This window comes from Hippocampus bargibanti, linkage group LG04 (assembly GCF_051943395.1).
Source record: "Hippocampus bargibanti isolate YZ-2025 linkage group LG04, ASM5194339v1, whole genome shotgun sequence".
In the NCBI taxonomy this organism is placed as follows: Eukaryota; Metazoa; Chordata; class Actinopteri; order Syngnathiformes; family Syngnathidae; genus Hippocampus; species Hippocampus bargibanti.
In genome coordinates, this window is record NC_142737.1 from 28,091,632 (window position 1) to 28,159,926 (window position 68,295).

Consider the following 68,295-nt stretch of genomic DNA (forward strand, 5'->3'; position numbering starts at 1 on the left):
TAAACGAACGGAGGACTGCAAGATCGTCAGCAACCATTACATTTTTTCCCACCTCACTATTTTGTTGAAACAGAACGAACAAAAGCGATGACCACATTGCGCCTGTAAGGGCCTTCGCAGGATTTTCAGGCAGGAATTACACAAATGCTTGTCCTCGAGGTTGTTGGCCAAAATTTTCTTTGGGAAGCCCGGTTTGTTTCCTTCCAGGGAAGATGGTGGAGACGGCTCCTGTGCAGCCATTATTCCCCTTGCACAATATCGAGAGACTCGCTCACTGGGGTGTGGTCAAGAAAGCAGAGTAGGAAACACAGTTAAAAGTGGATTCGTCGCTATGAACCAAAAACGACCCATTGTTGCTGGAGAACGGACTATAATTAAACAGCGGTCAAGCCAACCTCCACACGTAAAGTCAAGCTAGCCACCACAGCGAGTGTACACAACACAACAGTAATCTTCAAAATAAAAGCTTCGCAAATAATGAATGCTGGTTTCGATTGAAATTATGTCATAAATTAACTGCGTTAAAATCAGCCTGGTATAATGTAAACGCTCTAAAAATTGCAAAATAAAACAGTCTGAAGTTGAGATAGAAATACGTAGAAGTTAATCGTAAAATTGGAAAAATGACTACATTTACACCGGATGACAAAAAAATGTAAATTCAATTTTCAAAAAAACAATTGAAAAATATATATTTTTTTCATCCCGAGCCAACACCAGTTTTAGGTAATGATGTCATGAGTCCAACCGATGTACATTTTTCTATATATATATATATATATATATATATATATATATATATATATATATATATATATATATATGTGTGTGTGTGTGTGACGGGTGTCACAACAGTGACTGTCTTCATCTCCACGATGCTGCCGTATTAATGAAGACGAGACGCGTGGATGTGTCTTTTTATTTCTTTTATTTCTGCAACACAGTATGGCAGAAGGGATGGGTGAAGTCGCATGGGTTTCGTCTTGTGATTAACCTGAATCTCCTCGAGATTGTTCTCAAATGCAAAACATTGTAGATAACAAAACAGAATTAACAACGTGTGAACGTACAGTGGTTATTTACAGAAAATGAGAATACAACACAAGTTCAGTGTTATTTACAAGATGCCCCTGAACGCATCATGGGCGGAGACTCGGCAGAACACGCGGTGCGCTTGTAATGGCTGGCGCACAGTTCAACCCGCCATGGACACTCACGGGCAAATGAAACACGACACAAGAAACTAAATATTGTTCAATAAAAACGAAATGAAACAATTATTACCTGCAACGCAGTATGGCAGAAGGGATGGGTGAAGTCGCATGGGTTTCGTCTTGTGATTAACTGCGCAATAAAAAAAGCACATGTGCTCCAAAGTTCCACTCGACAAAACGTGAAGTAAATAATGACACAAAAAGTAATCTGGACTCGAAATGAATAAGGGAACTAATTAGATAACACTAGACAGTACAAAAGGGGAAACAAAATAAGATATTGTCATGAAAATGCGCGTTAATCAAGACCAACAGAAAATTGCGACTCACCCTGAATCTCCTCAAGATTGTTCTGGAAACTATGGGCGGGACATAGTGCCACACTGTGCGCCGTTGCGTCACTTCCTTCATAATTTAATAATCTAAGCGCACAACTCCGTTACATACACCCCCCTTAAATTATGCAGAAGTGAGGCAACATACACACGGAAGACAACAGAAAGACCAACAGGCAAAATAGACCAGGTTATCGGGCAAGGATGTACAAGAATGCTGTCTAATTATGTCAGTCATCTGACCAACTACGTCAGGTGACTGGAGTAAGGGATTTGTCGCCGGTGTGTCAGGGTCTGTGCGCTCGTCGGAGATGCACTGCACTGGGTCTGGGAAGGAACTCTGTCCCCACTAACATAAGTGGCCTCAGCTCGCACCTGCCCATTCCCCTCTGTACAAACTACATCACCCTGCATAGCACTACATAACAGTGACAGACTGGAGAAAGGGACTGTTGCTGGTGTATCAGTTGTCTGTGCACTTGTCGTAGATGCACTGCACTGGGTCTGGGAAGGAACTCTGTCCCCACTAACATAAGTGGCCTCAGCTTGAACCTGCCCATTCCCCTCTGTACAACATACACCACTCTCGATTACACTACACAACTGTTACACGGTTGGGAAGCCTCTACCTCTACCAACACACTCATTCAAAGGTGTGCTACTTGTTACTTGTAAGGAGCTCATTCTTAGACTTAACACACAAAACACGTACATGAAAAAAAAACACACTAATTGCAAAACAGCAGGTCAGACAATTAACACTCTACATGTATTTCCAAAACGAGGGTCGACACACCGTCCACCGAGTGATGGGACTGCACAGCGTCTTCATTGTGCAGCATCGCGGTCCCGGTCCGAAGTGGAGAGTCACTTGTGGTCCGGGTCACGGCACCAATGTGACGGGTGTCACAACAGTGACTGTCTTCATCTCCACGATGCTGCCGTATTAATGAAGACGAGACGCGTGGATGTGTCTTTTTATTTCTTTTATTTCTGCAACACAGTATGGCAGAAGGGATGGGTGAAGTCGCATGGGTTTCGTCTTGTGATTAACCTGAATCTCCTCGAGATTGTTGTCAAATGCAAAACATTGTAGATAACAAAACAGAATTAACAACGTGTGATCGTATAGTGGTTATTTACAGAAAAAGAGAATACAACACAAGTTCACTGTTATTTACAAGATGTCCCTGAACGCATCATGGGCGGAGACTCGGCAGAACACGCGGTGCGCTTATAATGGCTGGCACACAGTTCAACCCGCCACGGACACTCACGTCACTCACATGTGCTCCAAAGTTCCACTCGACAAAACGTGAAGTAAATAATGACACAAAAAGTAATCTGGACTCAAAATGAATAAGGGAACTAATTAGATAACACTATACAGTATAAAAGGGGAAACAAAATAAGATATTTTCATGAAAATGCACGTTAATCGAGACCAACAGAAAATTGCGACTCACCATTAATCTCCTCCAGATTGTTCTGGAACTATGGGCGGGACATGGTGCCACACTGTGCGCCGTTGCGTCACTTCCTTCATAATTTATACTTGTATATATATATATATATATATATATATATATATATATATATATATATATATATATATATATATATATATATATCGATAGTCCCGGTTATATCGATACTATTTCTATGCACGCACGGAGAAAATTACATGCAAACAGGGTCGGATATATCGATAGTCCCGATTATATCGATATTTTTTCGGACTCCCTTGAATATCGATATAACGAGACTTTACTGTATATATATATATGTAACGGAGTTGTGCACTTAGATTATTAAATTATGAAGGAAGTGACGCAACGGCGCACAGTGTGGCACCATGTCCCGCCCATAGTTCCAGAACAATCTGGAGGAGATTAATGGTGAGTCGCAATTTTCTGTTGGTCTCGATTAACGTGCATTTTCATGAAAATATCTTATTTTGTTTCCCCTTTTATACTGTATAGTGTTATCTAATTAGTTCCCTTATTCATTTCGAGTCCAGATTACTTTTTGTGTCATTATTTACTTCACGTTTTGTCGAGTGGAACTTTGAAGCACATGTGCTTCATAGTGTTTTTCTATTGCGCAGTTAATAACAAGACGAAACCCATGCAACTTCACCCATCCCTTCTGCCATACTGTGTTGCAGGTAATAATTGCTTCATTTCGTTTTTATTGTACAATATTTAGTTTCTTGTGTCGTGTTTCATTTGCCCGTGAGTGTTCGTGGCGGGTTGAACTGTGCGCCCTTGCAAGCGCACCGCGTGTTCTGCCGAGTCTCCGCGTATGATGCGTTCAGGGACATCATGTAAATAACATAGAACTTGTGTTGTATTCTCTTTTTCTATAAATAACCACTATACGATCACACGTTGTTCATTTTGTTTTGTTATCTACAATGTTTTGCATATTGAGAACAATCTGGAGGAGATTAATGTTAATCACAAGACGAAACCCATGCGACTTCACCCATCCCTTCTGCCATACTGTGTTGCAGAAATAAAAAGACACATCCATGCGTCTGGTCTCCTTAATACGGCAGCATCGTGGAGATGAAGACAGTCACTGTTGTGACACCCGTCACACATATATCCATCCACCCATCCATCCATCTTCTGCCGCTTATCCGGGGTCGGGTCGCGGGGGCAGCAGCTTCAGTAGGTAAGCCCAGACTTCCCTCTCCCCAGCCACTTCTTCTAGCTCGTCCTGGCGGATCCCGAGGCGTTCCCATGCCAGCTGGGAGACATATTCTCTCCAGTGTGTTCTGGGTCGTCCCCGGGGTCTCCTGCCAGTGGGGCATGCCCGGAACACCTCACGAGGGAGCCGTCCCGGGGGCATCCTAATCAGATGCCCGAGCCACCTCATCTGGCTCCTCTCAATGTGGAGGAGAAGCGGCTCGACTTTGAGCCCCTCCCGGATGACCGAGCTTCTCACCTTATCTCTAAGGGAGAGCCCGGACACCCAACGGAGAAAGCTCATTTCGGCCGCTTGCATCCGGGATCTCGTTCTTTCGGACACAACCCATAGCTCGTGACCATAGATGAGGGTTGGGACGTAGATCGACCGGTAGATTGAGAGCTTTGCTTTTTGGCTCAGCTCCTTCTTCACCACGACAGATCGGTACAAAGTCGCCGTTTAGGATGAACATGAAAGTGAATTGTTTCAGATGATATGACAACGAGCATTTCTAAAACTGTTTTGGTTTGTGTTTGAAAGGAATTGACGGTTTCACCATTTGTTTTAGATATGGGGAAAAAAATAATAATTCCAATTTTGTTTTAATTTGGGAAAGTAAATTAAGTCTGCACTATATGACAAAAGGTTGTATTCGATTACTTAACAATTGTGTCAAATTATACATTGTCGAGACAATGTTATGAGCGTTACTTGCATTGGAGCCCTTGTGCATTTTGAACAGTCTCCCATTGTACGGACTGTACAAATTGTCACTGTGGTCAATCCAAAGGCGTGTCCGACAATTTCTCTCAGCACTGAAGACTGATTTCAACATCCATCAATCGATCCATCCATCCATCCATCCAATGATCCAAATATCCACTCCTCCATCCACCCATCCATCCATGCATCCAATGATCCACCTACTCATCCATCCATCAATTTTCTGAGCCACTTAGCTCATAAGGGTTGCGCTTGAGCCAGCTGTCTTCGGTCAGTAGGAGAGGGATACCCTGAACAGGTTGCCAGCCAATTGCAAGGAACACATAGACAACCATCCATGCTCACACTAACACCGACAGAAAATTGAGAGTATTGCATAAACCTGCCATTCATGTTTTTGGAATGTGGGAAGAAACCGGAGTCAGCGCAGAAAATCAATGTAGGTATGGGAAGAGCTTGCCACCACACAGAAAGGCTGGAGCTGGAATGGAACCCAACACTTCTACACTGTGAGGTTGACATGCTAACCAATTGCTGCTGATTTTGACATAATGCATTCAATATAAAAAACTACTGTCATACATTTGACCCTTATACAGTAATTTATAGCCTGAATAAAGACAGTTATTTAATCCATCCTCTTGCTAAATTTGCATCTCTTGATCATCGAACCCCTCCCAAAATAACAAAAAACAAACAAAAAAAACCTCATACGTTGCTATAGTAATCAGGAAAATCTGAAATATTTCAGAACCAGAATACCTCTTGACGGCAAGCAGAATATTTCACTTCTTCAAATATTCAGCATGAAAATGAGGACACGCCAATTGTTACTTGCAAGCAAATATTTCTATTACTATAGAGTCCTTCGTGTCCTCAGTTTCCAAACACTTATTGAGCGTTGTTTAAGGGAGATGGGATGTAACACACTGCTAAACATCCTCCTGTCAAAGCTTTTAACAGGTCGCATTAATCAAGTTCAAATTGAGTGAGGAGGCTGCATTCCGCTTGGCTAGTCGATACGTGTCAGCTGTCTCAGGAGTCCCACAGGCTATATAAGCCTGGTAGGACTACTTCTTCAGCTTTACGGCATCCCTTACTACTGGTGTCCACCAGCGAGTACGGGGATTGCCGCCACGACAGGCACCAACCACCTTACGGCCGCAACTCTGATTTGCCGCCTCAGCAAGGGAGGTACGGAACATGGTCCATTCGTACTCAATGTCCCCCACCTCCCCCGGGACATGTGTATAGTTCTGCCGGAGGTGGGAGTTGAAACTCCTTCTGACAGGGAATTCTGCCAGACGTTCCCAACAAACCCTCACAACACGTTTGGGTATATATACAGTAAAGTCTTGTTATATCGATATCGGATATATCGATAGTCCCGGTTATATCGATACTATGTCTATGCACGCACGGAGAAAATTACATGCAAACAGGGTCGGATATATCGATAGTCCCGGTTATATCGATATTTTTTCGGACTCCCTTGAATATCGATATAACGAGACTTTACTGTATATATATCCACACACACACGCTCATCCTTTCGCAGGAGGAAAACTGCAAACCAAAAGGACCGTACAGTTGTTTCTTCATAAAACTTTGTTTGAGCTGCAGTTCTATTGAAAGCACATTAGAAATCAGGATGTATTGTATTGTAAAACTATATCATTTTCAACAAGATCAGTTGGACGATACAAGTTTGAAAGACCAATCATAAGGTAAATGTTCCCAGTTGTCGGCTCGATGTGATACATATTTCCCCTTAATTTTATGGGACAACGAATGTCTTCTCCCCAGGTGGCAATGAATGAATTCCATTCTACAAAATCTAGTATGGCTCTTGTAAAACCATGTCTTGTGATCCAGATAGATTTAATTGCATAATGTGGTTTCTTAATGGCCGCATCCCATTAAATTATCTACCAAAAGATCCGTATCGGACTTTGCACCTCTACACCAAGGAGAAGACATTTGTGTCACTTTGAAAGGACATTTTCTTGGGAGGTAAATATGAGCTTTTGGTGAGAGTATTTTTTCATTCCTGTCACCAATCATATTTGCACTGTAATTATTATGTAAGATTTATTGATGGAAATGACAAACATTCTCTGTTGGCTACTGAATTAATCTAAAATGGCAATGGATGATTGGAGATTTTTTAACCTAGAAATGGAGGTTGCATGTACTATGCAACCTACATTTCTGCAGAGAGCATTCTCGTGTAAAAGAAGACAACGTAATTGTCACTCCTCAATTTGGTCAGCAGGGGGTGTCTTGTCTTAAAAATTGGCTGGGTTACAATGAAATTAAACAAATTTATCCTCATTCACAATTTCTTAAGATACATGCATTTACCTGACAGAAAGGCAAGTCAAGATTTTACCATGCTAAAAAAAGCCTGTGAATAGGAATAACATGGAAACTCCACTCCCCCCCCCCCACATTCCAAAAACATTCATTGTAGTATGATTGAACACTCAAAATTGTCACTAGGGGTGAGTGTGAGCGCGGATGGTTGTTCGATTGTTTCGTTTGTGTCATTCGTGTGTGTGTGTGCGCCTGCGATTGTCTGGCGACCTGTTTAAGGTGTCCTCCATCTGCTGGGCGAAAACGGCAACTCCTAGCAACACTTCAAGAACCCTTATCTTTGTGATGCACAGGAAGCAATATTCTGGAGAAACAATCAAGAATAATATTTGGCTGTATTAGAACAGCTTTTGTTTCAAATGCAAGCTGTTTGGCAGAAAGAAGTGGGAATCCTTTTTGGTAAATAGGTCAAACGAGTCTTTTCCATCACGGTACTCCATTGTGTCCCAAAGGCCCCTCTCAAAAGCTTATCTCTCAGTGGCGGTAAAATAGTTAAGTCATGAAGATATCAGGCTGCAAAATCAACTGAGTCAATGCTGTGGATAGAGGCTTGCATGTAAGCCTTTCATTGCCTCGCTGGCAACAAAACAAGGTCTTATAATCCTTTCACCCAGATGCGCCAATCTTTTCACCCAGGTGTTCCAGGCTGCTTGACATTCAGCCTCTCTGTTTACCCTTCACACGGTTAAAAAAAAAGGTTCCCTGAATGCAGTGTGTGTGTGTGTGTGTGTGTGTGTGTGTGTGTGTGTGTGTGTGTGTGTGTGTGTGTGTGTGTGTGCGTGTGTGTGTGTGTGTGTGTGTGTGTGTGTGTGTGTGTGTGTGTGTGTGTGTGTGTGTGTGTGTGTGTGTGTGTGTGTGTGCGTCTCACTGAAAAGCATTTGAAAAATATTTTGCTATTATGGCTCTCTCAAAAAGGTTCCTGACCCATGCTCTGTGCCATATGATGCCAATGGTGCCTGACCTCAACTCCCAAAACCATGAAACTAATAAGTTGAGGCAAAACTGCCGTTTAGGATGAACATGAAAGTGAATTGTTTCAGATGATATGACAACGAGCATTTCTAAAACTGTTTTGGTTTGTGTTTGAAAGGAATTGACGGTTTCACCATTTGTTTTAGATATGGGGAAAAAAATAATAATTCCAATTTTGTTTTAATTTGGGAAAGTAAATTAAGTCTGCACTATATGACAAAAGGTTGTATTCGATTACTTAACAATTGTGTCAAATTATACATTGTCGAGACAATGTTATGAGCGTTACTTGCATTGGAGCCCTTGTGCATTTTGAACAGTCTCCCATTGTACGGACTGTACAAATTGTCACTGTGGTCAATCCAAAGGCGTGTCCGACAATTTCTCTCAGCACTGAAGACTGATTTCAACATCCATCAATCGATCCATCCATCCATCCAATGATCCAAATATCCACTCCTCCATCCACCCATCCATCCATGCATCCAATGATCCACCTACTCATCCATCCATCAATTTTCTGAGCCACTTACCTCATAAGGGTTGCGCTTGAGCCAGCTGTCTTCGGTCAGTAGGAGAGGGATACCCTGAACAGGTTGCCAGCCAATTGCAAGGAACACATAGACAACCATCCATGCTCACACTCACACCGACAGAAAATTGAGAGTATTGCATAAACCTGCCATTCATGTTTTTGGAATGTGGGAAGAAACCGGAGTCAGCGCAGAAAATCAATGTAGGTATGGGAAGAGCTTGCCACCACACAGAAAGGCTAGAGCTGGAATGGAACCCAACACTTCTACACTGTGAGGTTGACATGCTAACCAATTGCTGCTGATTTTGACATAATGCATTCAATATAAAAAACTACTGTCATACATTTGACCCTTATACAGTAATTTATAGCCTGAATAAAGACAGTTATTTAATCCATCCTCTTGCTAAATTTGCATCTCTTGATCATCGAACCCCTCCCAAAATAACAAAAAACAAACAAAAAAAACCTCATACGTTGCTATAGTAATCAGGAAAATCTGAAATATTTCAGAACCAGAATACCTCTTGACGGCAAGCAGAATATTTCACTTCTTCAAATATTCAGCATGAAAATGAGGACACGCCAATTGTTACTTGCAAGCAAATATTTCTATTACTATAGAGTCCTTCGTGTCCTCAGTTTCCAAACACTTATTGAGCGTTGTTTAAGGGAGATGGGATGTAACACACTGCTAAACATCCTCCTGTCAAAGCTTTTAACAGGTCGCATTAATCAAGTTCAAATTGAGTGAGGAGGTTTATCAGCTTGAAGATCAAATATCTTGTCTTTGTGGTGTAGGCAATAACATTTGAGATGAGAATGATTTGCAAATCATTGCACTGCATTGCATTTATTTACACATGACACAACGTCTCACCAGAATCGGAATTGTAGTGTATACAAATGTCGTGGACGCATAGGAAAATTTTAAACAAATTCAGTTTCGAGTTCATGTGTTCATTTATCTTTTGTGCCAGTGTGGGTTTCCTCCGAGTACTCATATTGAATGACAGGTTTTTGGAAAACTCTTAATTGTCCCTAGGTGTGAGTGGGAGCATGTATGGATGTATGTTTCTGTGTGCCTTCCGATTGGTTGGCAACCAGCTCAGGGTGCACCTCACCAAGAGCCCAAAATCAGCTGGGATAGGCTCCAGAGCATCCGTGAACCTTGTGATGATAAGCACTTCAGATAATGAATGGGCGTATGAATGTGTGGAGATTTATCTCTTGTAATCGTGGAATGCTGATCCAGTCTGCTCGGTAGCTACTATTTACAACTCCCATTCAAAAAAATGACTTCCTTGAGAAACACTTTTTTGTGTCGGGTATTGAAAAACAAAGAAAAGACAATGTTAAACTGATGAAAGCAAAATTCTGAAACAAGCAAACAATTCTGTATTAAACCTTGGAGGAAATTATGGTTTGTTTGTACAGTTACAATGAGACCTCAACTTACGAACTTAATTGGTTCCCAGACAGAGTGTGTAAGGCGAAAAGTGTGGATCTCAAAAAAAAAAAATTCCCTTAGGGAACCATTAAAATGGGAATAATCCGTTCCCGGGTTTCCATAAAATATACTTTTCAACTAAATAAGCCTTAAAACTACACACATCATACCTTATTCTATGTATAATAAATGTGCTATTGTATTGTAATGAACGAAATACACTGCATTGTATTATAAAGTCACTTTACTTACATTTGAGATGGTCATTTATGGCTTGATGGAATGGCGTTGGAGGTCGAAGGTCAAAGGGAATTGCTGTTTGGAAAGAGAGACGCATTACATGACAACTGTAATTAAAGAAATAAACTGTGCTGTAAAATAAAGTTTTATTTACCTTTTTGATGGTCGTTGATGGCTTATGGAAGGAGAGTCACCTTCCATAAGGACTGTTGGTAAATTAACCGCTGGTGCTGTTTGGTCGTGTGCTTCCGCCGAATATCACTCCACCAGCCGTGGTGGGTGTGTATTATGAAAATAGTGCTTATTATAAGGTGTAATTTTCATAAATTTGACGTTTGTAAGACAAAAAGTTTGTAAGTTGAGGTCTCACTGTACTTTCATTTTGTTTTGTTTCTGTTAATGCAAGTTCCTGATGTTTGGCTGTTGAGTACAAAGTTATAGTTAATGTTGTTAATTTTGATTTGATTGTATTGCTTTTGATTTAGTTTTTTTCCAGTGTAGCCTAGAAAGTGCTTTTGGTAATACATCTTGTTCAGTACTCCCTGGTCTTCCGCCTTCCTGCTTTTTTGGGGTCCGCAATCATCTCAAAATATGACAGAACAGCCCAACCAAAAATTTACCCTGCAGGACCAGAGGCCATGGCCATCCTATTTCAGCGGCGCACGGCCTGCACCTACTGCTCGTCTTTGTTCTGGCGGTGTCAGTCCTATGGCCCCAATCCATCCCTGTTCTGGCAGCACACCCCCTGCAGCCACTACTTTAGTTTGGGATGTCTGGGATCTATCCATTGTGGGAAGAGAATTATCATGATTCTGTTTAGTTGTTTATTTTCATAGTTTTGTTTACTCATGTACTTTTATAATAATGAAAATAATAATAATCATCATCAACATCATAATAATACATTTAATTTACAAGCGCCTTTCAAAGCGCCCAAGGACACTTTAAAATTAGAAAAACAATAAACTTTTGTCTCCCATGTTTGGTTTTATATCCACCTATTCTTGTCACCCAGATCTCTTGTGTCCAAATAATCTGCTTTCTCAACCCTTTGTGTCTCGGCCATCCTTATTATTTTCTCTGTTTACCTGTACTTGTTCTTGGCTTCAGTCCGTTTTTATGGCTTAGTTTGTTTCTCGTCGTGGTCTGTTTTAGTTCCTGCAAGTGTTTATGTTCAGAACTCCCTGGTTCTCCTGTCTTGTTTTTATTTTATGTATTTATTTAATTCTTATTTTTTTATTTTAGGGCGTCATTACCATCACACAATATGCCAGCAGAAGCCAAATGCATTAAGTTACACCATCCCACAATACCACTGTCCCGTTTGTAAACCAGTACAGTATACTGTATTCATTTCTCATTAAATTCATCATGATTTGCAATACTTGATTGTGTGCGTGTGTGTGTGTGTGTGGTGTGTGTGTGTGTGTGTGTGTGTGTGAGAGAGAGAGAGAGAGAGAGAGAGAGAGAGAGAGAGAGAGAGAGAGAGAGAGAGAGAGTTTGTGTGCGTGTGTGTGTGCATTGCGTGAGCATTCGACTGCACACACACACACACACACACACACACACACACACACACACACACACACCACACACACACACACACACACACACACACACACAACACACTTTTGACAGTACTGGGTACACCACAGGTTTTGCCAGGTTGAGTGGACACTGCTGCCTTGTAGCTTTAAGAAGGAGGTGGGGAGCGTTCCAATGACGCACGACGAAGCCTAAGATGATGCTTCAAAACTCCAGGCCACAGTCAGCTTGTGTGCATGGTGTCCACTGGATAAGTAATCGGCAAGTCAACAGTGGAAAGAAGATCATTTGAAAACAAGTTGAGGAGTTCTCGATGAACATTTAAATTCAAAATAAAACACGCGTTTTGGACGATTATTTTTAAAGAGTAAATTATTACTGAACGACTGTATTTCGTCACGGTGGTTCTTTCGGTGTGCGTCTGCAAGTGCACTGACAACTGGAGCCTCGAGGGAAAAGCGGTTGAGCCAGCAATTTTGTTTCACAGACTTGCGACTTGAAGGCGCACGTCTCAGCATGTCACTTTTTAGCACGCTGTGGGTGTACTTTTTTATCTTCTGTAATCAAGCTGTGACCAATACCATGAGCGCTGAAATTGACGTGGTGGTATATTTGCCCAAAAATGACACTTATCTTTTTTCATACGCGAGGGTCGCCCCGGCTATTCGTTACGCGCAGTTGAAGCTGAAGACCGCCGGAGCCCCCTACTACGACTTCCATTTCAACATCCACTTTGAGAATTCCAATTGCGTCAATGATGCGCTCTTCCATTTGGTGGACAGGTCGTGCGTGAGGAAGCCCGATCTGATTTTGGGTCCAGTGTGCGAGTACGAAGCGGCCGCGGTAGTGCGTTTGGCGTCGCACTGGAATATTCCGGTGATCTCAGCAGGTGCCCTGGCCGCAGGTTTTAGCAACAAAAACACCGAATTCTCTCACCTCACGCGCATCGCACCATCCTATGTAAAGATGGCAGAGACCTTCAGCGCAATGTTCAAGCACTTTGCATGGAAGACCGCCGTACTGATCTATGAAGACGACAAGGAGGAGCGGAACTGTTACTTCACCGTGGAGGGGATATATCATCTGATGACCGACCTAAGTATTAAAACATATCAATTTTCCCACGATGACCCGCTGGACACTGACGACATCATCCACAGCATATATGACACTCAAGGTAATGTACCAGTTCGTTCTTAAAAAAAAGAAAAAGAAAATACACATATAGACCTCGGGAATTGTGACACGATCTAGCTCATTTTTTATTAATGTTTCTAGAGTAAATTGTGTACATTTTAATTCGAGGACTATATTTGTTCCGGTCTATGCCGCATGAGATTTACACGTGGAAAGAAGTGAAATATTCAGAGTAAATTTGACTCAAAGTAAAGTGGATTAGTTGTACTCCAATAAAATCCACATTGATTTGTTGAGAACGGAAGTTATACCCCCTCACACACATTTTGCGTTGATGAGAGTCATGTGTACTACTTTGATCCATACTGTGTACTACTTTGATCCATACTGATATATATATATATATATATATATATATATATATATATATATATCAAAATCAGCTGGGATAGGCTCCAGAGCATCCGTGAACCTTGTGATGATAAGCACTTCAGATAATGAATGGGCGTATGAATGTGTGGAGATTTATCTCTTGTAATCGTGGAATGCTGATCCAGTCTGCTCGGTAGCTACTATTTACAACTCCCATTCAAAAAAATGACTTCCTTGAGAAACACTTTTTTGTGTCGGGTATTGAAAAACAAAGAAAAGACAATGTTAAACTGATGAAAGCAAAATTCTGAAACAAGCAAACAATTCTGTATTAAACCTTGGAGGAAATTATGGTTTGTTTGTACAGTTACAATGAGACCTCAACTTACGAACTTAATTGGTTCCCAGACAGAGTGTGTAAGGCGAAAAGTGTGTATCTCAAAAAAAAAAAAATTCCCTTAGGGAACCATTAAAATGGGAATAATCCGTTCCCGGGTTTCCATAAAATATACTTTTCAACTAAATAAGCCTTAAAACTACACACATCATACCTTATTCTATGTATAATAAATGTGCTATTGTATTGTAATGAAAGAAATACACTGCATTATATTATAAAGTCACTTTACTTACATTTGAGATGGTCATTTATGGCTTGATGGAATGGCGTTGGAGGTCGAAGGTCAAAGGGAATTGCTGTTTGGAAAGAGAGACGCATTACATGACAACTGTAATTAAAGAAATAAACTGTGCTGTAAAATAAAGTTTTATTTACCTTTTTGATGGTCGTTGATGGTTTATGGAAGGAGAGTCACCTTCCATAAGGACTGTTGGTAAATTAACCGCTGGTGCTGTTTGGTCGTGTGCTTCCGCCGAATATCACTCCACCAGCCGTGGTGGGTGTGTATTATGAAAATAGTGCTTATTATAAGGTGTAATTTTCATAAATTTGACGTTTGTAAGACAAAAAGTTTGTAAGTTGAGGTCTCACTGTACTTTCATTTTGTTTTGTTTCTGTTAATGCAAGTTCCTGATGTTTGGCTGTTGAGTACAAAGTTATAGTTAATGTTGTTAATTTTGATTTGATTGTATTGCTTTTGATTTAGTTTTTTTCCAGTGTAGCCTAGAAAGTGCTTTTGGTAATACATCTTGTTCAGTACTCCCTGGTCTTCCGCCTTCCTGCTTTTTTGGGGTCCGCAATCATCTCAAAATATGACAGAACAGCCCAACCAAAAATTTACCCTGCAGGACCAGAGGCCATGGCCATCCTATTTCAGCGGCGCACGGCCTGCACCTACTGCTCGTCTTTGTTCTGGCGGTGTCAGTCCTATGGCCCCAATCCATCCCTGTTCTGGCAGCACACCCCCTGCAGCCACTACTTTAGTTTGGGATGTCTGGGATCTATCCATTGTGGGAAGAGAATTATCATGATTCTGTTTAGTTGTTTATTTTCATAGTTTTGTTTACTCATGTACTTTTATAATAATGAAAATAATAATAATCATCATCAACATCATAATAATACATTTAATTTACAAGCGCCTTTCAAAGCGCCCAAGGACACTTTAAAATTAGAAAAACAATAAACTTTTGTCTCCCATGTTTGGTTTTATATCCACCTATTCTTGTCACCCAGATCTCTTGTGTCCAAATAATCTGCTTTCTCAACCCTTTGTGTCTCGGCCATCCTTATTATTTTCTCTGTTTACCTGTACTTGTTCTTGGCTTCAGTCCGTTTTTATGGCTTAGTTTGTTTCTCGTCGTGGTCTGTTTTAGTTCCTGCAAGTGTTTATGTTCAGAACTCCCTGGTTCTCCTGTCTTGTTTTTATTTTATGTATTTATTTAATTCTTATTTTTTTATTTTAGGGCGTCATTACCATCACACAATATGCCAGCAGAAGCCAAATGCATTAAGTTACACCATCCCACAATACCACTGTCCCGTTTGTAAACCAGTACAGTATACTGTATTCATTTCTCATTAAATTCATCATGATTTGCAATACTTGATTGTGTGCGTGTGTGTGTGTGTGTGTGTGTGTGTGTGTGTGTGTGTGTGTGTGTGAGAGAGAGAGAGAGAGAGAGAGAGAGAGAGAGAGAGAGAGAGAGAGAGAGAGAGAGAGTTTGTGTGCGTGTGTGTGTGTGCATTGCGTGAGCATTCGACTGCACACACACACACACACACACACACACACACACACACACACACACACACACACACACACACACACACACACACACACACACACACACACACACACTTTTGACAGTACTGGGTACACCACAGGTTTTGCCAGGTTGAGTGGACACTGCTGCCTTGTAGCTTTAAGAAGGAGGTGGGGAGCGTTCCAATGACGCACGACGAAGCCTAAGATGATGCTTCAAAACTCCAGGCCACAGTCAGCTTGTGTGCATGGTGTCCACTGGATAAGTAATCGGCAAGTCAACAGTGGAAAGAAGATCATTTGAAAACAAGTTGAGGAGTTCTCGATGAACATTTAAATTCAAAATAAAACACGCGTTTTGGACGATTATTTTTAAAGAGTAAATTATTACTGAACGACTGTATTTCGTCACGGTGGTTCTTTCGGTGTGCGTCTGCAAGTGCACTGACAACTGGAGCCTCGAGGGAAAAGCGGTTGAGCCAGCAATTTTGTTTCACAGACTTGCGACTTGAAGGCGCACGTCTCAGCATGTCACTTTTTAGCACGCTGTGGGTGTACTTTTTTATCTTCTGTAATCAAGCTGTGACCAATACCATGAGCGCTGAAATTGACGTGGTGGTATATTTGCCCAAAAATGACACTTATCTTTTTTCATACGCGAGGGTCGCCCCGGCTATTCGTTACGCGCAGTTGAAGCTGAAGACCGCCGGAGCCCCCTACTACGACTTCCATTTCAACATCCACTTTGAGAATTCCAATTGCGTCAATGATGCGCTCTTCCATTTGGTGGACAGGTCGTGCGTGAGGAAGCCCGATCTGATTTTGGGTCCAGTGTGCGAGTACGAAGCGGCCGCGGTAGTGCGTTTGGCGTCGCACTGGAATATTCCGGTGATCTCAGCAGGTGCCCTGGCCGCAGGTTTTAGCAACAAAAACACCGAATTCTCTCACCTCACGCGCATCGCACCATCCTATGTAAAGATGGCAGAGACCTTCAGCGCAATGTTCAAGCACTTTGCATGGAAGACCGCCGTACTGATCTATGAAGACGACAAGGAGGAGCGGAACTGTTACTTCACCGTGGAGGGGATATATCATCTGATGACCGACCTAAGTATTAAAACATATCAATTTTCCCACGATGACCCGCTGGACACTGACGACATCATCCACAGCATATATGACACTCAAGGTAATGTACCAGTTCGTTCTTAAAAAAAAGAAAAAGAAAATACACATATAGACCTCGGGAATTGTGACACGATCTAGCTCATTTTTTATTAATGTTTCTAGAGTAAATTGGTACATTTTAATTCGAGGACTATATTTGTTCCGGTCTATGCCGCATGAGATTTACACGTGGAAAGAAGTGAAATATTCAGAGTAAATTTGACTCAAAGTAAAGTGGATTAGTTGTACTCCAATAAAATCCACATTGATTTGTTGAGAACGGAAGTTATACCCCCTCACACACATTTTGCGTTGATGAGAGTCATGTGTACTACTTTGATCCATACTGTGTACTACTTTGATCCATACTGATATATATATATATATATATATATATATATATATATATATATATATATATATATATATATATATATATATATATATATATATATATATATATATATATATATATATATATATATATAAAATAAAAAATTAAAAAAACGTTATTATCATGTGACCTTTACTTATAAATGAAGTCCAGGTCTTTCTGTCTCAATGGAGATCACTGCCAGTGAAGAAAGTCGTCCTTGATCAGTCATGTTCCGACTGTATGTTTTCAGTCTTTTATGCTGAGAATTACCGCTCCACTGATGCTGTAGTAGCTAGAACAGAGAGCACGAGCTGGAGCAACTTTGTCGCATTAGGAATAGTTTCAATGAGATCCTTCTTGGCCAAAAAGCTGAGAAACTGTCCAGGAGATTTATATTCTTACCTCACCGTTTGTGAGCTATACAGTCCGGTGTTGGTCTTCCTTTAATTATTATCTCCTGCTTCGATTGACAGTCCAGTTTAGAAAATTATTTCAATTTAGATATGTACTCCACCATTCTGAAAATAAGGCCAAGCAACACGAAAAAATGACTGGATGGTTGCACTTAACTTGCTAACTGTTTACTGTAGCTTGCTCTCACTAATTCTATTATTGTGCAGCCGAGGAGGAGCAAGACAAATCTGTAATCACCAGTGCCCCCTGTCATGAGGCAGGAAAACTGTGTGTCCTCACGTATGCGCACAGTTTTGATTGAAGTAAAATAAACCCTGTAGTACAGTGTTTATAATGTACAGTGACTGTACATTATATACACCAGCTAAACTGTAGAAATTTAGTTCATATACTTTTGAACACTTTAATAGCAACGTACAGAGGGACAGCAATGGGGTCTCACTGCAGAGCAAGCCAGCACAGTCAGCATAGTGATTGCGCAATCCATGGTGAGGCTCAGCCGGCTGGTGCCTCACCGCTCGTCTCTACTTAGTATTTGAACGGTAAATGTGAAAATTCAGCGATTTTGAAAAAAAAAATCCAAAAATGGTGAAGTTAAATCGAAAAGAATGTTAAAGTACAAATCACTGAATAAATATAACCGTTTAATTTAAGTTACTTGATATTTCCATGATGACAGGTGTCTGCCTCCCCTGACTGCACGTCACACACATTTAATCACAGTTGGTTTCTTCCACAGGCATGAAAACATTCCCAATTATCAGCATTTTTTTAGGGGAGTGGATGGTTATGGGCAAGACATGAAGGTATACCAGATTTTAGCAGGAAACTTCAAACATGTTTATGTGTCTGGCGAGAGACTTCAGTTAAAAAAAGAAAAGAAAAATCTGCCCCTGACGACAGGTGGATAAATTGTTAGAATGTAGAGTAGCTCAAAGGACCACTTGATTCTAATCCCGCAGTTATTGTGCGGAAATGGTTCTGATTCTACTATCAAGGGGAATTGGCCCATGAACTGAACTGAAGCAATGTTTTTTCCTAACCCTTTCATGGACAGCGGTTACTCCAGTAGACATCTTGTCATGTGTCCAAGATACAGGTTATAATTGTCGGATACAGGTTATCATTATTAGTAGCATGAAAGAGTTAAACAACATTTAAAAAGAAACATTTGAGCTCTGACTCTGGTCTGGTCCCTTGCTTAGGTGGTTCTAGTTGTATGCTACCTCACAGTTAACCTGAGTTCCACCTCTTTTCCAAATCACACACAGATTTCATCAGTGTCATTATTAGTGTGTGTGTATGTGTGTGTGTGCGTGTGTGTGTGTGTGTGTGTGTGTGTGTGTGTGTGTGCGTGTGTGTGCGTAAGAGATAGGAAGAGCGAGAGAGAGAGAGAGAGGAAAGAAAGAGAGAGAGAGAGGTAAAGGAAAAGGGAGTGCGTAGTCTGTGAAGATACTCTACAAATGGTGCCTTCATTACCTCAATTTATCCAGTTTTTCCAATTATCACGTCTGAACAAAAACAAGCAAGCAAATAGACTTCCCTTCATTGTATGGATGAAGAATCTCCTCTATCTATGTGTCCAGGTCTGTCTCTCCAAGCTAAGTCTGTCTCTTGTTTTTGATTTTTCTATTAAAATTCTTCATATTACTGCTTTAAAATAATGAACTATTGAAAGATTTACTTCCGGAGAGGAGGGTCGGATGCCAAACGAGGTGATGTCAGAACTACATCTGCTCTTTTGCCTGCTAAAATAGGAGCAAGTGCAACATGTCTGTCTTTGATCAACAAAGGCACCAAAGTGCACCGATTCATTTTCAGCATAGCCACCAGATGAGCTGTGCCCCAGGATCAGGCATTTGTGGACCATCAGGCTGGCTTGGATGGGCAGAGCAGGGGGAAAGAAAAATACAATTACTGTGCAGTAAATATTTTCCTTTTCCTTCCATCAGAATCAGAATACCTTTATTCGTCCCACAATGGGGAAATTTGCATTCATCATCTTCGAGAGATGCATCCTTTCCCTAAAAAGATGTGGCCTTTGTGATGAAATGCTCTACCCTGTGCTTAGTATCGGCATTGGAAAAGGCGGGAGTAGTTAGCGACGGAAAATCTGTCAGCAGACGTTCATAAACGTTACCTGACGTTAAATAATTTGCATGCGTTAACGGTCTGAGCCCTCCAGCTTTACACGGAAAAGTGGCAAACGAGATGGTGTCAATCAAACGACGGTTAGCAACATCCACAAGTAATCCATGAACACATAAAATATCTGCGGCGATTATCGGAACTGTGATCGAGGCTGCAGTGAAATTCCACTTGAAATGTCGTCCGTGGAAGCACACAGTCACCGACCTGGAACCAAAGTTGGTGATGGGTGAGCCCTTAGCTGCGCACGGTGGAGGCCCGCATCCACCGGCCTCCGTGTCCGCCCGCGCCTGTGAGTGTCAGCAGGCTGACCAGCGATCCGCTGTCCGCAAGGAAACGTCTTCCTGACGAGGAGTCCGTAATGAAAAGCAGCTCGCTCTCGTTGCCGGCGCCCAGTTTCCTGAAGCCTCCTAGGTGAAGTGGGGTACGCAACGTCAGGCCTTGCCGCCAAACCGCTGGTGGAAAAAGCAGAGGGCCTTCTTGCGTCGCTTCAGTGTGACCATTCCGGCCACAGCGGTCGGATCGATGCTCGATGCGGCTTCAGAGAGGGGCTTGGCAGCCACACTTTGCACAGCGAACCTGCGGCATGTAAATTTTCTCCTTGCGTTCATAGAAATAGTATTGTAATAAGCAGTACTATCGATATAACCGATATCGATATAACGAGACTTTACTGTATTATTATTATTATGTGTGTGTGTGTGTGTGTGTGTGTGTGTATGCGTGTGTGTGTGTGTGTGTGTGTGTGTGTGTGTGTGTGTGTGTGTGTGTGTGTGTGTGTGTGTGTGTGTGTGTGTGTGTGTGTGTGTGTGCTAGACACAGGGGCATGGACCAAGCACATTTTGTCTCAATCTCTTCTGATGTTGCAACTCAAGAATCTGCACTCCAATATACATCCCATACAAAATCTTGCACAGTTAAAACCAGTAGCTTACCTTCACAGTAAACCTCATAACTTGCACGGTACTGCCTTGCAAGCCAAAGACAGCAATATTATTCTGCACATACAGTGATGATAAACAGGAAATGCATCACTCAACTTACCCAGCAGTCATTCAGTCAACACTAACTTAAACGGAAAAATTTAAAAGCTTTTCACAGCTGAAATGTCTTTTCTGTCCTCTGTTCATTTGGAATTCAGCAACACACACATCCTTGTTTTAGGACTAATGATATTACAAATTGGTAAAACAGTCCTTTATATCAATAAAGTCTTGTATTACAAGTTCTCAGATAACACTGCACTTGAAATCTCCCATTCACAGTCAATTGGTATACCATATGCAGCCAGGAGAGATAGTTTCAAACTCGTATTGATGCTCGAGTACAGTATCAGGAAAATCGGACAGTTTTGAGTTATTGCCGGTTGCCAAAGTTGACCCATGGAATAACTTCCAGAGCATACACAGGGTGAGCAGTGTGTGGAAAGCTCAGTGTAATTAAAGGTGCTGTAGTGCAGGCGGGACTGAGGTGAAGTTTGTCCCACTGACTCAAGGCATATTTCAGGAGGTGTGTTTAAGTGACAGAGTTGTGAAGAATTTTCCAGGCAGAGTCTGAATCTTCCTTATTAATGCTAATGGAGTGATGGTTTTTCATAGCTTGTCCTGTTTGTCTTTTTTTAATTGATTCATTTATTTATTCATATATTCCTTTATTTATTTAATATTTATTAAATGGAACACCCAAAAAAGGGACCTTCTTCAAAAAAATTGAAACTGTTTTATGCTGAATCCTTTCACGCACACTATAACTTAATAATATGATAAATTGTCAACTACAGTGTAGTAACCAAACTACCTGAAAGGGTTCGTCAAGTTAAAAATAATTCTGTGACATGGTGCAAATTTGACATCTATGCAGTTTATTTGTGCAATGTGCAAAGAAAATGGGGCCGCAAATATGAGGTGATTTGAATATGGCATCGTTGTGATTATTCCCTGACTCGCTCACTTTGTGGTTGCTCCATCTAGGAAAAAGGACTGAGTAGTGCCAATATAACTGCATCCTGTGCAAAGGTAAAACTTTGCATTGGCTACCAACCTCATACGACTTGAGGAATTAAGTGCTTTAATTTATTTTGCGGGAAAGCTTTTCTCAACCAGAATTGTCCTGTGATTCCTTCATTGTGCAGGATGGCTTCATCCACATGTCCCGCATAAAAACTAAAAAATAAAATAAAAAGAATATATATATATATATATATATATATATATATATATATATATATATAAAGTCTCGTTATATCGATATCGGATATATCGATAGTCCCGGTTATATCGATACTATTTCTATGCACGCACGGAGAAAATTACATGCAAACAGGGTCGGATATATCGATAGTCCCGTTATATCGATATTTTTTCGGACTCCCTTGAATATCGATATAACGAGACTTTACTGTATATATATATAATATATATATATATATATATATATATATATATATATATATATATATATATATATATATATATATATATATATATATATATATATATATATATATATATATATATATCCTCCGGTTTCCTCCCACACTCCAAAAACATGCATGGCAGGCAGATTGACCACTCCAAATTGTCCCTAGGTGTGAGTGTGAGAGTGACTGATGTGTGCCCTGCGATTGGCTGGCAACCAATTCGGGGTGTCCCCCGCCTCGTACCCACAGACAGCTGAGATAGGCTCCAGCAACCCCCGTGACCCTAATGAGGAATAAGAGGTACAGAAAATGAGATGAGATATATATATATATATATATATATATATATATATATATATATATATATATATATATATATATATATATATATATATATACATTTTCCGTACCGCTTATTTCTTATTAGGGTCGCGGGGGAGTGCTGGAGACTATCCCACCTGTCTACGGGCAGTAGGTAAGGGACACCCTGAATTGGTTGCCAGCCAATCGCAGGGCACACGAAGACAACAACAGTCACTCCAACACTCACGCCTACGGACAATTTGGGGTGTTCAATCGTCCCGCCATGCACAAATCTGTTTCATACCTGTGAACTTATACGTTTGTCCAGTGACGTGCAGTCAGGGGAGGCAGGTGAGGCTGTGCCTCACCTGTCATCATGAAAATATCAAATGACAAAATAAATTAAACAGTTATATTAATTTAGTGATTTGTACTTTAACGTTCTTTTCCATTTAACTTCACCATTTTTGGATTTTTCTTCAAAATCGCTGAAGTTTCACATTTACCGTACAAATACTAAGTGGAGACGAGCGGTGAGGCAGCAGCCAGCTGTGCCTCACCATGGATTGTGCAATCACTATGCTACCTGCTGGCTTGCTCTGCAGTGAGACCGCATTGCTGTCCCTCTGTATATTGCCATTAAAGTGTTCACAAGCTTTGAGTATATGAACTAAATTTCTACAGTTTAGCTGGTGTATATAATGTAGAATCACTTTACATTATAAACACTGTACTACAGTGTTTATTTTATTTTATTTTTAACAAAACTGTGTGCATAGGTGAAGCACACAGTTCTCCTGCCTCATGACAGGGGGCGCTGGTGATTACAGATTCTTCTTGCGACTCCTCGGCTGCAGAATAATAGAATTAGTGACAGTAAGCTACACTAAACAGTTAACGCAACCATCCAGTCATTTTTTCATGTTGCTTGGCCTTATTTTCAGAACGGTGGATTATATATCTAAATTGAAAGAATTTTCTAAACTGGACTTTCAATCGAAGCAGGAGATAATAATTAAAGGAAGACCAACACCGGACTGTATAGCTCACAAACGGTGAGGGATGAATGTAAATCTCCGAGACAGCTTCTCAGCTTTTTGGCCAAGAAGGATCTCATTGAAACTATTCCTGAAGCGACAAAGTTGCTCCAGCTCGTGCTCGCTGTTCCAGCTACAACATCAGTGGAGCGGTCATTCTCAGCACAAAAGACTGAAAACATGTATACAGTCGAAACAGGACTGATCAAGGACGACTTTCTTCACTGGCAGTGATCTCCATTGAGACAGAGACTTGGACTTCATTTATAAGTAAAGGTAACACGATAATAATATTTTTTTAATTCTTTTTTTCGATGCTACAGTTTGTATACAGTATATAAAGAATGATGACATGACATTTTAAACAAAAATGTTGCCAATCAAATGGTGAATGGTTTGTAAATCTGACTGTGATGACGTCAGTGCCTCACCAGCCACGAACCTCACCGCACGTCACTGAGTTTGTCCCATATATTATGGTTTTGTTTGGCATTTCAAATAATGTAGGGCGTCTACAACTTTTACACGGGAGAAAAATATGAACTGTTCTTACACAGACCATTTTGTCTCAAATCCAATTTGTCTCAGCTGCTGGTCACCAACGACAATGCTGCCGCCGATCGCTACTATTGTCACGGCAAACCAGCAAAAGTAATCCTCAATCGACACTATATATATATATATATATATATATATATATATATATATATATATATTTTATCACTGCATATGGTCGGATTGATGAAAGCATAATGTTCGCATGCGTGGTGAGCTGTCTGCATTTTTGCTTGTGTTCGTGTTATTTTATCATTTCAAATATTGTACGACGTACTGCAACTTTTATACGGGACTTGTAATCATTTATAAGAACAGCTATTAGCCCCTAAAAAAACAAACTAGAAATGAAGTGATGTCTGACAGAAATCACAGCGCACCACAAAAACCCACTCCTACTCATACAAATTCCATGGCATGGCTGGACAAGCCCCCATTTGTGACAACCCTTCCTTATATCGCTAACAAGAAAGGGCGAAACATAGATCTGGGGGTTGGAAAAGTAGTCTTGGAGGCACTTTAATGAGATTTTGGTTGTCTAAACACAAACAAGTACCCACACAAAAATTGGTGTAAACGCTCTCAAAAAAGACTGCCATAGTACAATGACAAAATGAAGTGAGCAAATGAACCAAAGATAGTTATTTCGAAGGTCATTGACTGCACAAATCAATTATGTGGCTAAGCAGGTGAACTAATGTTCGGAATTTGAAGCACTTAAAAACAAAAGACAGCGGTGCAAAAAAAAAAACAGACAACACTCGAGACAGCCACCCACTTGTGAAAGAAACGGCGTGATTTTTCAACTGTCGCAATTGATTAGTGTAGCTGTGAGCACACCGAGAATCCAAGAAATGATCAAGTCACTCGCCCCTATACTGATTAGAATAGACTCCCTACATATTTCTTATCATATATTGTTTCTTTGTCTTGCAGTGGTAATTTTGTGTATGGAAGCCAGAAAAATTCGAGAAATTATGCTCGCTGCACACAGGCGTCGACTGACCAATGGCACCCACATGTTCTTCAATATTGAACTCTTCAATGCATCCTCTTATGGTAAAGTCTCCGACATTAAGATTGTGTCTAACTGATGTTAATTTTTGTGACCATGTTTGTGTGATTAATTTAATCTCCAAAATGTGGACATTGTTTCTTGATTCATGTACTGTATATTGTTAAAACCGTGTTTCAGGCAATGGGTCATGGAGGCGAGGAGACAAATTTGACAACGAAGCAAGGCAAGCCTATGCTTATTTGAACACTGTGACACTGCTTCGGACAGTCAAACCGGAGTTTGAAAACTTCTCCATGGAAATTAAAAAGGCCAGTGAAAGTATGGGACTTAACGACTGCCAAGACTGCGGAAGTGTAAGTATATCTACTGTATAAAATATTATTTTTCATGGACAGAATACCAAACGGGAAGTATTACTTTATTTTGTGGTAAGTTTACAAAAAACACCCACTCGTCCACTCGTCGTTTTTGGTATTCTTTATTTTTGATCATTCCCCTGGTCCTCTTTTTGGTACAAGCGCTTTGTGTTGTCTCTTCATAAATCCTCCTCCACTGACCTCTCTCTCTGTTGCTTACTTGGGGATCCAGACACTCAATTTCGCTCCGACGAGTCGGCTGTTCTCTGCCTCGTTCGGAACGTGACAGATCTAGACAAGAAGGACCATCATGAGTCCTTATTCTACAAAATGCATCGGAAACACGCTGCAGAGTTCAACAGCATTGCTGCCTGTAGCAATGGCAGCCGTAGTATTAAACAAAGAAAATAAACCATACTATATATATATATATATATATATATATATATATATATATATATATATATATATATATATATATATATATATATATATATATATAGAGAGAGAGAGAGAGAGAGAGAGAGAGAGAGAGATGAAGACCCTTCACGCTAATGTCTACCTCATACAATGATGAGAGACAATAAATCGAATGACATGCCGACTCAGACGTCTGCGTCAGGTGCTGGGGTCCCAGAGCACCTTGATGAAAAATGGGCTACTGGAACAAAGCGGAGATGGACGAGATACGATAACATGGCTTGTTGGAATGCTACTACTCAAGCAACCCTAGTCAGAGAGGTTACATGCGGAGAATGGGAGCTGAATGGTTACTTGGAAACCCACAGTCACGGTTGACCACAAAACAATTAGTAGCTCAGTGTTCCAATATCCACAAACGGCAATTGCTATCACAACTTGATATTGATGAGGTACAACACAAATTCCGAGGTGAAGGGCCCCAGGCTACCACATCAGAGGAAGAGGTTAGACCAGAGATTGGGAGGCAAGGCCCAATGAATGATAAGATTGGGAAGCCAGCCCCAATGAATGAAATGCTGAGCGAAGCAGCAAGTGACCTGAGAGATAAGATCATGGCAAGAATGAAAACTGGGCAACCACGAAAACGATTACAAGGGCTATGTGAGGTCTCATGGAAACTGTGAATGCAGCACTGAGAGCGATCCCGACCGGAACGATCACGGAAAGCAATGAGCTGATATACGCTTCAGCATCAGTGATCCTAGAAATGCTTGGCTACAAGAGCAACTGCGAGAGCCACGGGATTCGTTATTCACCATGGAAGAGACGGTTGGAGGCTAAGATCAAGGTGGCTCGGAAAGATGTGAGTCAATTGACGGAGACCCAGAGAGGTGTGAATAAAAGGCCAATACCCAAGAGGTACATGCAGATAACCAGACCTGAGGCACTCGAAACTGCCAAACAAAGGCTCCAGGCCTTGTCCAGTCGCCTAAAGACGTACACGAAAGAGAATGAGGCCAGAAGAATAAACAGGCTGTTCGCAACACAACCTGCGAAAGTGTACGCTCAGTGGCAGGGTTCTAACAGCAGAGCAGACCCTCCAAGCCTGGAAACTGAAAGAAACTGGAAATCCATATGGGAGAAGCAGGTCGCACATAACAGCAGTGCACAATGGCTGGTGACTCTGAAAGAGGAGCACAGCAACCTCCCTGAACAGAACCCAGTTACCATCACAGCAGCAGACATACAAGAAAGAGTCTCAGGTATGAAAAACTGGACGGCACCAGGCCCGGATATGGTCCACACCTACTGGCTAAAGAAACTCACAGCACTCCACGAGCGCCTAGCATCACAAATCAACCAGTTGCTGATGGATGGGATTCACCCAGGATGGCTAACCGAAGGTCGAACAATCCTGATCATGAAGGATTCCTCAAAGGGTGCAGTTCCTTCCAACGATCGGCTAATAACCTGTTTCTCCACAACATGGAAGCTCGTGTCAGGAATCATTGCGGCTAAGATAAGTAGACACATGGATCAATACATGAGCAAAGCACAGAAAGGCATTGGTAGAGATACTAGAAGTGCCAAACATCAGCTGCTGGTTGACAGAACACAGACTGCAGGTCCCGAAATACCAACCTGTGCACAACCTGGATTGATTACAAGAAAGCATATGACTCGATGCCACACACATGGATCACTGAATGCTTGGAATTGTATAAAGTCAACACGACCCTGAGAGCCTTCGTTGCAAACTCGATGAGGATGTGGAAAACCACACTTGAAGCCAATGGCAAGCCACTAATGCAAGTGTCCATCAAATGTGGCATATGCCAAGGTGATGAACTATCCCCACTGCTGTTCTGCATAGGACTGAACCCCTTCAGCCAAATAATCACCAAGACAGGCTATGGATAACGCCTCAGAAATGGAGCTACAATCAGTCACCTCCTCTACATGGATGACATAAAACTGTATGCTAAGAGCGAAAGGGACATAGACTCCCTGATCCACACAACCAGGATCTACAGCAGTGACATCGGGATGTCATTCGGGCTGGAGAAACTTAGTCGGATGGTGACTAAGAGGGGCAAAGTAGTCCACACTGAAGGGGTCTCACTCCCTGAAGGAACAATACCAGACATTGCAAACAGCTACAAGTACCTCGGTATACCACAGGCCAATGACAACCTCAAACTCGCAACATGGAAAGCGGCTACGACCAAATACCTCCAGCGGGTGAGGCAGGTCCTAAGAAGCCCGCTCAATGGCAAGAACAAGACCCGGGCAATAAACAGCTATGCCCTGCCAGTGATCAGATACCCTGCAGGAATAATAAGGTGGCCAAAGGAAGAGATTCAGACCATGGATGTTAAGACCCGAAAACTCCTCACAATGCATGGAGGGTTCCATCCCAAGTCCAGCACCCTAAGACTGTACACAAGCCGTAAGGAAGGAGGCCGGGGACTAGTGAGTGTGAGAGCCAGGATGAGGTGTTAGAAGAGGGACCATCATGGAAAGAAAAGCGCTTACTCGAGATGTACCACCGAACCATGACTGAAGTCGCTGATCTCAAGAAGTCCTATCAGTGGCTAGAGAGGGCTGGCCTAAAGGAGATCACAGAGGCACTCATCCTGGCTGCTTAAGAGCAGCCCCTGAGCACCAGAGTCGTAGAGGCACAGATATGACACACCAGGCAAGGTGAAGGTTGTGCAAAGAGGCACATCCAACACATAACAATCCTACACATAACTGTGGGGTGTAAGATGCTGGCAGGGAAAGCCTACATGAAGCGCCATAACCAGGTGGCTGGCATAGTCTACTGAAACATCTGTGCGGTGTATGGAATGGAAACTCTAAGTTCAAAATGGGAAACACTTCCAAAGGTGGTAGAGAATGACCTTTGATCTTTGTCATAAACATAATTAGCATAATTCTTGTTCATAAATAAAACAAATATTTAATGTTTTCTTTGGAGTGGACGTTGACTCATTGGTTTTAATGCAGTCCTTAATTGGACCAATTTAAAATCACTTTTTATGGTGATTGTATTTGCATAATTTTGATAATTTTGAGTGTTTGTCCTCTTCTCAAATTACTACTTTTTTTGCAAACTGTATTTACCGGACTACAAGGCGTATTCAACCCTGCTACTTTAAATGTAACAAGGTTAATTGGTGGATTTTTACTTTGGTTGACAAAATCATTGCTTAAACTGGCCACATGTGAAGAGTTTTCCTCGACATGCTTCAAGTGACTGTGGCAAAGAAAATTGTTGTGTATTTTGTACATGAATTGTGTTGTTTTAAATATGGTAGTGGTGGGCCATCTCCAATATATGCAGTGTTTGAAATAACGTCTGCCCGGAGGCCCGGGGCGTACAACTTTTATGTTGGGCGTATAACTTTCAATACATCTCAGCCTGGGTGGCCGACAACTTCTTCAAGACAAAAAAAAACAAACAAACATTTTTTTTCAAATCAAACATTTTTTTTATTCAATAAAGCAAAAGCTACAAGAAAACCGCTTCAAGCAGTGACGTGCGGTGATGTTCATGGCTGGGCTCTAGTTTTGTAGACAGTATGTTAAATTATTTTGCATATTGGGGGATTTGGCACAGTGCGATATGCTATGTTGGATGTTCTGATGGAATCAATGCCTTATATTTTACTCAATGAAGTCGACTAAACGTGACCACCGGAAAGCAGGTCTGTGTTATCCCTATTGCATGATTAAAGGACAACCGACGTCTCCGGACAAGTTGTGTCCATAATTTGTAAAATGGCTTCAAATGACTTCTACTGAGCGTATTTTACAAAGATTCCACTGCATATAGCTATATTTTACGTTTTAAGACTCGCGCTGAATATCAGGAAGTCTTGTTTTTGAGTTGGTGACGAGTCCGTACATGACATCACTAAAGGACCGCCCTTGACCGTAAAAAAAGCGTATTGTAAAAACGCATTGTAGCGGTCCTTCCATCACGTCAATGTATTTTGCTTTACTTGTTTGTTCTGGGGACCTCATGTTGCACCCAAAAGCCGCCAGAAGGCCAGAAGAGGGCGTCCAAGCGCCATATAAGGAATTTATCAGCCTGTGGAAACGGAGGTGGCCACAGGAGGGCGCCATTTGACTATTTGAATCATATTCATCACTGGATGTGGAACAAGAAAGCATATTCTCCGAATCTGAAACCATTGTTTTGATTCACTAGCAATGCAAGACGTCTTGGCGTGACGTCACGAACTGGGGGCGGGACTTTCTGAAAATGCCCAATTCGCGAACATTTTTTTTGCAGATTTTGGACACTTTAAGTCATTTTTATTGGTGTTTTGCATTTGACTAAAAATATCATAAATGCCATGTGTTGGGTATTTTAGATGCTATAAAACGTTTTTCTGGTGTCAGTTAAAAAACAAAAAAGTGACGTCGGTTGTCCTTTAAAGGTACAGCTAACTCCCATAAAGCGTGAAATTCCTGAAAAAAATGTCACCTTCGAGCGTAGAGCACTAACCGCTGCACTGAAATTGTAAAAATAAAACAGTATTACAAGGTACTTTATGTGAAATAACCCTGCAAGATGACATCCCATTAGCCCTTTTCACACTGCATTTAGCAGAGTGCAGCGTGCCATTGTCAACCCCATTCATTGTGTATGCGGTGAAGAGCGGAGACCACAAAATGGAGAATTGCTGGTGGTATGAAGCGCTGCAATTTGAGAAGAGGACTTCTGTCATGAAAAAATGTTGCAATCCAGAGTGGCGCAGTCTCGGATTAAGAAAACAACCTGCAATTGGAGAGGAGTCAGTTGAGTGATATTGTGTAATTTGGGCAGGCCTATTTACAGTGAATGGTGTGATTACACGATGCAAGTTCCCAAAGAGACCATTACTTATCGCTGCTATTTGTGCACTCCCTCCTCCCCTCCTCATTCTTAATCAGCACTTCCAAACTGGCAACTTGTCATGTCAAATTGCTGCGGAACTCTTCCCATTGGTTAAGTTCAATGTGAAGAGGACTTTATTGACACCCCAAATATTTTCATATTTGGAATGGAAATGCTTGTTTCTTTATCCTAACAGGATGACCCTTAAACTTGTGCATGAATGTATTGTCAAAGTGCACCGAGTACATTTATGTCAACCATGCGATTGGGGAGGGGTGCTGTGGGTGCCTTTTGCCCGGTGTATGCACTCTCCTACCCCCTGACCCCTCGCCCTTGAGTTGTTCCCACCCTCTGCAAACTCCTGCATCCATTCACACAATTAGACCACTCTTTATGCTACCCGGCATTGAGAATGCTGGGTGGTAGGCGCTATATCTTGCTGCCACTTTTTCTGTGAAATACAGGCCCAAAAACATTTACAGGAGGAAAGTAAATGACTAAGACGAGGTTGCAGGCCAGATAGGTAAATATAACTAATTATTTTATTTGTCATTCAAGTAATATGGATTTTTGTTCTTCCTCTCTCGTGTTTTGGCTCCACTCAATTAATGTGAACACTTTAGCATATAACCTGCAGGTGCATGGCGTAAAAGTACTACTCCAGTACATTATCTACAGGCCAGTCAATGAGTACTGTACAGTGAGAAAGTTCAGTCATCTGGGAGGGGCTCGGAGTCGGGCCACTACTCCTCCACATAGAGAGGAGTCAGATGAGATGGCTCGGGCATCTGATGACGATGCCTTCTGGACACCTCCCTGTCACCCAGCTGGCCTGGGAACCCATCGAGACACACCAGGAAGAGCTGAAAGAAATGGCTGGTGAGAGGGAAGTCTGGGATTCCCTACTGAAGCTGCTGCCCTCACAACCCGCCCCCGGAAAGGCAGACAATGGAGGGACGGATGGATGGATGGATGGATGGATGGATGGATGGATGGATGGATGGATGGATTGAGAACTTAATTTTGACAATTAAGGTATTGTTGGGTCCAAAATGAAGGATTATTGGTCCAATCTTATATTGATTGCCTTGATATGGAACTGATGATAAACTGTGCTTCAGACAAATTAACTCATTCACTTCCATTCAGACATTCATTCCGGAATTGAAAAGCATGAGGTGGAGCGCCATTCCAAAATGTGTTCGGGGTTTGTTTTTTCTTGCGGGGATGTGTGTTTAAAGCTTTGGTCAGACCTCTGGCAATGTTTTTCCACCCACGAAGGGGCAGAGTTTACCTTTTGTGGAGTCACCCCCACTTTCAATGCAGATAATTCTACAACCAAGTAAGCTTGAAATAAACTTTTTTTGCTGATGAAAGAAGAAAGTCTAAGGTTCTTCACGCTGCAGTGAGGTATTATGTGGTCCTAAAACTCAATATTCTGTGGGTCCTGCAATTTCAGTGAAAATGACAAAAACCCTGGCATTGGAGTAGACACATATTTGCACATCCTCTGGCAGTGAATGAGTTATGGATGAATTTGTGTGACGGTGGTTTCTATAGTTACGCATGTGTTTGGTTTGGTGTGCCTGTTCGTAACTTTAAATGTTCATAAATTGAGATATTTCCCATTGAGATAAATGGAAATGCAGTGAATCGGTTCCAGCCCCAAAATTAAGTTATATTTGACTTTTTATTTCCCCCAAGTGTTTTTTTTACAAAACGGATTTTCATTCTTTAGCTTATGACGCAGCATGACTGAGACTTGTTTTTTATTCTTACTGTTAATGTGCTTTAACTGTCGTCTTTAATTTATTGTTTTATTTTTTGTTGTTGTATGACTTATTTTTGCTGCTTGCATAGCATCTTGTCCACAGCGGTGGTTGTTTTAAGTTGCTCTGTAAATCTAGTTGAGTTGAGTCATTTACAGTCAGTATTTCCATCAGGCAGCAAATATTTTTGGAGGAGTTGGATTCTCTCGTTATTGCTCGTGTTAGCTTTGAGACCAAAAATGAGCATGCAGACATTCCCCAAATGGGAAATTGAGGGATGTTTTGAGGACATGGTGTTAATGTTGATGTGATTGTTGACCCAAAAATGAGAGTCGCAGGAGGTATAGCACAGATAAAAGTTAAATGAATGTACTTCTACAAACTACAGTACAAGTGTTACGTAGCCCTCACAAATGGACCACACAAATCGGTCATTATATTCATTAAGGAAATGTCAAAAAGACCACATTGTCACATATAGATTTTTAAGATTACACATTAAATATCATATTGTCATGAAAGTACAACTTTTTAACCAATGCTAGGAACCAAAGAAACAAGTATGCTATGTATTGATTTTTATATTTCCCCTTAATACAATTCACACAGCATAGTCTCATGTGTTAAGAACCATAGATTATTAAATGTAGTCTAAATCAGGGGTGTCAAAATCCGGTCTGATTCAAATGATCAGATAATCGAAAAGCTCTGTTGAAGCCTGACATTGATCTGGTTCATTTGAATTAGGTGGGTTGCAACAGGGAAACTTGGGAAACATGAAGGACAACGGCCCTCAAGGACTGGTGTTTTACACCCTTGGTCAAAATTAAGTACATTTAAGATGCATCTGGCATGAAATAAGATGTAAAAATGGATTTGCTAACAACTCCTATTTTTCATTTTTGTGTGTTTGCAATGTCCTCCGTCTCTTGTTTGATTTATTTTTTTCTTTACATTTGTGTCTTACGATGACCTTTTTTTGGGCATCAAGGTGGTCGACCGATCAGAACGTCCCTCTCATTATGCAGGGGTGCAGGGTCGATGGCCTTCTTGTGTGGAGTCTGCATGTTCTTGCTGTGCCTTCGTTCTCCGGGTTCTCCAGGTGCTCTGGTTTCCTCCCACATTCCAAATATGTGCATGTCAGGCTGATTGAACACTCTGAATTGTCCCTTAGCGCGAGTGTGAATTGTTGTTCATCTCTGTGTTGTCAAATAAGCACATGTGAGTCCAGCTGTTGCGTTAACGTGGGTAACTTTTATTTGATTTCCAATGCAATCTGTTGCACCCAGTAACTCTCTCGTCTGGTCCTTGATGCCCCCTGCTGACGTAATCACCCAGCGACACCGTAATCTTGTCAACGATTACAACACATCTCCCCTTTCTAGAATCATTGGGTAGACTACCAATGTTTCAACAGACCTTGAGGATTATTCTGCCTGGTGGTTGAAAGGTCTGCTCAAGTCTAAAAGATCGCATAGGAAAAACAAATGTTGCTCTTATTTGAGACAATCCACTCGAAAACAATAACTTGATCGTCCATCTTAACCGATCCTCTATGCTCTGTAGGAACATTGTACGGCAAAAAAGGCAAAAAAGAACTGCATGTACAAGCACATCCCAATATTCCGCTGTCGTGGTGCCGCTGATGGTCTTTTGGATCGCCTCCCGAAGACTGCTCCGCTGCTTCACAGCCAGTATGCTAAGGCGAGGACCTCATTGGGTTGAGATGGCGCCGGTTCCGTCTGATCGTCCCGTGGGGTCCCCCTACCAGATATGATCGTGGGGAAGCATGTCTTTTGATGATGGCTCCTTCCGTTCCTTGGTCCTTAATCCACACAAACTGTCCTGGGTTGAGTCTGACTAGGTTCTGTGCACGATTTCGCGTGTTATAACGTTGTGCATCTTTTGTCCTATTTTCATGTTCCTTCTGTATTATAGCTTCTCGGTCGGGGATGGCTGGATTAAGCAGTGAAGGAAGGATAGGCACCGTCGTGCGGAGTCTTCTCCCCATAAGAAGCTGAGCACCCCGTACCCGTTTTTGAGTGTATGCGAGCAAGGCCAGATCGGGGTCATCTGCTTTTTTCAAGAGGCTTTTGATCGTCTGGACTGCACGTTCTGCCTCAGCTTTTCCTTGAGGCTATCGTGGGCTACTTGTAATGTGGAGGATCCCATAAAACTCCGCGAACGCTGTGAAGAACGTTCCGAAAAACTGGGCCCCTCTATCCAAAACCAGAAGATCTGGGATCCCATGGCGTGCATAGATTGATTTAAGATGGTGGATTACCTTGTTTGATTTTGTGGAGGCCAACAGAGCTATTTCCACATACCTTGACATGTAGTCTACAACGAGCAAGTAGGTAGTGTTTCTGAGCATGAACAAATCTGCTCCTAGCTTTTCCCATGAATACGGTGATGGAAACATTGGCTCTCTGTGGTTCCGTCTTTCCTTGCAGCATGTTCGACGGTTGAGAACTAACTCGTTCAGCTGTTGGCTTAGCCCAGGCCACCATACCGCCCGCCGGACAAGCATTTGACACTTTACCACGCCGTGGTGGCCTTCGTGCTGTTTCGCGAGAACATCATTTTTCATGGTTGAAATTATGACGATTCTCTGTCATACCTTCCCCGTGTTCGGGCCATACCATACCCGTGTTTAGGCCAGCCTTCTGTGCACAACTGCGTTACACATGCACACACGCTGTCCCTCTGCAGCTGCTCTTTCATCCTTTTAAGGTAATTGGTGGTTGCCGGGAGGTTCTCCATCACCATGTCGACGTAGATATAGATGTTCGTATCTTCGAGCAATTCTTTGTTAACTCGTGTCTCCTCCCTCTCCACTGGAGCCCGAGACATGTCCACAGGCCTTTTCCTGGGACATGAGAAATGGAGTAAGAATAGCGCATGAGTCGCATTCTGAAGCATATCCGTGGAGGTAATACATCAACGGCTTGGGACCTCAGGAGACTCAAGAGAGGTTTGTGGTCCGTCTCCATCAAGAAATGCTTCCTGATTTGAAATTCGCAAAATCACGTCCGCCCAAGAGCCTCTTTCTCCACTTGAGCATATCTCTGTGCCGTAAGTGTGAGCGACTGTGACACGTAGGCTATTGGCCTCCATTCTTTCTCACACTTGTGGACTCCTCCCAGCGCATGCGACGACGCATCTGCAGACACTTTACTCTCCCTGTTGGGATCAAACATGATGACCAGCACCAGTGTGGACGTCAGCGCATCTTTTAAAGCTTGGTCGACGCCCCACACCCAGCAGTTCTTTTTGAACAGGAGGTCAAGGAGACCCAGTTGGTTCATCATTCCGATGAAACTTCTCAACTCTGTTGGATTTGTCAGCTCCAGCATCATTCTTAGATGCCTCCGTTTTAGCTGGGTTTGGCCTGATGCCGCTGTCTGAGATCAGCTGGCCTAGAAATGTCACCTCTGACTTTGACAGTTCACACTTTTCCACATTTAGAGTGATGCCTGCCTCCTGGATTTACTCCAAAGTAGGATGCACGCGGGCACCCTGCTCCTCCTGTGTTTGGCCCCATATGAGCACATCATCCATGAGGCAAACAACACCATCCAGCCCTTCTGTAACCTCTGTTACCATTCGGTTTTGAAAGTGTCAAGGGCGGAGGCTATCCCGAAAGGTAGCTGCTTGAAATTATAGCGTCCAAACGGTGTGATGAATTTTGCATAGGAGTTGTGTTAAGTTCATACTGTCTCCTCATTGTCTAATTAGTAACAGATTATTTAATTACAGACAGTGGTGTTTTATGTTGTTTAATGACCTGACATGTTTCGGTGTGTACTTCCGCCTTTATCAGAGTGTCCTCTGATGAAGCGATGACACTCTGATGTAGGCAGAAGTACATGCCAAAACATGTCATGTCAATAACAACCTAAAACACCACTGTCTGTTATAAAGGAATCTGTTACAAATTAGGTGTGATGAATGCTGTTAGCTTCGCCGAATTAGGTGTTAGGGGTATTTGCCAGAATCCCATTTTAGCATCCAGCTTACTAAAAAGCCTGGCTCCGGCCAGCGTGCCCAGTGCTTCCTCCACTGACGGCAGGATATACTTTTCTCTGCACACTGACTCGTTGAGTTTGGTGAGATCGACACAGATACGTACAGCACCTGTTTTCTTGGGCACTACCACGATGCCAGAACACAAGTCTGTTGGCTCCTCAATTCTCCTTATCACTTGAGTCGTTCCATGCGGGATAGCACTTTTTTGACTTTGTCCATTAATGGCAAGGAAATCCTCCTTGGTGTTTTCATAGGGAAAGGTTCAGACCCTGGTTTCAGATTGATCTTGTACGGCTGCCGCATCTTTCCGAGTTCAGTGCATATTTTTGGGTAGTTGTCATTTAATGACTGCATAGTGACGCTAGCCAAGGCGTACGACGAGCCCCACACTCACAGATCTTCCAAGGCAGTATGCACATGGCGAGCGATGTAAACACCGTCCATTTACTCCTTTTCACCTTTTGTCAGTGGCAGCTTGGCGATGCCCACAACCTCAAGAGGGCTCCTCCCTGGTCCCAGGAGTCATTTTGTTGCCTTTTTGAGTTTAGGGAGATTATTACGATACGTGTCATTGAAAACTGTGTCTGGAAGAACGGTGACATCGGCAACAGCATCGATTTTAAACATCCCACTGCGCTGATTTATGTTGATTTATGTTGAGTTTGACCATCCACGGATCACAACGAACATCCACTCATGTGAGTTGATCATTGCTGGGGAGCCCAGTGTGTCTCTGGCTCCCAGTCCAGGATACAAGCTCACTTTGGATTAGAACTCTGACACACCCTTGATACCCCAAAAAAGAAAAATAGAAAATGAATGCAGAAAAAATTCAAAGTAGAGGCGGCATGGTGATCAACTGGTGCACGCTTGCGCTTCACAATCTGGAGGCACAAGGTCAGGTTTGCATATTCTTCCAATCTGTGTGAGGTTTTTTTTCGGGTAAACAAGGTTTCCTCCCACGTTCCAAAAACATGCATGGCAGTTTAATGGAACACTCCAATTTGTCATAGATTCTCCATGTGATAGACTAGGTGTGCAAATTGTCATTTGTAGATGTGTGCTCTGCAATTGACCGGCAACCAGATCATGTTGTACATACCTGTCAACCCCCATGGCTCCATGCCCTTACAAACTGTCGTATTTTCCCTTACAGAATACAAAATAATCGTACACCACATTTTTTTTAATGTCTTTATTTACGTAGTTTAACACGTTACATCGTACATGTGTTTGATTATATCATTCTGCATATATTCTTAATAAATGATGAAATTACAAGTGTTGCTTAATTACTACAGTGTTCTCTATTGTATGATCGATATGTTTTCCAGACTTCTGCGTTTTTGGCGTGGCTCTTTGTATCAAAATGCATCTTTAAATCATAGAAACCGAAGACAGCTACTTTCACGTCTTTTTTGCAAGCAACACAATACGAATATTCCACACCTTTCTTCGAAGCTTGTATCAATCCCTCGTATCGTCCTGACTTTTGCTTGGTTCACGTGTGTGAATGATGTAATGGGAAATCCCCAGGCGGCAGACGCATGCACCCAGTAGCATCAAACCGCTCGCTTCATTTGCAACAAAAAACGATACCAAGATAGAGGCTACCGCGGCGGACTCGATTTGCCGTTTCGTGAAAGTCATGCATACCAGATGGTACTCATAATGGACAAATTTGCCTTTTTCCGTACAGATTTTCTTGTACGTCGTACACGTCTTAAAATGCATAATAAACGTACTTTGTATGGCAAAAACGTACAGGTTGACAGGTATGGGTGTACCAACTACCCAGAGATAGCAAGGATAGGCTAAAAAATGCGAGCAACTCTGTTGAGCATGTTAGAAAATGGATGTGTAATGCTAATGTGGTCTGTAATCTTTTTCATGTCATCTTGTTTGAGAGCTAACAAGACCCATATATCTAGTTCTAGTCAGTGTTTGTGCACTAGCATTCTGGATCCGCTGGAAAGTATTTCAACAATTGTTGCAGCAGCTGGTAAATTCAATAAAATACAGGCCCCTTATCTAAAAATAGTGTATGTTTGGTACCTTGTCAATATCAGAGAATGTGGGGATGTGACAGGGTTTTTAAATGATCAGTTGGTGAAATAGAAGCTGAATGTTATCTCTGATACAACATTTGCCCAATTTCCTCTTTATAATTGCAATGGATAAGCTTGCCCTCGTGGGAATCACTGACAAAGCAAACATGCATCTATCCATTATCTGGACCACTTATTCTCACGAGGGTCACTGGCATGCTGGAGCTCATCCCAGCTCGCTTTAGGCAAGAGACAGGGGACACTCTGAACTGGTCGACAGCCAATCGCAAGAAGACAAATAATAAATTAAAAATACAATATCGAAAAATTCTTTCTCATTTTCCCATGTGTCCCATTGGCTATTTTAGGTCAACATGTTTGTTGAAGGATTCCATGATGCATTGCTGCTTTATGCTGTTGCCTTGAAGGAAGCCATGAAAAGTGGATACAATAAGAAAAATGGATCCGAAATCACATCAAAAATGTGGAACAGAACTTTTGAAGGTAAAATGTGCTTTCATGACTCAAAGTTGTCATTTCACTGTCTGCAATAAGTCAGCTGGACACGTACTTTCAAGAGTGGTGCTGCAATAAAGAGTTTTCAAATAGTTCCAGATTACATTGTAATATGCATCATTATGGTTCGGAGTTTAAAATGTAGCTCATTTGCGGAACATTTCATAAAATTGTTGAAAATGCTGATTTACGAATTGCTTGCATTATTGAGCGTGTTGGAAGAAGAACATTTCCCAAACTCATTGAGGAACACCGAGGAAATGATTTGGAGATAATATCCAGCTAAAGTTTAGTAATACCTCAATGGTAGATTGTGTTCATTGTGGCGCATAGGAATTGCTGGACAGGTATCAATGGACATCAATGGTGACAGAAATGGAGATTTCTCTTTGATGGCAATGACTGATGTTAATGCGGGAACATATGAGGTAAGACGCAAAATTCAAACCAAAACATCAATTTGGCAAGTTTGAAATATTGTGTGTACCGCTGTAAACTATTAATCACACTATTTCAGGTTGTGGCTAATTACTTTGGTGTGAATGGAAGCTTTCAGCCGCTGGCAGCCTTCAAGTATGACCACTTCGCTCTGAAAGGAATACAGAGAGCACACGCAGAGATATCAGACACATCATGTAATAAATCATTTCCTCACTGCGATATTCTAAACTTGTACTGTTATGTATGTAACTTGCAGTGGTCAATTATTATGGTTTTACTAACCAGGTGGGCTCGGAGTATCAGCTTTGACTGGAGTCATCGTGGGAGCTGTTTTGGGGACCGCACTGCTAATAGCATTCTATTTTTTCAGGTAATTACAAGCAAACATGTCATGATGCCTCAACAGACAATACAGGCAGTATTGCAAAGACCTTAACGTCTGTGTAAGCTCTCAGTCGTACAGGTCTCAGTCTCCTCTTCTTTTTGTATCTTCAGAATTTTTTGTTTCATTGAATTTCAATCCTTCACAGATCACCTCAACTCCATAGACATCAACATTAAATTTACTCGTGAGGACATTAAAGAGAACCCACTAGCCTTTTTGGATTGTAAAGTAATTATAAAAGAGGACAGAGCGCTAAAAACAGAAGTCTTTAGGAAGGCTACGCACACTGACCAATACTTACCTTTCGATTCTAACCACCCTTTACAACACAAACTAGGAGTTATCAGAACCCTCCAGCATAGGGCTAAACTAATACCAACAAGCGTTGAAGGTAGAGAAAAGGAGTCAAAACATATCAGGAGTGCACTCACAAACTGTGGGTACCCTCAGTGGTCATTTAACAAATGTCAGAAAGAAAGTATAGAGAATGAAACCAAAAATTCTGAAGATACAAAAAGGAGAGGAGTAGCAGTACCTTACATTGCAGGTGTTTCTGAAAAACTACAAAGACTCCTTTGGCAACACGAAATTCCTACTTATTTCAAACCGATAAACACTTTAAGGCAAAGATTAGTGCATCCAAAAGATAGGCTGCCTAATGAAAAACAAAGTAATGTAGTTTATTCAGTACATTGTAAGAATGAAAATTCTAAAGAGCAGTACATTGGGGAGACTAAACAAATTCTCAAAAAAAGACATTATCAACATCGCAGGGATAATACTAGTGGGCCTCAATCGGCAGTACATATGCACCTAAAAGCTAGCAACCACTCATTTGACGACAATGAGGTTAAAATCTTACCGAAAGAACATAGATGGTTTGAAAGGGGAATAAAAGAAGCGATTTTCATAAAACAACTAAATTCTTCATGAAACCGGTTTGGTGGGGTGAGGTTCAATTTGGATTGTTCATACAATAGCATGCTTAGGCAATATAGAATTAGTAATACTGATGAGGTGATACTGGTCGAAGTGGGGCAATCAGGCCAGTCGTTAGTCAGAACGACAGGGACTATCAGTGGAGCAGCTGCAGGGAGTAGTCCTCTGCTCCCCCCAACCTGAGAGCAAGGACCTATCATAGGAGAGTCTGGCACCGCCATGTCTGGACAGTAGGGATATATATAAGGCCTAAACTACCAGTAAGACTTTAGTTTGCTGACGAAGTTTTTTGGATAAGAAGCGAAACGTCCGACACCTTCAAAGAAGTACAGATGACGGCTGAAGAAACCTTTTCGTCGATGCAAAGACCTTAACAAAAATGAATACAGCATTAACAATATTTGACTCTTCTTGACCTGATTTTCATGCAGACATGAATCACGTTATAGCACATGAAACTTCAAAAAGAAAAAAATAACACTAAATGGAGCAAAACAGGTGTTTATAGACAACAAGATAACAAACTTGAAAAGCACTTGAAAAGCACAGCTTAAACATACAGTGTATCAAATTCTCGATTACGAGACATTACAGTTGTGCTTGGCCATAAAAACAGGCATCTTTTGATTTTTATGCCAGTGCAACCCTCATTTTGACTGTATGGCAATTTGGGAGAGCACCTTGCACCGTGGTTGGCGTTATTGCTTACTGTATCTATCCTGGCCAAGGATGACGCTTCGTACTGATGTCACAAACGTTTATTGTGGAACACCTGGAACACCATGAAAACGTGTGCACCTAATAAACCGAAAGTAGATAAACTTTGACGGCGTAGACTTTAGACTGTTGTTCTGTCTCTCTAGCAATTACTCTCGTTCTGTACTTGTACGAGCGGACAGAAATGAAGGCAGCGGTAAGCAGAAATGAGGCGAGATTGCTGTATTTGTAAATGACATGGTGCAACCCTGGGCACATCACGGTGAAGGAAAAACTCTGCACTTGCGACATCGAGCTGCTAGCCGTTAGCCTCCGGCCGCATTACCTGCCACGGGAATTCTCACACGTCATAGCCGTGACGACGGACATTCCCCCTACGGCAGATGGCGGCGCTGTCTCCGATGCCCTCATGACTGTTGTAAACAAGCTGCAAACCCAGTCCCCCAACGCCTTGTTCATCATCTCAGGGGACTTCAATCACGTTTCCCTGAAATCCTCCCTCCCAACATTCACACAGTATGTAACTTGTGCCACCAGAGACAATAACATGTTGGACCTATTTTTTTTCAAACGCCAAGGATGCATACAAACCTTCCCCCCTCCCCCCTCTCGGAAGAGCAGACCACAATATGGTTTATCTCCAGCCTGTGTACAAACCCCTTGTCCAGAGGCAACCAGCTGTGGCACGCACGATCAGAAGATGGTCCACAGAAGCTGAAGAAGTTCTGCGGGACTGTTTTGACTCAACCAGGTGGGAGCTCTTTACTGAGATTCATGGGGAGGACATGGACTCACTCACCAACACCATCACAGACTACATTAACTTTTGTGAACAAAACACCGTACCCACCAGGACTGTGCGGTGTTTCGCCAACAACAAACCATGGATTAATCCCGACATAAAAGTCCTCCTGAAGGAGAAGAAAAGGGCTTTTGTGTCGGGCAACAGAGAGGAACTGAAAGCCGTGCAGATCCATCTGTGGAGGAAGATCAGAGAGGGGAAGAAGGCCTACAGGATGAAAATGGAGGAGCAGCTGCAAGCCAGCAATGTCACTGGTGTCTGTAAGGGCCTGAAAAACATCTCAGGCCACAAAAGCCCAGTGACATTGAACGAAAAAGACAAGGACTGGGCAGATGAACTCAACCGCTTTTTCAATCGGTTTGACAAGACTCCAGCCGCCCTCGGCCCACCGTCAACTTCACCTGTAGCTGCACCTGCACCAACTCTCACTGTGGCCTTACCCTCCCTGCCCCCTCTCACGACCAGCTTTCCACAAGCAACAACTGCCCTCCCAACTGTTGCCACACCCTCAGCCGCCATTCTGCCTCCTGGTTCCTGCCTGTCTGTTACAACTGCGCAGGTGAGGAACCAACTGAGGAGGATGCAGGGGAGATGCAGGTCCGGATGATATCAGTTCCAGACTCCTCAAGACCTGCTCCGACCAGCTGTGTGTCATTGTCCATCACTTGTTCAACCTGAGCCTGAAGCTGGGCAGAGTTCCACAGCTGTGGAAAACGTCATGCCTGGTCCCAGTGCCCAAGATTGCCAACCCAAAGGAGCTCAACAGCTACAGACCGGTGGCGCTGACGTCTCACCTGATGAAGACGCTGGAGAGACTCTTCCTCGCCCACCTGCGACCGCTGGCAAGCTCATCGCTGGACCCTCTACAGTTTGCCTACCAGCCCAGCATCGGTGTGGAGGATGCCATCATCTACCTCCTCCATACGGCGTTGCTGCACTTGGAGAATGCTGGGAGCACGGTGAGGATCACGTTCTTCGATTTCTCCAGTGCCTTCAACACCATCCAGCCAAATCTACTGGGGGACAAGCTGCGGCATGCCGGAGTCGACCATCACCTCACATCCTGGATTACAGATTACCTCACAAACAGGCCACAGTATGTGAGGATAAAGAACTGTGAGTCGGGCAGGCTTCTCTGCAGCACCGGAGCGCCGCAGGGAACAGTCCTGGCTCCATTCCTCTTCACCCTCTACACCTCGGACTTCAACTACAACACCCCAACCTGCCACCTTCAGAAGTTCTCTGACGACTCAGCTATTGTCAGCCTCATTACAGAGGGAGACGATAGGGAGTACAGGGGACTGACAAAGGACTTTGTGGACTGGTGCCAGCAGAATCACCTCCAGATAAACACCAGGAAAACCAAGGAGCTGGTGGTGGACTTCTGCAGGAAACAATCCTCACCTGCACCATTGAACATCCAGGGTTCGGCCATTGAGAGGGTGACCTCCTACAAGTACCTGGGTGTTACTCTCAACAATAAACTGGACTGGACAACAAACACGGATGCCCTAATCAAAAAGGGACAGAGTCGCCTCTTCCTACTCAGGAAACTGAGGTCTTTTGGAGTTCAGGGGTCACTCCCAAAGACTTTCTATGACTCTGTGGTGGCATCATCCATCCACTATGGCATTGTCTGCTGGTCAGGCAGCATCACCACCCGGGACAGAAAAAGACTGGAGCGCCTTGTCAAGCGGGCCAGTCCTGTCGTGGGCTGCTCGCTGGACTCTTTGGAGGAGGTGGGCAACAGACGGACGCTAGCTAAACTAAAAGCTATGATGGAGAGCCCCTCCCACCCCCTCCTGCCCACCCTGACAGCACTGGGTAGCTCCTTTAGCCAGAGACTATTACACCCGCGCTGCAAGAAGGAGAGGTACCGCCGCTCATTCCTACCGACTGCTGTCAGGCTTCACAATTCTCAATGATCACATGTGAAAAAAAAGAAGAAACTGGACACATGTAAATATGGGTTGTTGCAATATATTCAAATGCATTTCTTGATTCTGCACTATGTACAGTTTTTCTTATGGAACGGTTTTGCACATTTACATTTGCACAGTATACAGTTGACACTTTATTTTGTTATGCTTAGAATATCTTGTTTTCTATACTTTCACCCCCACTCCTACCCCATCCCTTTTTCAATTGCTGCTGTGGACTGCAAATTTCCCCATTGTGGGACGAATAAAAGTATTCTGATTCTGATTCTGATTCTGATTCTGATTCTTATTCTGTCTCTAGCGATTACTCTGGTACATCGAAACACATGACACGGAAGCAGAAGTGACAATGACAAAACATTATAAATAAAGTATTGAAGATGATTTTAAGAAAAACACACATATAAAGATTGACATAGAAACTTTAAACACTTTTACAAAACAACAAACCAAATAAATTATATGTTTGTTGTCATGGCAACAAATGACAATAGTTAGAGTTACACTTGCTGAGGCCATTTCCTTTAACTTGTACCTGGCACACCTGACAATATGGTGTCTGAAAGCCAACTAATTCTTTAGACAGGGTGACCCAAAAAAATGCGTACCCATGAAAATTTCAATTGTGATTGTGAAATTCTTTGATTAAAAAGCTATTTATTTTAATTACAACCACACATTATTCAGTTTATGGAAGACCATTAAACAGATTTTCAGCTATTTATGTCAATTTTTAGTCAATTTATGGCTTTCCCAAGATGTGTTCCAAATGTCCACCATTTTGTTGGGCTTCATCTGAGAACCAAATGATCTCAAGAAAGTTTCCATCATTTTCAAGCACATTACAGAACCATTCACATATTGTCACTCGCTTTTCCTTGTCAGCGTCAGTTAGTTTTTGCTTTATTTGGATCTTGTATGGGTGTAGGTGCAGATCGAACGTAAAACCACGCCGCAGTGACTCCCTTGTCATCCCGAGTTCTTCACTGCGTCTATGCACTGATTCCTAGGGCTGCGTCGTACTCAGTCCCTCACTGCAGTAATGTTTTCGTCTGTCCTTGCACTATTTTTCCTGCCTGAGTAAATTCCCTGTGTGGCTTTAGAACATAGGTCCACTACAGTCCCATGCTCTCTGAACATCTTAACCCAAATAATGATTTTGATGGAAAGTTGCGATAATGGAGATGCTTTCGAAACTGAATCTGTTCACTCTCGTACGATTTTGTCGCAAAATAGGTCTCCAGGGAGAATATCTTCTACTGACATGTCTAAGACATTTTTGGGGCAACTATAGCTGCAAACGATCATCCATAGGTTCACCTTTCACATCTTGCAACAGAAAAGACATTAGTTAAAAATGGATTTTTTATCGAATAAAATATGGGTACACATCTTTTTGGGTCACCCTAAACCTGGTAAAATCATGTCAAACTATACGTGTTGGTTGGGTAATGCGAGTTGATTAATTTGTTCAGATCACAGATTATTCGCACTGTGCTTGTTGTCATAATTGTGAATATCATAGATAGCGAGAAGGGATTGCAGGTGGTCAAATAAAGACACACACAATAGGGGTGGAAGGTGGCCTCCAAGTGCCCAATTCACAGTAGTAATCTGTGATCTCCATCATTTGCCTGTGGAGGTCTGCTGAAAGTTCTCCTGCTTGGACTCCAAAAAAATCAGTTCCTATTTTCTGTCGATTTTAAAGAGACTGAGGGGAGTTTGTTCGAGTGGCGGCAAATCAAACCTGCTGTGTTTATCTTCACAACGGCACGAAACATGGGTTTTTGACAGCGCAAAAACTCAGTGCACCTGTTAAAATATCAAACCAGGTGTAACCCAGGGGTTCTCAACCAGTCAATCTTGATCAAGCGGTGTGCCACTGTATGGTCCCAAAATGATCGTGAGGAGTATGCGGGGGAAATTGAAAAAAATTGTCTGTTTCCGTGTTATTGACATTTTATTATTTTGTCTTAGTGTATACTGCAGGCTAAGCATCCTATCACTTTCACAAAGAAGTATTAAAAAAAACAACAACTACAAAAAAAGCAGGTCACTGTTGCTCTACGGCAGCGCCTGACCTGCATCACCAGAAGTTGTTAGGGTTCAGCTGCCTGCAATTGTAGCTGGTGATCAGAGCTGCTGTAATCTATCTTCATTCACATTGAAATCTTTCAAAATGGAAACTGCAGTGACAAGAGAATCATTTTATAGCGGTACACAGGTGTTCATACATTTAATACACTGCTTCTGCGTCAGATCTCTATCAAGATAGGCAGCGATTTTCTTTTGACAAACTCTTGTATCTACTTCATTTTTCTGTTTTACTCATGTTCGAGGGCTGTTATGACTGTTGCTCATCATAGCATGCATGCGTATCCGTGTGCGTGCGTGTGTATGAGTGACCCAAGTGGTGTTCTTCATCTAGTTTGCTGAGCATCCTGGTGTATAGTATCGGCATCCCTAACATATACCGTGTTTGTGGCGGGCACTGGGACCGGGCATCTCACCCAGCAGGTGTACAGGAGGGGGCGGGTTTATGTCACATATATTTCACTGCAGTTTCGGTTTTACTTCACTTTTCTCATTGTTAGCAGTTGGAATAAAGACGTACTCCAATCGACCGTGTGTTCTCATTCCTCAACTGCTACACTGGTGACCCCGACGTTCAAAATGTTCATGACAGCAGACGAAGAGATATCCTCCACGGCCATGCCGCCACGACCGGCGCCTCAGCTCGCAGCTGCCGCCTACGCAGTGAAGCTGCCCGAGTTTTGGAGTAGCGACCCGGCTTCGTGGTTCCAACATGTGGAAGCGCTTTTCCACCTACGAGGCGTCACGACAGATGAGCCGAAATATTATCTGGTCGTGGCGTCTCTCAACGAACAGACGACTCGTCGTGTGCTGCCTCTCTTGCGTGCACCTTCACCGAGCGAAAAATACGCAGCGCTCAAACACCTGCTGCTCCGACGGTTCACGTTGTCGGCCTCTGAGAGAGCAGACAGGCTTCTTTCTCTTCCCGGATTCGGCGACGGAACAGCAGTGGACCTGATGGACAAAATGTTGTCGCTACTGGGTTCGGATGATGGCGGATTCCTGTTCCCCCACGTGTTCCTTCGCCAGCTACCGGCCTCTGTGCGCGCCGTGCTAGCCAACTCGACGTGCCTAGCCACCGGCGACTACCGAGGTTTGGCTGAAGAAGCGGACTGGGTGCTGCTGGCGACACGGAGGTTCGCCGTGCAAAGCGTGACGGCCGAACCCCTCGGCGGAGCGGCAGCGAACATCGACCCGACCCTAGTAGCCGGAGTGGTCACGCGGAAGCGACACGAGAAAGCCCTCTGTTTTTTCCACCAGCGGTTTGGCGCCAAGGCCCGACGCTGCACACCACCCTGCACCTACGAGGCTCCGGGAAACGCCAGCGCCGGCACCCAATAGCGGCCGTGGGTGCCGGCAACGAAAGCGAGCTGCTTTTTATCACAGACTCCTCGTCAGGTAGACGTTTTCTGGTGGACAGCGGGGCACAAGTAAGCCTGCTGACGCCCACGGCCTCAGACAAGACGGCAGGTGGATGTGGGCCTCCCCTGCGCGCAGCTAACGGCTCGCCCATCGCCAGCTTTGGCACCAGGTCGGTAACTGTGTGTTTCCACGAACGAAAATTCGAGTGGGACTTTATTGTGGCCTCAATTACAGTTCCGATAATCGGCGCGGATTTTTTATGCGCTCATGGACTGCTTGTGGACATTGCTAACCGTCGTTTGATCGACGCCATCTCTTTCGCCACTTTCCCATGTGAGGCTGGAGGGCTTGGAGCGTTGACGCACGCAAATTATTTAACGTCAGGTAACGTTTATGAACGCCTGCTGACCGATTATCCGTCGTTAACCACACCCGCCTTTTCCAATGCCGATACAAAACACGGGGTACAACATTTCATTCCCACGGTTGGCCCGCCAGTTTTTGCCCGCGCTCGTCGCCTCGACACGGCAAAATTGGCAATGGCGAAAGGGGAGTTTGCGACGATGGAGCGCTTGGGCATCGTGAGGCGTTCCAACAGCCCGTGGGCCTCACCATTGCACATGGTGCCCAAAAGTGACGGTTCTTGGCGGCCGTGCGGTGATTTTCGTCGGCTTAATAATGTAACCACACACGACCGTTACCCAATTCCGCACATCCAGGACTTTTCCGCACGTTTGGCCGGAGCCGTGATCTTTTCCAAAGTTGATCTCGTTCGCGGTTATCACCAGGTTCTGGTACGGGCGGAGGATGTGCCCAAAACAGCGGTGATTACCCCTTTTGGCCTCTTTGAATTCCTCCGTATGCCTTTTGGCCTGAAGGGGGCAGCACAGGCCTTTCAGAGACTGATGGACTCAGTCTTGCGAGGCCTAGATTTTGTGTTCGTCTACCTCGACGACATTCTTGTGGCCAGCCCTTCACCAGAGGAACACCTGTCACACTTAAGGATGGTTTTCAAGCGTCTTGATGTGCATGGCCTTATCGTTAACCCTGTGAAGTGCCAATTTGGTTTGCCCAAGATCGATTTCTTGGGGCACCGCATTTCTCCACAGGGTGCCATCCCCTTACCCGCCAAAGTGCAGGCTGTGGTGAATTTCCCCCGCCCAGCCACAGTTAAAGCTTTGCAGGAGTTTTTGGGCATGATAAATTTTTACAACCGGTTTCTTCCTCACGCAGCCGACCTCCTACAACCCCTCTACGGCGCCTTGAGAAAAAAAGAAGGCTAATGACCCCGTCGAGTGGGCCCCGCAACGAGTGCAGTCCTTTGAACGAGCCAAGGAGGCTCTTGCGGGTGCAACTCTTCTGGTCCACCCGATCTCAACCGCACAGGTGGCCTTGATTACCGACGCGTCTGATGTTGCCGTAGGGGCGGTGGTTGAGCAGCTTGTGGAGAACGAATGGCAGCCCCTTGCATTTTTCAGTCGGAAGCTGCAAGATAACGAACGCAAGTATAGTGTTTTCGACAGAGAGTTGTTAGCACTCTATCTTGCAATGCGCCATTTTCGTTTCCTCCTCGAGGGGCGCCGGTTCACCGCCTACGTAGATCATAAACCCCTTACATTCGCCATGTCCAAGGTGACCGAACCATGGTCGGCCCGACAGCAACGGCATCTAGCGGCTATTTCCGAATTCACAACAGACATTCGGCATGTGGCCGGCAAATGTAACCCTGTGGCCGATTGCCTGTCACGCACGATCGTTTGTCCAGTCCAGCTCGGGGTGGATTTCTCAGAGATGGCCACGGCCCAATCTGAGGATCCGGACATCCACGAACTCAAGGCAGCAGGCACGGCCCTGAAACTGGAGGAGGTGGCAGTGTGTGAAGGGGGTCCCGCTCTCCTCTGCGATGTGTCTACGGGTCGCACTCGTCCCGTGGTTCCGCAGGAGTGGCGTCGGCGAATTTTTGATTCAATTCATTCCCTTTCACACCCTGGCGTCCTTGGGGCCAAGTTTGTCTGGCCTGGGTTAAGAAAGGACGTCAGGAAGTGGGCAGCTGCATGCGTGGCATGTCAGCGCGCCAAAGTCCACAGGCACACCCGGGCGAACCTAGAAACTTTTCCGATTCCGGCCAGGAGATTTGACCACGTCCATGTGGACCTGGTCGGGCCCCTCCCTCCTTCGCAGGGTTGCACACATCTCCTCACTATGGTCGATCGGACCACTAGGTGGCCGGAAGCTGTCCCCCTGTCCTCCACAACCTCGACAGACATTGCCCGCGCATTTCTGTCATCCTGGGTCGCACGTTTCGGCACGCCGTCTGATATCACTTCGGACAGAGGCCCCCAGTTTGTGTCCGAGCTCTGGTCGGCCATGGCGCAGTCCTTGGGTGTGCAGGTACACCGCACTATAGCCTACCACCCACAGGCTAACGGGATGTGTGAACGTTTCCACCGGTCACTTAAAGCCGCGCTACGGGCCGCATTATCGGACGGTAACTGGGTTGACCGGCTTCCGTGGGTCCTGCTCGGGTTACGTTCAGCTCCTAAAGAAGACCTTAACGCCGCTCCGGCAGAGTTAGTACTCGGTCAGCCACTCCGCATCCCTGGTGAATTCCTGCCTGAAGCTTCGGGTGCACCTTCTTTCCCCCTTTTGCCAGGGGAGCCCCTGGCTCCAGCACCATTTCACCACGGCGTCCCCAAAATATTCGTTCCGTCTGCTCTCAGGTCAGCCCGTTTTGTCTTCGTGCGTCATGATGCCCACCGCTCTCCCCTCCGGCCGCCGGATGATGGCCCGTTTAGAGTGCTCGAACACGGGGAAAAGAGTTTTGTGCTCGATATGGGTGGGAGAAGGGAGGGCGTTTCTATAGACAGACTCAAGCCGGCTCACATAATTGCAGGCGAGGACGTTTCGCCGGCCCAGGTCCCACGTCGCGGACGCCCTCCAAAACCTCCAGCCTCTCCGCGGCATGCCAGGGTTGAGTGTCGTTCCCCCACTCAGTTCTCACCCGGATCACCTGCCCGAGCAATTTCACCTTTACCACTGAACGACGGACTGCATAGTCATTGTGGCAGGCTGGTCAAGCCCCCTGCAAGATTTTCGCCTTGACTGTCCTTCTGGGTGTTCTGGGGGGGGCTGTGTGGCGGGCACTGGGACCGGGCATCTCACCCAGCAGGTGTACAGGAGGGGGCGGGTTTATGTCACATATATTTCACTGCAGTTTCGGTTTTACTTCACTTTTCTCATTGTTAGCAGTTGGAATAAAGACGTACTCCAATCGACCGTGTGTTCTCATTCCTCAACTGCTACATGTTCACATTTTCTGACAATTGGAACTGCGACAACACGTATTTAAATTGGAATTACTCTCTTTTAGAAAAAATTACAGGATTACCATCGAGCGCCGGGTACACAGTGAAGAGTCTACCAGCAGGAAGCACCGCCAGTTACGAGAGGACTCCATCAGATCAAACTTGTCAACTGCTTAGTCAGTGGCAGCAGCCAAACTCTTGGAACAAACTTACATCTGTGTAGTTGGAGATGATTACGGTTGTCAGTGATGATTTTTTTTCAGTATTAGATGATGTTGTGTTTTTAACTGTTGGCTGTTTCAAATGTTTCCATTTCAAATGTATTATGACTCAGGACAACTGTAACTGTGTCAAAGCACCACTCAGATTTTACTTTTTACAGATAAACATTTGTTTGTCCATTTTATGATGGTTGATTTTGAAAAGAATTGTTTTTTTTTGTAATACATACATTGTATCCCAATTTAATGGCTGTAAAGAATCAATTACACACAATCACATGAAAAGTGCTGAAAAAAGTATGTGAACCCTTTTCAATTTCCTGGATTTCTGCCTGAATTAGCCAAAAAATGCGTTCTAATCATCATCTAAGTCACAACAATAGATAAACACAGTCTGCTTGAACTGATACCTCACAAATAATATGTTTTCATGTCTTTTTATTGAACACACCACATAAACATTTCATTGTGCTTATGTGGATCTTTCAGCAAATGAATCAGAATCAGAATCATCTTTATTGACAAGTATGTAGAACACACAAGGAATTTGTTTCCGGTAGAACACGCTGCACTAGTATCGTTGTCAAAAAAAACTGCTAAGTGGCACTATACAGTTCCATTTTGGCTACTGTTGAAAGAGTTCAAAGAGTTCAAAGAGTTAATGGCTTGGGGTATGAACTAATCAGAGTCAGAAGTAATCAACCTGGAGTCCAATAAATGAGACAGGATTGAAGGAGTTGGGAAAGCTCCTTAACCATGTAAGGTCAATATGGAGTTTTTATTGTCAAGACGCATTGTCTACTGTGAACCATGACTTGCACAAAATATCTCTCAGGCGGCCTACGTTGAAGGCTATGAGGATATCACCAAGTTAAAAAGCAGTAACTTTCTCTGCAGTAACTTTCTCTTACAAAACATCACCTTCATCACTTCTATAGTACAATATAATACAATACTTCACAATCAATCTTTATCAATATAAAAAAACTTGCAACAAATAAATAACACTGTATTCGCCACACATACAACTGTCTGACTGTGTCTGTTAACTGTTTTAACTTAAAAACAACTTGAAATTGTCTCATAAAGTAGACTTTTCTTGAAAGGTTGTTCATTGTCCTCAATCTAAGGCTGGGGTCCTCAACGAGTCGACCATGATTAACCTGTCGCACTTAGACCCAAGTTGATCACAAGGTGTAGAGAAGGAAATGGAAAAAAAATAAAGCAAAATGAAGAAATTAGAGCTGTGATAGTCAGGTTTGTGCACTGAACAAAAATATGACCCATGCATCCGCGTCAGGTGTCTACTAAGCTCGGCAGTGATTTTCTTTTAACAAACTATATCTCATCTCATCTCATTTTCCGTACCGCTTATTCCTCATTAGGGTCGCGGGGGTTGCTGGAGCCTATCTCAGCTGTCTTCGGGCACGAGGCGGGGGACACCCTGAATTGGTTGCCAGCCAATCACAGGTCACACAAAGACATACAACAGTCACTCTCACACTCACACCTAGGGACAATTTGGAGTGGTCAATCTGCCTGCCATGCATGTTTTTGGAGTGTGGGAGGAAACCGGAGGACCCGGAGAAAACCCACACGGTTCCGGGGAGAACATGCAAACTCCACACAGGGAGGCCGGACCGGGACGCGACCTCTGCACTGTGAAGCCGGTGTGCTAACCACTCGACTACCGGGCCGCCCTACAAACTATATCATATCCGCTATATCAGGGGTCGGGAACCGATGGCTCTCGAGCCATATATGGCTCTTTTGATGATTGCATCTGGCTCACAGATAAAACAAAATATTCTCGCTTTTTTGGCTGCTCGTTTTGATTGGATGATACTGGTGTACTTTGCCATTGCTGTAGAAACAGGTAAATTCCCCCTTTGGAAAAAGCCCATTTGGTCATGAGCTCAAAATTAATGACCGACAAATAAAATGGTGAAAAGAAAAAAAGATGAGGAGTATTGCACACTTCAGGTTGAATGGACCGAAGGATTCGCTTTTGTGGAGAAAACATCCCTAGCCGTGCTAGACCTCTGCTCTGATAGGTCCATGTGCCAGACCCCTGCTCTGATAGGTCCTCCTCTAAGGTCGGGGGAGTAGTGCAGCACTCCCCGAAGCCCGTCTGATTACAGAGATACCTCGGTTTACGAACCCCTTGGCTTACGAACGTTTCAGTTTACGAACGTTACATTTCTGAAAATTTTACCTTGGTATACGAACTTTAGCTTGGCATACAAACTTTTTCATACACGGAGCTGCCTCAATGAATCAGAATCAGAATCAGAATACCTTTATTCGTCCTACAATGGGGACATTTGCAGTCCACAGCAGCAATTGAAAAGGGATGGGGTTGGGGTGGGGGTGAAAGGATAGAAAACAAGATATTCTAAGCATAACAAAATAAAGTGTCAACTGTATACTGTGCAGATGTAAATGTGCAAAACCGTTTCATAAGAAAAACTGTACATAGTGCAGAATCAAGAAATGCATTTTGATATATTGCAACAACCCATATTTACAAGTGTCCAGTTTTTTTTCTTTTTTCACATGTGATCATTGAGAATTGTGAAGCCTGACAGCAGTCGGTAGGAACGAGCGGCGATACCTCTCCTTCTTGCAGCGCGGGTGTAATAGTCTCTGGCTAAAGGAGCTACCCAGTGCTGTGGTGAGTGATGTGTCGTTCGCGAACGAGCCCGTTCTTCTTACAACAAAATGGCATCTGAGTGTTTTTGTCCTCTATTCCCCGCCCCCAGTCTTCGGTTAAAGGCACGTGATTGGTCAAGAACGCAGCAGTGCGTGGGGGTGGTTTAAACATTAAAGAGAAACGCAGAAGACAGTGAGAGAGTTTCAACTTTGATAGTTCAAAGGCAGGATGTAGACTGCAATGTTAAAATATCCCATCAATCAGGCTCCACAAACAACCCGTACAAGCCATCTGTACACTTGATGCAAAAAGCTATCAACCCAGCTAAACAGAACACAATTGATGAGGAACTCGTTACAATTATCACTGAGAAAGCACCTACAAGGGATGATTCCTCAAGATGGTGAAAGAAGAACGTTACATTCCTCATTAAGTGTTTAATGCTGATGAAACCGGCCACACCATTCCATCAAGCCATCAACGACCATCACAGAGGTAAATAAAACTACGTTATTATACAGTACAGTTTATTTCTTTAATAATGATACCGTAGCACATTTATTATACATGAAATAAGGTATATTTTGTGTAGTTTTAAGGCTTAGAAAATTAGAAAGTAGAAAATCATGTTTTACAGGGACCTGGGAACGGATTGTTCTCATTTTAATGGTTTCCTATGGGCAAATATTTTTTGGGATACACACTTTTCGCCTTACACACGCTGTCTGGGAAGCAATTAAGTTTGTAAGCCAATGTTTCACTGTACTTCTATTGTGCTATCCCTGTCTCTGATTTCACCTTATTAGCCAATCTGATTACCTCTCCACTCTGGCTGTATCCCTGGCTTTGGATTCACCTCTAAAGGTGCACACTTTATTACCCAAAAAAAATGTCCTTCATTTGCTCCGAGTTGTGGCGTTTATGTTCACTCACTGTCTACATTCTCAATTATATTTATTGTCAACGTCAATAAAAAAGGCTTGGCTTACCGGCATGTCGATCATACAATAAACAGACAGTCACTAGGCAAACCCGCGCTTCATACTGATGAATAAAACATTGCTCCAACCCAGCTACACCCATTTCAGGTTGAGCATCGTAATTGTCCCTCTACCTACTTAGACACTACCAAGTTATAATTGCCATTCATCCAATCAAAACAAATACAGATGCCATAATCAAACTTATCAAAAACAAATGGAATAATATTCCTCCTCATAATAATATCAATAATCGGAAAAAAATTGTGAAACAAAGTACAGTGAGACCTTGGCTTACGAACTTAATTGGTTTCCAGACAGAGTGTGTAAGGTGAAAAGTGTGTATCCCAAAAAGGTTTTGCCCAGACGAAACCAGTGAAATGAGAATAATCCGTTCCCAGGTTCCATAAAATATATTTTTCAACTAAATAAGGCTTAAAGGACAACGGACGTCTCCGGACAAGTTGTGTCCATAATTTGTAAAATGGCTTCAAATGACTTCTACTGAGCGTATTTTACAAAGATTCCAGCGCATATAGCTATATTTTACATTTTAAGACTCGCACTGAATATTCCGGAAGTCTTTTTTTTGAATTGGTGACGAGTCCGTACATGACGTCACTGAAAGAACGCCCCTGACCGAAAAAAGGGCACATTGTAGCAGTCCTTCCATCACGTCATTATATTTTGCTGTACTTGTTTGGTCTGAAATGTCATGTTGCACCAAAAAGAGCCAGAAGAGGGCGACCAAGCTCCATGTAAGGAATTTCCTCACACGGAGCTTCTGCTTCTTTTTTGGTAATACATTTCCCCCCAATGTTGCCTCAAAATGGCAGGGAATAAATTCTTTAATCGATTGCAAACATGTATGCTTTCCTCTTCAGAACTATTTGAATCGTATTCATAAATGGATGCGTAACAAGAAAGCATATTCTCTGAATCTGTGTGTGATGTCACGAACTGGGGGCAGGACTTTCTGAAAATGCCCAATTTGCAGCTCCATTTTTTGCAGATTTTGGACAATTTAAGTCATTTTTATTGGTGTTTTGCATTTGAATAAAAATATCATACAGCGTGTTTTGGGTATTTAAGATGCTATAAAATGTTTTACTGATGTCAGTTAGGAAACAAAAAAGTGATGTCGGTTGTCCTTTAAAACTAAACACAATGTACCTTATTTTATGTATAACAAATGTTCTATTGTATTGTTATGAAAGAAATACACTGCACTGTATAATAAAGTCACTTTATTTACATTTGTGGTGGTCATTGTTGGCTTAATAGAATGGCATTGGAGATCGGAGGTCAGAGGGAATTGCTGTTTGGAAAGAGGCACATTCCATAAGGACTGTAATTAAAGAAATAAACTGTACCGTAAAATAAAGTCGTTTTATTTACTTTTGTGATGGTCATTGATGGCTTGATGGAATGGCATTGGAGGTCGGAGGTTTGGAAAGAGAGGTACATCACATGAGGACTGTAATTAAAGAAATAAACTACTGTAAAATAAAGTTGTATTTACCTTTGTTATGGTCGTTGATGGCTTATGGAAGGAAAGTCACCTTCCATAAGGACTGTTGGTAACTCAACCTCTGGTGTGGCTTCTTTTCTTTGCTTCTTTTGGGACTCCACATCATTTTTGCTGATTAAAAACCTCTTAATGGACACCTGTTTCTTTCTGAGTTGTAAGGTCTTACGAAACTGATGCATCACATTATCGTTCATCATGTTGATGACTCTCATAGCCACAGTCTTTTCTTGATGGAACTGTTCAATAAAAGCCTGCAATTCATTCCACTTTGCCAACATTTCCTTAATGCGCTCACTTGATGCTGCAGCAATCTCCTCCTCCTCCTCATAAGACAACTCCTGGATGGCTTGCTGCTGCTTGTCCTCTTGAAGGGTAATCAAATCCTCCGTGTTGAGGACCTCATTATGGTCAGCAACAAGCTCCTCGATATCATCCGCATCCACTTCGAGTCCCATGTTCTGTCCAATGGAAACAATTTCATCCAAAACAGCCTCCAAAATCCCTCCCAAGGATGCATGCGGGCCACAAATTCTTCCAAGCTGCTTTCAATGATCGGAGGGTAACATCATGCCAGGCCTTTTGTACCAGCTGAACACAATGAAACACGTTGAAATGGTATTTCCAATAATCCCTCAGGGATAGTCCGGTGTCATTTGTCACTTGAAAGCTTCTGGTAAATAAAGCCTTTGTGTAAAGCTTTTTAAAGCTTGTAATCACTTGCTGGCCCACAGGCTGCAGGAGAGGGGTTGTGTTGGGAGGGAGGAATTTTGCCTTAATTAAATTAAGATCACCCTGAAGTTCCTCCTCTGAATTTGGTGGATGCGCTGGGGCATTGTCATGGAGAAGAAGACACTTGACAGGGAGTCCTTTCTCCTCTAGATATTTTCTCACTGAAGGAGCGAAAACATCATGCATCCAGTCGTGTTTTCTCACATATAATTGCTTTACTCACGCTGTCGCCGAACAGCTGCTAGGTACATGTTTTAGGCCTGTGACAGCATCCGACTATGATAAAGAAAAGAAAATGATAAAGATGGATGGATAAATGATGAATGAATAAAAAAGAAACAAAATGCAAAAAATGATGAACTTACGACCGGCAATATGAGGTGCATGTGGCTATTAAAATGATATTTGTTGTCTTGTTGTCTAAGAGGGAGACATTTTAATCTGTGCCATATGTTGCACATACTGCCCATTTGACAATAAAGTTGTACTTGACTTGATCAGCATGGCTTCTCAGAGTAGTCAGAAATTAATCAAGCATAAAATATTGCACATCCATCCATCCATCCATTTTCTGATCCACTTTATCCTCACATATAGTAAAGGTCATGGGTCATGCTGAAGCCTATCACAGCTGTTGTCGGGCAGTAGGCGGGGGACACCTTCAAACAGTTGCCAGCCAATCGCAGAGCACAGGGTGACGAAAAAACCATCCACAGTCCCACTCACATCAAGGGACAACCTAATGTTCAATTAGCCTGCCATGCATGTTTATGGAATGTAGGAGAAAACTGGTGTACCCAGGGAAAAAAACCCCGCACGAGAACATGCAAACTCCACGCAGGAAGGTCGGCGCTGGAATCAAACCCGGTAACTCTGCACTGCAATGTTAACGCGCCAACCACTCGACTACCGGGGTCCCATCACAATTATATGTACAGTATATTCATAAAGAGACTCGATCATTATACCTAACATTGGTCTAAGACAGGGGTGTCAAACTCTGTCACATCCTGATTGGCGTCAGGTGCGCGCCCCTCCCCTCCTTGCTCTCCGGGCTCGCTCACCTGATTCCAATCCCATTGATTGTGCCTTCTGGCTATAAAAGCCACCCGTTTCCACTCGGTTGTCGCCGGTGTATTCTACTATCCCATGTTCCTGTCACCCACAGTACGCAGGTCGGTTCCGCTCGGCTGTCGTGCCTTCCCGTTCGGTTGCCTTACCTTTTGTTTTTCCCTGCGTGTCTAAGTAAAACTCTTTCTGAACTATACTGTCTCCATCGAGTATTTTGGATCCAGCTTCCTTCTTTTTTGTCGTCCGTCGAGATCTGTCGCCACTCATTTTTGTCAAGTTATATGTAGTAGTTACGTTTCCCTTAGAGGGTCTTTATGAATTTTGTAAAATCAGATATATTTTTAATGCTCTCCAAATATTACAGACACAACGCATGACACACGAACAACAAGTTTTAAAACCATGCGTCAAGAATAATGACTCTTGTTATGGAGTACATATGACAATTTGAAATTGTAGTTCAGACTTTCGCAAGCATCATGGAATTTAAATAACTTTATTTGCTTTCTTGGTCTACATAAAATGGTGTGGTAGGCCACATCTGGCCCCCCGTCCTTGACTTTGACTCTTATGGTTGAAGAGGTCAATGCTGTATCATTTACAGGTTCATCACATGTTGTTCAGCAGTGGTCCCTTGAATTTATCATGTGTGACTCTGGAAGAAAGTATGTGGATCCTGGCTTCATTTTACAACTATTTGTGTATTCAAATTAGAGCCTGTTTCATCAGATACAACTTGAAATAAGATGAAAATACACAGCAAAATTTGTAGCTACCAGTGTTTGTTTCTCATGTTCACATAAGGTTAAAAGTGTTTTTTAAAATCATGATTAACTGCACAAAATATTGTGGCTTGTGACGCAAACGGAAAGCCTGTATGAGACCACCGTAAACATTGTGTCGGTTTTAGCCAAATCAGAAGACGCCGACAGCCCTGCCACACCAATACACAATGATAAGTGGAAGAAGAACAAGGTGGGGAGGCTGAAGCAAGTTCACCAGCCTCACTGAATAATTGTGAATGGCCCAACAACTGGCCAGGCAGGAGAAGAAGTGAGACAGACTTCCGCTCACACATTAGTTTGATTGGAATCAATGCAATGCCGAAGAAGTCACTCAGGGTAAGCCTCAACAAAGAATCCTCCTATCAGCCATTTCCCTTTAAGCATATCAACCATTTTCCTGTAAACCAATCTGAAAGTTGTTTGTTGAATGCTGATTTGAACAACATCCATCTGGCCACCGTCTGTTGATTTGAATGACGTCAAAAACATTTTATCAGATAGAATGCTCACACTCTACACGGCCTAGCTGGCAATCTGCAACTACTGGAATGCATTCCCTTTCAGCTATGGAAGAAATAGCTTCCTTCCTTCTTTACTTTATACTTCCTTTCATTAGTTTGTTTGACTTGACTGCAGCACACTCTGTTACTTGCAGTGTTTTTGTTGAATCACCCAAATATATCCACACCATTTAAAAAAAATACTTTTTCCCAATAAATAAATACATAAATAAAGTATATTGATCAATTCATTCTTTACAAAGTGGTACACACAGAACAGTGTTCGGGCCTATTTTGAGGGTTTGTCTTCACTCCTGATGAAAGTCAGGAAAGATTTGACAGTCAGATGTTCTCTAAAATATTACGATGGCTTATTGTATTACCGTGCGATGTGTGCTAAAAGACAGGCGCGCTCCTCCACATTTAAATCAAAGCGGTACAAGAGTGGGTTTAAGGCCAAGAGTTGAAACAGCCAAACTTGATCCTGTTCCAATTTACAATTGCAAGGCCAATGTGCTACGTCAACATCAAAGTGAGCCACGACGATGACTAATTGTAATATAAAATGTCATGGCAGCCAACGTGGAAGCTACTTGTCGATTGCGCTTTTACTAAACACAAATGGAGGAACAACTGGTTGTGTTGCCCCAAGTCATTCCGCATCATAAAAGGGAGGATGTTTTTCTGTTTCTGTTTCTGAAGCGCTCAGTCGTACAGGAGTGGTCCATCGATGAGAAGGTTTCTTCAGCCGTCATCTGTACTTCTTTGAAGGTGTCGGACGTTTCGCTTCTTATCCAAGAGGCTTCGTCAATGAACTAAGATTTGCTGGTAGTTTTGGCCATATATAAATCTCCCTACTGTCCAGACGTGACGGTGCCAAACTCTGCTGTGATAGGTCCCTGCTCTCAGGTTGGGGGTAGCACGGGACTATTCCCTGAGGCTACACTGATTACTTTGATTGTTCTGACTGATTATTTATATTGTCCTGCTTGATTATGGGGTCTATGATTGGCATGATTGCCCCATTTGCTCTTGTATCTAAGCCTATGTGGTCTAAGTAGTCTGTTGTACAAACGATCCAAATTAAACCTCATTTATTCATTTTATTTATTTAGTGAATGGTTTTGCTCTTTTATGAAAATACAGTAAAGTCTCGTTATATCGATATCGGATATATCGATAGTCTTATATCTACTTTATTCATGCAAACAGGGTCGGATATATCGATAGTCCCGGTTATATCGATATTTTTTCGGACTCCCTTGAATATCGATATAACGAGACTTTACTGTAGCTACTTTTATTCCTCTTTCAAACCATCTATTTTCTTTCGCTAAGATTTTAATCTTATTGTCGTCAAATGTGTGGTTGGTAGCTTTTAGGTGCATATGTACTGCAGATTGAGGCCCACTAGTATCCCTGCGATGTTGATAAATAATTTTTTTGGGAGAATTTGTTTAGTCTCCCCAATGTATTGCTCTTTACAATTTTCATTTTGACAATGTATTAAATAATGTTTCATTTGGCAGCTTATCTTTTGGATGCATTAATTTTTGCCTTAAAGTGTTTATCGGTTTGAAATAAGTAGGAATTTTGTGTTGCCAAAGGACTCGTCCCCCCAACCGGAGAGCAGGGACCTATCATAGCAGAGTCTGGCACCGCCACGTCTGGACAGTAGGGATATACATATAGGGCCAAAACTGCCAGCAAATCTTAGTTCGCTGACGAAGCCTCTTGGATAAGCGAAACGTCCGACACCTTCAAAGAAGTACAGATGACAGCTGAAGAAACCTTCTCATCTATGAGGATGTTTGTAGTTACCATATAAGTGCTCTAATAATATTCATAATATTAGGAAGAATGCGGTACGGAAAATGAGATGAGATGAGAATAATTCCTACAAAAACAACACAGACCTCTCAGCGGTCGCTGTTCAGTTACCAAATGTGGACTCAGGAGACTACGGCTCACTTTGCGCCAGTCTGTCTCAGATAAGCTCGGATGCAGGAAAGCTGGCGACATTTCAGAGTCTTGTTGATTTATGGCTTTCGCTTTGCACGGTAAAGTGTCAACTTGCATTAATCGATGTACGTAGCGAGGAAGTGTGTTAACTGCCTGTGGTTTTCAGAAGGGTTCCGCAACAATGGCGTTTTTGTAGGCAATGCCACTTGAGGCATCATAGGTCAGGGGCACTCAATGTTGGTTTTTCAGTTTTGACGCTTTCATGCCGAGATTTCTCCAGATTCTCTGAACCTTTTTATGAGATAGAAAGTAGATGATGAAATCATGAAATTATTTTCAATGGTATGTTGAGAAACACTGATGTCGTTTTTCCTTTGCTGCATTTTTTCTCAGTCGCCTGTTTCCAAATAACATCTTCACCCGAAGAATGTTACAAGCAGCTGTTTTTTTGTATTTCATCGTTTTTTTCCCCCAGCAGTTTCTCTTTTCATTTAAAATTGTTTTAGAACAGACCTGGAGGACACTTGGGATTAATAACGAGTTTTATGTGCACAATGCTGATACTAAAGTTACTTTTTGTTCCAAAATACCCAAATAGTTATAAAGAAATGCAAATACAGTGAACCCTCATTTATCGCGGGAGATAAGTGCAAAAAAATAACCAGCGATAGGCGAAATCCGCAAAGTACAATGTAGGCAAAAAAAAAAAAAAATTACAATGCAAAACTGTACATACTGCAGAATGAAACAAAAAATGAAACCTCTTTTTTAATAGTTTAAAGAACGGTGTTGTAAAACAGTATTTTGCTGCTGCGCCTATTTGTCCTGAATCCTCTGCGCTGTAGCGTCTTTTTCTACTGGAGACTTTCTCCGAGAGAAGAACATTGTTATCGGTAGTTGTTGGCACTCTCTTTTTTTTGTCTTTCTTTTTTTGAGAATAGAGAACAGCTCATGGTGCAGAATGCTCCATGAGCTTTCTAAGCCAGTGTCTTTGATTTTGTTCTGCTTTGTTTGCAGTGTTGTTTCTTTTACTTTGTTTGTTTGCACATTTGCATGCCATTAATAAAAAAATAAAAAATAAAAAAATCATGTTTTTTCCCCCTGGAAAAAAATCTACAATGCACTGAAGCCGCGATAAGTGAACCGCAAAGTAGCGAGGGATCACTGTACACATGCTCCCCTCTGGATTCCAAAATGAGTTGCGCTGGCTTGGGGTACATTTTTGGCTGTCACATCATTGAATAAAGTTTGAGAACCGCTGCTCTATAGGATTTACATTTGGACATTGTTTCTTTTCATTTTGAAATCTTCTCCATAGAGACTGTGATGGCATCACTCCTGCCTTCTGGGCATTGTTGATATTGATGTATTTGCCATCTTCTTAAAGCTTAGCAAGTGCTTGTTTTTCATGTTGTTTTAAAGACGTGTGGATTATACTGCTAACTCTCATGTGGTCTTCAGGCAAAACCTCAAGTCATAGCCTTGACATTCAGATTCATTTATTGCTCTCAGATTGTCTTCTATCTTTTTGTTTCGATTTCAAAACCAATGCTTTCAGACGACAGAAAAAAAGGAAGAATCACTCTTTAAACTTCCTAATTAGCTTCAGACCACGCACCCATGCTTCCTCATCCTGCAAATTGAAACAGTTTTTCCTTGCTGCCAGCCCAAGAAAATCAGCTTGCACACTTCATGCACAATACCAACTCTGTCTGAAGTGACATTGATTCAGAAGAGACTTACGCCAGCCCAAGTGCCTGGTTTTTCTTTCATGTTCATTGCAACATCGAGTGTTGTCTCCCATTGATGAAATGACGTCACATCATAAATTCTCATTCATTTGGATAAAGTAAATAAAACTAGTGTAGTGTGTATTAAGACCAATAATTTCTGTATATGTTGCGACGACTGAGTAATAAGAGCGTTCAGTGAGTAAAATCAACAATACACTCTTTTGGGCAATATTTGGGAGTATGCTTTCTTGAAATCACAGTTTCAGCATTCAATTGTACCATTGTAAGAGTGGCCATTGCTTTCCTCAGGTTAATTTGGATTTTCTTGCCCTACGTGTTGTATTCTTGCTCATGTTATGAACAGACATCCTGGTGCTGCACAAACGTGCATCGTAAAAAACATCGCTTGTATGCCATCTTCTGATGAAACAACTCTGTCGTGACGCCATGCCATAACATCATTTTGTAAGGCACCTGCTCAAGCACCACCCCTTTTTTCATTTTGCACTTTTAGTCGTCAGTCTCAATTGGACACAAAGACCCACATTCTCTTTCATTTTGATTCATAGCATCATGTTGTTTCACATGCACATTTTGACAGCATTATTGCATTCATAAACAGTGTCTTATGGCAAGTCATTGTAGTTTGGCATTGTGCATGCTAATTGAAGTCTGCTAAATGGGACTCAGTCATCATAAAAATACAAACCGAAGTTTTTGCAGCGATGTCATCGCTTGATTATTCATTCAATCAACCAAAATAAACCAGAATCATTTTTCGCCAAAAGTAATTTTTGTTCATAACCAGACGTCCTACTACATAATCGCACAAACCCGTTTCACTACCACCTACTTTTCATTAAAAAAAAAACAAGAAAAAAAATAATGTGACACTGTTTTCATTTAATGGGTCTACCCTGTCACCACATACAGCAGGTGGCATGCTCGATAAATAGTCCTGGTGAGGAGAGCATTAAAAGCACATTTTTTTCAGCCTCACATTACCGTGTGGCTTCCTTTTAGAAAGCGCACACAACAGTAAGTGCCTGGGAAATGTCAACAATGTGGCCTCGTACTTTCTGGACTGCTCTAGTAAATAGTAAATTCTATTCAAACATTTACCAGCACACTTTTCTTCAGAGCATGCTTCAAGATGAAGTGAACTTTACCCAGAGCCATACTTTTTACACAGAATAGTCTTTCTATTTAAATGTTTTGGGGAACTGTGTTCTTTTGTGTTTGTTTATGTTAGCTTCATTCTGTTGTGTTTTTTTTTTACTTTTAAAATATTTTAAAGTTAAAGAATATGAGAAATGTGTTAAGCTCTTGAGGTTGTTACATAATTAAATACACAGATGACTTCATGTTTTTGTGAGTTAGACAATGCTACACAATAAATGATTCTCATGAAAATTTCTTTCACTTTAGTGGAGGCTATTTCTCCCACGTCTTAGGAACGATCCAAGCCATACAAATCAGTCATCACCAAGCAAACCAAAAGGAAGATATTGTCAGCACATCATCAACACCACAGTGCCATCCATCGACAGTTGCCAAACACCACTTTAGTCTCTGCCTCTGTCCTCTCGCATGTTGCTTCCCTTTCTCCTTTTGTTCACCACGTTGTTTGTACAACGGGTCAAATTCCTCCACCCCCGCACGTTCATGTGTGGAGCTAGTAAAAAAGAATTAAAGTGGAAAGAAAAAGAAGGGATCTCTTCTTGGACAAGAATATACAGTATGGACCATATACTGCATCTTTAGAATGTCTCTACTGTATAACTGTCACGGTTTGCAAGGTGGTGATGGTGGTTGTGCAGGATGTATTTGAATTAAATTTTTTATTGTATTAAAATAAAGTCAGCAGGAACAAAATCTAAAGCATCAAAATCCTCTGAACAGAAAAGTACAAAGTATTAAAGAAAACCATGAGTAAAAATCTGCCAAGATGAAACAAGCCTGACAGGGTGTAACAAACACCTTCAGTGCAATACAATACACTGCAGTACAATGCAATGACCCAACGCCGAATGGTCGGGCTGGGAGTCCTTTTAACTGCCACTGATGAGGACGACCAACACCTGTGCAACTGAGGGCGGGGCCGTCAGCGCTATTCGTTGGTCACCAACCAGAACGCGACAGTCTGCCACGGATTGAAACGACCAACACCTGTGCAGGTGCCGGAGGGGCCGACAGCGCCACCCGTTGGTCGCCAACCAGATCGTGACAATAACATACTGTATATGTGAAAATAAATGTATAATTATAAAATAAATGTGATTAATTCTTTCATTTTCCAAATCACTTCATCCTCACTAGGGTGGTACAGGGTGCTGCAACCTATCCAAGCTGTCTTCGGGCAATATGTGGAGGACACCCTGAACCGGTTGCCAGCCGATCGCAGGGCACACAGAAACAAACGATTGTTCACACTAACACATCGGGCGAAATTGGAGTATTCAATCAGCTTGTCATGCATGCTTTTGGAATATGGAGTACCCTGGGAAAACTAATGCAGGCACGGGGAGAACATGCAAACTCAGGGATCGATCCCACAACCTCTCCCTGTATATATATATATATATATATATATATATATATATATATATATATATACGTAATACAAGACATAACAGAAAATGAAGAAATGTAGGGACAATCAAGAGAGAAGTGGTTCGGAGTTCGGCCAGATTAATCGGCATCTGAGAAGTTATGTAAACTTCAAGATGAGAGTGATAAATGAGGCAGTGTTTAAACAATTGCAAGGCAGCTGCGAAATATGGTGTCACCGAGTGCAATATACGGAGATCGTGAGCTCAAAAAGATCACCTAAAAACGCTCAGAGTCAGAGAAAAGCTTTTCATGGTCCACACAGCGGCCACTTTGAAGAACTTGTTCGAATTTGATGGTTTAAGCCAGGGGTGTCAAAGTCATTTTTTGCCGCGGGCCACATTGTAGTTACAGTTTCCTTTCAAGGGCATTTATGAATTTTGGGAAGACATTAGAATGTTTTATCCCCTCAAATATTACATATAGAGCGCACAACAAATTGACAAATAACCAGTTTTCAAATCTGAGGTAAAAAATAATGACTGTTATTGTGGTTGACATGGGACAATTTAAAAATTTGGTTCGGACTTTAGCAAGCATCATGGAATTTCACAGGTTTGATTTGCCTTCACCGGCAGAATAAAATGATGTGGCGGGCAAGATTTGGCCCACGGGCCTTGACTTTGGCACTTGTGATTGAAGCGGTTATTGCAATGTTTGTTGTTTTATCACAATAGGTCGGTTTATTTCTAAATATCAGAAGCCATTTATTTACAAATGTATATACACTCTAGTTTACATGTTTAAATGTTCAGACATGATTTTGAATGAGGCAAAATACTGTAACATGCTTTTGCTCCCAAATATATTATATTTTTTTCAAATGTATTGTAATTATTTTCAGCATGAAAATTAATTTGGTTTCAAAAAGTATTTTTTTCAAACTTGAGTCTTGAAAAAGAGGGGATTGTCTTATAATCAGGGCCAATATATATACAGTAAAGTCTCGTTATATCGATATCGGATATATCGATAGTCCCGGTTATATCGATACTATTTCTATGCACGCACGGAGAAAATTACATGCAAACAGGGTCGGATATATCGATAGTCCCGGTTATATCGATATTTTTTCGGACTCCCTTGAATATCGATATAACGAGACTTTACTGTACATGTAACATCCGATTTACAAATTACGACCACCCGTACTTATGGCCACGACTGCCAGACCATTTTTTTTTATTTTACTCAGGCTCATCAAAAATTTGAGGTAACATTGACAGTATCATTTTATTTATCTCAAAGTGTGGGCATCAATTGCACGAGTTTGACGACTGCCAATGTTCTCACCGTGTGACTCGTAGAAATTAACACAGCGCCCTACATCAAAAACGCAAAGAGTTGCGTACATAATACATGTACGTCTGTGTAAGCTCTCAGTCGTACAGGAGTGGTCCATCGATGAGAAGGTTTCTTCAGCCGTCATCTGTACAAAAGTGAAGGTTTCGGACGTTTCGCCTCCTATCCAAGAGACTTCGTCAGCGAACTAAAGTCTGACTGGTCGTATCGGCCCCATTTATATATCCCTAATGTCCAGACCTAGTGGCGCCGGACACAGCTATGATAGGTCCCTACTCTCAGGTTGGGGTTTTGTCCCTGGGAAGGATGTGAGGGCCTGTTTCTCCATCTCTTCCATGTAAAGATTAGCCACTATGGGTGAAACTGGTGAGCCCATAGCACAACCATGGATTTGTTTATAAAATTTTTCCCGAAATTGAAAATACGTAGTATTAAGGCAGATTTCTAATAATTGGCAGATGTGATCCGGTTTCAGTTTGGTACATTGCAGGAGTTTCTGAAAAATTACAAAGAGTCCTTTGGCAACATAAAATTCCTACTTATTTCAAACCGATAAACACGTTAAGGCAAAAATTAGTGCATCCAAAAGATAGGCTACCAAATGAAAAACAAAGTAATGTATTTTATTCCATACATTGTAAGAATGAAAATTGTAAAGAGCAGTACATTGGGGAAACTCAACAAATTCTCAAAAAAAGACTTTATCAACATCGCAGGGATAATACTAGTGGGCCTCAATCGGCAGTACATTTGCACCTAAAAGCTACTAACCACTCATTTGACGACAATGAGGTTAAAATCTTAGCGAAAGAACATAGATGGTTTGAAAGGGGGGTAAAAGAGGCGATTCTTATAAAACAACAAAATCCTTCATTAAACCGGTCGGGTGGTGTGAGGTTCAATTTGGATCGTTCATACAATAGCCTGCTCAGGCAAAACAGGTTAGGCAACTTTCGCAATGCTGATGAGGGTCGTTATGCTGATGAGGTGATACCGGGGGGAGTGGGGG

At 42.5% G+C, this 68,295-nt stretch overlaps 2 protein-coding genes and 1 pseudogene across 4 annotated transcripts in view; 2 read left to right on the forward strand and 1 right to left on the reverse strand.

Annotated features, from left to right (window-relative positions):
* Positions 1–431, reverse strand: part of LOC148899609 (TNF receptor-associated factor 2-like) — a 19,472-nt gene extending 19,041 nt beyond the window's left edge. For both annotated transcript variants that reach the window (XM_088994994.1, XM_088994992.1), the window contains exon 1: positions 53–431. In XM_088994994.1, the coding sequence (XP_088851120.1) occupies positions 53–240 (188 nt within the window). In that variant the 5' untranslated portion in view covers positions 241–431. The remainder of the gene's footprint in view (positions 1–52) is intronic.
* An 11,917-nt stretch (positions 432–12,348) lies between these two features.
* LOC148899610 (atrial natriuretic peptide receptor 3 pseudogene) lies at positions 12,349–13,367 on the forward strand (annotated as a pseudogene).
* Positions 13,368–16,034: 2,667 nt separating this feature from the next.
* Positions 16,035–55,377, forward strand: LOC148899611 (atrial natriuretic peptide receptor 3-like). Of its 2 annotated transcripts, XR_016114766.1 has the most exons (9): positions 16,035–16,947; positions 25,114–25,236; positions 25,373–25,548; positions 39,077–39,212; positions 39,558–39,652; positions 39,742–39,859; positions 39,951–40,035; positions 51,275–54,104; positions 54,193–55,376. XR_016114766.1 is itself a non-coding variant. In XM_088994995.1 (8 exons), exons 1-8 carry the CDS (start codon positions 16,287–16,289, stop codon positions 51,384–51,386), a joined length of 1,506 nt encoding a protein of 501 aa, XP_088851121.1. In that variant the 5' UTR covers positions 16,035–16,286; the 3' UTR covers positions 51,387–55,377. The 2 variants fall into 2 exon arrangements, 1 of the variants encoding a protein (XP_088851121.1); XM_088994995.1 differs by having other exon boundaries at positions 51,275–55,377.
* The last annotated feature ends 12,918 nt before the right edge of the window (positions 55,378–68,295 follow it).

Excerpts from the sequence above, each read along its gene's own strand:
- LOC148899611 (XM_088994995.1), top strand. The coding sequence starts at position 16,287 with ATGTCACTTTTTAGCACGCTGTGGGTGTACTTTTTTATCTTCTGTAAT. Across the intron at positions 25,549-39,076 it reads ACTGCCAAGACTGCGGAAGT|GTCAACATGTTTGTTGAAGG; the intron begins GTAAGTATATCT and ends TGGCTATTTTAG. Across the intron at positions 39,860-39,950 it reads AGAGATATCAGACACATCAT|GTGGGCTCGGAGTATCAGCT; the intron begins GTAATAAATCAT and ends TTTACTAACCAG.